The 72,089-nt window shown below is 35.0% G+C and overlaps 2 protein-coding genes across 6 annotated transcripts in view; both read left to right on the forward strand.

The window, feature by feature from the left end:
* Positions 1–5,567: 5,567 nt before the first annotated feature.
* LOC115976808 (inositol hexakisphosphate and diphosphoinositol-pentakisphosphate kinase VIP1-like) lies at positions 5,568–43,830 on the forward strand. Of its 5 annotated transcripts, none has more exons than XM_031098295.1 (32): positions 5,568–5,706; positions 5,935–6,151; positions 6,310–6,369; positions 6,522–6,568; positions 7,154–7,237; positions 7,359–7,422; positions 9,674–9,827; positions 10,685–10,755; positions 12,693–12,797; positions 13,555–13,647; positions 17,125–17,199; positions 18,332–18,417; positions 20,011–20,217; positions 20,299–20,398; positions 20,479–20,549; positions 22,118–22,199; positions 22,608–22,766; positions 22,948–22,990; positions 23,544–23,626; positions 23,891–23,953; positions 24,032–24,106; positions 25,239–25,364; positions 27,987–28,216; positions 29,517–29,561; positions 36,856–36,922; positions 38,567–38,638; positions 40,221–40,471; positions 40,554–40,611; positions 41,436–41,603; positions 42,007–42,081; positions 42,576–42,785; positions 43,405–43,830. In XM_031098295.1, exons 2-32 carry the CDS (start codon positions 6,068–6,070, stop codon positions 43,405–43,407), a joined length of 3,111 nt encoding a protein of 1,036 aa, XP_030954155.1. In that variant the 5' UTR covers positions 5,568–5,706; positions 5,935–6,067; the 3' UTR covers positions 43,408–43,830. The 5 variants fall into 5 exon arrangements, with proteins under 5 accessions (XP_030954155.1, XP_030954152.1, XP_030954151.1 ...); XM_031098292.1 differs by having other exon boundaries at positions 43,443–43,830; XM_031098291.1 differs by lacking the exon at positions 43,405–43,830 and having other exon boundaries at positions 5,569–5,706; positions 42,576–43,137.
* Positions 43,831–63,866: 20,036 nt separating this feature from the next.
* LOC115976809 (plasma membrane ATPase 3-like) overlaps positions 63,867–72,089 on the forward strand; it is a 10,117-nt gene continuing 1,894 nt past the window's right edge. The window contains exons 1-18 of the mRNA XM_031098297.1: positions 63,867–64,310; positions 64,561–64,680; positions 64,974–65,072; positions 65,265–65,402; positions 65,548–65,682; positions 65,763–65,942; positions 66,473–66,679; positions 66,776–66,895; positions 66,983–67,102; positions 67,285–67,407; positions 67,494–67,598; positions 67,712–67,856; positions 68,603–68,767; positions 69,056–69,294; positions 70,045–70,077; positions 70,205–70,286; positions 70,533–70,693; positions 71,858–72,037. Of these exons, the coding sequence (XP_030954157.1) occupies positions 64,257–64,310; positions 64,561–64,680; positions 64,974–65,072; positions 65,265–65,402; positions 65,548–65,682; positions 65,763–65,942; positions 66,473–66,679; positions 66,776–66,895; positions 66,983–67,102; positions 67,285–67,407; positions 67,494–67,598; positions 67,712–67,856; positions 68,603–68,767; positions 69,056–69,294; positions 70,045–70,077; positions 70,205–70,286; positions 70,533–70,693; positions 71,858–72,037 (2,406 nt within the window). The 5' untranslated portion in view covers positions 63,867–64,256. The remainder of the gene's footprint in view (positions 64,311–64,560; positions 64,681–64,973; positions 65,073–65,264; positions 65,403–65,547; positions 65,683–65,762; positions 65,943–66,472; positions 66,680–66,775; positions 66,896–66,982; positions 67,103–67,284; positions 67,408–67,493; positions 67,599–67,711; positions 67,857–68,602; positions 68,768–69,055; positions 69,295–70,044; positions 70,078–70,204; positions 70,287–70,532; positions 70,694–71,857; positions 72,038–72,089) is intronic.

The raw sequence follows: 72,089 nt of genomic DNA on the forward strand, positions 1-72,089 counted from the left end.
TCATCGTTCATGTATGATGTAACCCCATTGACAATGAGATGCGCAATGCTACAAGAGTTTTGCCAAATTTATTATAAAGCTTCTATTATTATTATTATTTTTAGAGAATTTCAATTTATGACGTCTACTCCTGATAATAGTTTTTTATCATCAGATTAAGACGCTAATTAGTTTTTGGTGTAAGCGGAGATTGAACCCTAGATTTTTTATTCAACCATCAGAGACTTTATGAATTGAGCTAATTAAAACTCACTTGTATTTATAGATATGAAGTTATTTATTGGTGTAGTATAATTGACAAATAATTATACCAATTATAAGTTGATATTCATGAAATCCTCGGTTCGAAATCTTTTGCCAACATTTTGGAACCACCTTTAAGGGATTCCTTCCTGTAACAATTTAGTGTATATGAGATAAGGGATTGCATATACTCAAGGGAATTGTCAAAGACTCGAAAGAAGTCTCAATACTTTAGTTTGTCAAAAAAAAAAAGAGTTGATCTTGTCTAATATATATATATATATATGCATGCTACTTATCACGAATATTTTTATTGTCACTTTCTCCTCCTCCCTTCCAAAACAATAGGATAGATTTAGGGCCTGTTTAGTAATGTTGTTCTAATAACGTTGTTTGTATTTTTTGGAAAGACATGTGGGTGAAAAAATGTGTGAAAATACGTGTAATATTATTTAAACACTGAAAGTTGTTATTTAAACAGCGGTAACAAATGAGCCCTTAATTTTCTTAGTTATAAGAAAACGTGCCGTTTGATAATATTGTTCAAATAACGTTGCTTGTATTTTTTAAAAATACGTGTAATATTGTTTAAACCCTGAAAATTGTTGCTCAAAATACCTTACCAAACAGTGCCTTAATAATTAAATTTTTCTTTGAGAGAGAATAATTTAATATTTAATGACAATAATATATGTGATTTGGAGTCAAGTTAAACACCATAAAAAATTAATAATTTATGTCCGACGCAATGGCTTGCGTCATAGTTTTGTGCCTCACGGTACTGCCGTTGACGCGTAAAGTTGACATGCACTAGTGTGACTATCTTATTTTTGCGAAATTAACAGAAAAATTGATGTTACTCAATTGTCACCGAGATGTGAAATGCAGGCCATCCTAACCAATCAATAAGGAGAATTGTAAAAAAAAACAAAAACATATGAAACTCATGAAGGAAAATAGGAAAGAACTTAGAAAACGACCAAAATGTATTTTCCTCAGAGAATATAATGATACCCAATGTTTGATCCATCTCCAAGGGCATAAAGTTGTAGATTCTAAGACCAAGACTTGTTGGATATCATATCAGACTTGAGTAATGAATGTTTAGTCATTGGATTAGTACAACCATTTCAAACGGTGAAAATGATTGTTTTTTCTTTCTTTATTTTTTTATGAAAAGATTGCAACTATATTAGGATGAAGGTAAATTCAGTACATCTTGAACTAAAACAAACTTAATAATATTTGAATTTTTCATAACTATCAAATTATCAAGACCCTTAACATATTAAGCCAAGACGTGTGGTGGCCGGTTACCCTTTCACTTAACATTTGAAAGTTGCATAGTCTTGAAGACTTGTAGTTTTTGACAAATTCTTGCAATGATGTTAGAAATGGTCACTTGAGGGTTGCTTACACCTAGCATTGCATCTGCAACTAGTTGTGAGTCACATTCAAAGTGTGCATCTCTTAGAGTACTTGCACCAGTAGGCGCAAAATAGAAAAAGTGCATAATTTACACATTTTTACATATTTTTGCTCAAATTTACCCACAGCTCTTCTATATTACTGTAGCTATCCATTATTGCTACAGTAACTGTGTAAGTTGCATGGTCATACATCTCACTACCACTCACCGCTGCTCGCCGCTCACTGCTTCCACCTCGCAAAGCCCTCTTCGATCTTACCCTTACCTTAACCAGACCTAAACCCAAGCAACCCATGCCGCTCACCACTGCCACCTTCGTGGAGGTTTTCTTTCTATTTTTTGGTTGTTTGATTTGTGGGTTTGGGGATTTAGATTTGGCTTGGCTTTTAAAGATCTAATGTTGCTTGCATGTGCTTGGTTTGGATTGGATTTTGATTTCAAATGTATTTGGGTTCATCTCAAGGAAAATTTGATTGGGGTTTCAGGTATGGTGGATATGGTTTGAGATTTCCTTGGATTTGTGTTTTTGGATTTGTTGTTTGTGCTACGTGGGGTTTGCTGTGGATTTGGTTTGAGGTTTCAGGTGTGGGGTTTGCTTCAACATGGGTTAGATATGTTGTATGTATTTTGGTGGTTGTTGTGGTGGTGGTGGTTATGGCTAAACATGTTGGGATAAATTCCCGTCTATGTGTGAATTAAATTAAATATAACCTAAGCAATAAAGAAAATAGAAATCAACGGAAGCGATAAAAAAATCAACCAACAAGAACACCAAGAAATTATATGGAAAACCCTCTAGTATATAGGGTAAAATCATGGGGCAAATCCGATCAATCCATTATAATAAAATAGAGATTACAACACTCAAGTTATATCCAAAACCTGAGTTCACAATAAATTGGGAAAATACAATAATATCTCTAGGAACAAATACAACCCCACCACAAAACCCGGTAGCAAGATCTTCCACTTTAAATACTTCAACTCTCTGTGGTTGTAGCATCCAAATAATCGTCCTAGAGAAAACTCCCAATTTATCTTCCTTGTGTGTCTTGAGCTTTTCTTTTTTCCTTCAACTCTTTGTGGTTGTAGCACCCAAATAATCGTCATAAAGAAAACCCCCAATTTATCTTCCTTGTGTGCCTTGAGCAAAAAAAAAATCACATTTTCTTTTTTCGCTCAGTGCCGCACAAATCCAAAACTATATTTCACTCTTTAGTCTCTCTCTGAATCTCTCTCTCACTATATTCACCAAAGCCACACGCACAAGCTTTATATAAAAGCTTTGCCGCCTAACACTCCTAATTCAATTAGAAATAGAAGTCTTTGACTTCTTGTGCAATTGGTACACAAAAATAGGATTTCATGTGGATTAGACTTTTTAGTGCCGTGTGCCTCAACAAAACATGGGTGGTAGCTGTGATGGTAGCTATGAGAGAGAGGGATAGAGAGAACGTTGAACTATTGAAGGAATTAATAAATATATATATATATAGATATATATTATATTGAAATAAATTTGTAAAATAGATAATTGATGTGGGTGTTTTTAGAAAGTGGGTAAAAAAAAAAAATTGTTATGCTAAAATAGACAAGAATTTATACACAAATTGATGCAAGTGCTCTTATACCAACTTTCCATGCAAAATGATTGATATTTCACTGTCTTCCATATGTCCAAGTAAAATTAAATAGTTAAAATTTTTCGTTAAAAAAAAATGTAATAGTTAAAAGTTAAAACAGAGGTCAGAAATACTATTAGCTGTGTGTTTGATTGGGTAGCTAGCCAACCATCCGAGGTAAGCAGCCAATCAATCTTTTAACCACTTTGATTGGGTAGCTAGTTGTGTGTTTTTTAAGACTTTTATTCTGTTTAATTATGAAACTGTGGTCCCTAAAGGAGGGAATTAAGGGCCTCAATTTGTGTTATTGTATCACATGGATGTTCTAAAGAATTATGCTCAAACCACTCAAGCAAATTTTGATGCCTATGAATATTCATCACTAACACAATCATATAAAAGAAATTCTGATTTCAGGGACTTCTCATTGATTTGCAGGAGTGAAAAGTAAAGATTATAGAACTTGTCCATGACGCTAACCAACGCCAATTTAGTGGTAAAATAAATTAATCAAAGATTCCTAAGTCAACCGTTTGCAATTTGAAAGCAGATTTAGTGTGCTTTAAAACTCATGCAAATTATTTTCATTCCAATATCCAGAGTCGGGTTTAGCTTACCTTTAGTACATTTTTTATGGAATGTCATTTTATTTTAATGAGAGACTGTTACGTCACCCACTAACTAAATAAAATATGAAGATTAAAATTTACTACTACTTAGCATTATATATTTAAAACAAAATGATATGTTCAGTTAAAAAAGTACTGAAAGTAAGTCCAACCCTCCAGACTCAATGGAATGCTTTGATAAATTTTTGATTTTTAAACAAACAAAGAGGAATGATATACTCCATCTTTTGTCATTAACCAAAGAAGAATCATTAGGATTCACACACATCCCAAAAATTTTGGGACATTCGCTTCCCAATATAAGTAAAAAACGCCAAAAGACTACAAAAACTAATCCAATAAAGTGACCAAAGAACATATAGAATAGAGCATGCAATAGAATAAGTCTTGTGCCACATAAAGTTGTACAACAAATGTCACAACTCGCCACATGAACCCATTATCACCCTTCCATCAGTCATAACTCGCCACATAAACGAGTTGTGATATTTATTATGCCACTTTATGTGGTTATGTGGCACAAGACTTACTTTATGCCATAACAATGTGTTTTAGTGGAGCTTTGAGTCAATGATTATGTGAGTATTGATGACCGAGTTTTGGTTCAAAAAGCCATGACACAATTAAGTGTATGAAATCATTAGAAGCCACTAGGTTCTGCTCCAAAGGATCTCAAAGCGTGGGACCTCCTCAACCAAAATGAATTAAGTACTTTTAACTATTACCTCCCTAAAAAACCAATCACAAATTCATACCCCACTTGTGCAATGACCTATTCTTAACCACACCCTTTAATGCTTTAACAAAGAAAACCATACCCTAGTATCAAAATCTACGACAATGACAAAGACTAGCAACAAATCCCAGCTACTTAACACACACGTATCCATCTTTCATCCATATCCACGTCATGGTTTTAAAAGCAGGATCGAATTAATAGGTCAAATAAATTGATTGGTCCTGCTCATGAGCATAAATTGTTTAACTTATCAAGAATATATATCTATATATTATTTTACCATTGGTTCTAACAAGTGCGGTCAGTTACTTGAAAATTTCTCTGACTAAACAAATTTAATTTTTTAAAATACAAACCAATCAAATTTACGTTAAAAAAGCTAAAAATAATTAAAATAAATTAAATCAGTTAAACCGTCAAAAATATATATCATTATATTATCTTATAATTGGTTTTAGCAGGTGTGGTCAGGTTGGTTTTTTTTTTACTAGAAAATTTTAATTTTTTTTAATATAAATCAATCAACATTAAAAAATTTGCTAAAATGATTAAAATAAGTAAAAATCAACCAAATAATTTTTTTCTTTTTTTGTTGGAGAAACAACCAAAGGTTTTAGCAGGTGCAGCTAGATACGTGTTGGGTTTTTTGACTAGACAAATTTAATTTTTTTAATATAATATAAATGTCGGGCGGATTTTTAAAACCATAATATTTTATTATTATTATTATTATTATTTTAGATTAGATATAATTATTCTGAATCAGAAAAGCGTAGACTCGCGGCCTTACCTTTTTATTGCATATTCCAGAATCCAAAAGAGCTTCATATCCAAACACTCTCACGTCCCACCTGTCCCGTGTGTGTACACAAATATATAAATAAACACACAACACCTTTTCCATTACATAATTCAGATATATATTTCTCACCCTCTCATTTTTCACAAGTTGCACACTTTCTCTCCCAAAAAAAAAAGAAAAAAAGAGCAAGCGCTTCTCTCTCAACTTTTCTCACTTCCGTTAGAGTCCGCGCTTCTTCTCTGGTTAGTATCGTTTCTCTTTCTCATTCTCATTGCCTTTTTTCACTTTTTCCTCTATGCTATGTATGTGAGTGAGCGATTTTCTTCGAGCTTCTTTGTTAATGGCGGTGATTCTCTTTGTCGTATCTTTCTGTGTTTGTGTTGGATTTGAGCGATTTTCTTCGAGCTTCTTTGTTAATGGTGGTGATTCTCTTTGTCGTATCTTTCTGTGTTTGTGTTGGATTTGAGCAGTGAAGCTGGAACAAGAAGTTTGAGTTGGAATCGGTTCGGATTCGGATTCTGCGTTCTTGGAAAAGGTAGAGAGAGAGAGAGAGAGAGAGAGAGGGTTGTAGAAAGTTCCAGAGAGTTCTTGAGACAAAGAGAGATGAAGGACGAAGGAGGTGATTTTGGAATGAAGATAAAGATTGGAGTCTGCGTGATGCAAAAGAAGGTGAAATGCGGCTCCGAGGTTCCTTTCTTTTTGCTCAGTATTGTTTTTGTTTTTTGTTTTTCCTATTCCATAATAAATATGAAACAGAGTTTGTAGTGAATCGCAGAATGTAGGTTATATATGGCTCTGTTTTTTCAATCTTGAGCGATTAATCTGAAATCTGATGTTTTCATTAGGCGAATTCTGGGCCGATGCGGCAGATTCTTGATAGGTTACAAAAATTTGGTGAATTTGAGGTACTTCTTGTTTGTTTCTGTTGTGGATTTGGCTTGTATTTCTTTTTGTTAAAGAAAACGAATGCAGATTGAAAGGTTTTACGCTAATGATTGCTTTATCTGCAAAGAATTTTCAGTGTTTATGTTTTGCTTCTTTCGTTGTGTGGTTGTAGATCATAGAGTTCATGGACAAGACCATTATTGATGATCCAATTGAGAGGTATAATTTTTTTTTTAAAAGTGATTACATGAAACTTTAGTGTGATTTGGTGCATTATATCTTAAAGATATTGTTTTTATATTTGTTGATTCTATTTTGTTACTTCCAAAAGCTTTGAACTTGATATGCATATTTTGTAAAGCATATGCATATCACATCAGTAAACAACCTAGCAAAAAAGATTATTATATCACATTAATTTTGGTGCCTAGGTGGTGTTTTTTTAAAGTAATACTGTTCAAAGAGGAAGAATTCGAATTTCTAAAAAGTGGAGATTCCTTTTTTTGACATTTCATTGCTATTATAAATAGAGGATCAAGCCAAATCAGGTCTGCTTGAGGATGAAGGATACCCTCCTTTGAGTTATAATTTGTTTCCTTTCCGAATTATAGTTTGATTAAAACAAGTTGTTTGACCTAGTAAACTTTTTTTTTTTCCTGATATAAAGTGAAAAGTTCTTATCCAAAAAAAAAAAATCCAATCCAAAATTATTAAAATATTTTTTTCCTCGTTTCTCGTTTTTTTGTTTCTTTTCTTTTCTTGTTGATATATGATGACTAATTTGTTGTAGTATTCTTATTTCAGCTGGCCAATATGTGATTGTTTAATTGCCTTCCATTCTTCTGGCTATCCTCTTGAAAAGGCTAAGGCATATGCTGCTTTAAGGAAGTAAGCTTTTACATCTTCTTTTGCATTGACTATGTTGCAGTCATCAATCTCAGCGTTCTCTTTTAACAGTCCAAAATAGTTATTATAACTATAAGTTTCGTACATGCTCTTTGTGATCCAGGCCTTTTCTAGTAAATGAATTGGAGCCACAGCACCTTCTTCATGACAGAAGGAAGGTCTATGAGGTATGCTCTCAAATCTTTTGTCAGGGTTTAGCATTTCATGGTAGGTTTTTGCATGAGGTTCATTTTTTCTTTAAATCATTTGTGTTAGTATGATTTTTTTTTTCTTAAACACTTCCATTCTTAATTTCCATGTTTAAGGGATAAATTATTTACAAGGCAAGAGCCTGTAGAAGATTTTCAAGAATAATTAAGAAGAATTTGTATCAAACAGAAAAATGGAGAAGCGTGATTTATCAAGAAGAAGAAAGTGTAAATGTAATGCATCAGCATTTATAGCGGTAGATAGAGCACCTGATGAAGTTGAGCTCTAGCTGCTCCTAACTTATAAACCTCCTTGACTTCCTAACAGACCTCTACAACTACTTAACAGCCTTCACAACAAATTCTGTTACTAATCAACAGCCTAACATACTAACTGTTTACTTCCATAATTTCAAGTTTTAGTTGCTTTATGAGGTACTTATTTGAGTTCTTCACTTCTTCTGGTAACGGCTGCCCATGGTACTGTTAGGCCATCCCTATAAAGTACTCATTTTTAATTGAGTCACAATGGGATCACAGGCAAGTGCTTGACCATGGATTAGTTACTGGGGCGTTTGGTTCACTTAATGTCACATCACAATGTAATGTTAGCTTTATGTAATCACATTATAGCAATATGACATGACCTTGATTGGTTCACTGGTTACATTCCCATGATATTCCAAAAATGTAACATTGCAATCATTAAAATTTTAGAATGAATTTCCACAAATTTCCATTTGAAATTACCAAGTAAAATTATATTTTTAATAAAAAATCACAAAATAACTAAACAATATTTCACTTGCTTGTACTTTCTCACCAACCAAACAACTTAGATCCAACAAAATTTCCTATCCAATTTCACAAATGTCTCTTACAATTAGATTTCAAATTTTGTACATCACAAGCAACGCACAAAAGATACAACCATGTATCTCTCGAATCTAAAGCTACAAAGTTGGAGAACTGAAATATTCAAATAAGAAGGAATTTCTATGTGGATGTATATGCTTTAGTTATTTGGGATTGATTGGGTCATGCTAGGTTTAGTTGCAGGCTTATGATTTTGTTGGTATAATTGGCTTGGGAATTATAATTCGGATAATTGGAATTAGGTTCTAGGCTGTTTGATGTGGACTATTTGGATTGAACGTAATCGGTGTTTTTTTGAGGATACTAAGAAATCTCTAGCCCAGTTGTTAGATTTGTGCCAATGGACTCTCTTTGATTGGTCTCAGTGTTGGGGTCTCTTGGATTGTTCTGCTCCTTTGGATTTTCTTTTGTCTCTTAGAATGGTTTAATGACTGTTTGTTCCTATTTGTTTTTGTTTGCTCTTTGTTCACTATCGTGAACTCTGTGTATCTTTACTTCTGTTCCTTTTTCAATAATATTTCCTTTCTTACCTATCAAAAAAAAGGGAAAATAAGTAAAGAAAAGAAAAGTGAGCCAAAGACCCATACACACCCCAAACTCTACACAAACCAAATCAATTCCAAACTCTACAAAACAGAATGGAAATCTCGAGTTCCATAGCCTCCAATGTTGTGGCCGAGCTTAAGCCCAGCCTTGCCGAGCTTCTCTGCCACTAGTACCATTGGCTTTGTGGCTAAATAACTAGAAGACGACGCTGCCAAAACCACCACCACCAATGGCTTTGAGGTTCGCCGAAGAAAACCCTAGGATTTGATGACGCCATTGTAGCTCTGAGATTTGAGCTAGGCTAGGGTTTGATTTGAGAGAGAGAGAGAGAGAGAGATGGCTATGTTTAATTATCAGTTTGTGAAAATAATATATGTAAGGGACAATTTTGTAATTAAAATTTATTAGTATGGGCAATTTTGTCAATTTGATAAATTATAACACTCCAATAAATAAGTAATGTAAGATTACCTCATTTAGTAAGGTAATGAGATTAAGGTAATGTGAAATATTTTGTAATCTTAGATTACCACAATCCTATGCACAACAAAATGAACCAAACACTGTAATGTTCACATTACGGTAATGTGACCTTAATGTGATGCATATCACGGTGAACCAAGCACCTTCTAAGGGTATTTAAGTATAACCCAGTCCTGGAGTATGTATATGAAGTACTTCATGCATGAACCTGATTATAACTGAACTATCTCATGCCTATTAATTTTATTTTTTATTTTTTTAAATGTTTTGGTTGTTAACAATATTGAATGATATAAAATTAATATGTTATTTTTCTGGATTTAAGCAACTACAAAGGTATGGAATCCATGTTCCAAGATATGCCCTTGTAAATAGAGAAGTACCGTATCAAGAGCTGGACTATTTTGTTGAGCAAGAAGATTTTGTTGAGGTTCATGGTAATCGTTTTTGGAAGCCATTTGTGGAAAAGCCTGTTGATGGTGAGTTTGATTCATATATTATTAAAGAAGTTGTTTTATCTATGCTGCTTCTTGTTGTTGACATTTATACCATTTAATCTGATATGATTCTTTTTGGTAATTTCTTCTTGTTGCTTGATACTTTTACCTTGTTACAAAAGAACATCTACTAATTTGTGGCTTGAAATTGCTATTTGCACGCTCCATTTGATCTGATGGCTTCGTTATATATTATTTAAAAGTATACTGTGGCATTGTTGAACCAAAATTATTGGCAGCATAATTGCATCATAAAAGTTTTAATTATTGTTTATCTGTTTGTTCATTTTCTTTCAGTAGATTATTTTTTGGAGATTGGTTACTATCATAAAATGTTAATACCATGCCTTCCATAATTTGTAAAAGCAAACATTAGTAAGAACAAAACTTTTGAGGTAGCAATGATAGCAAAAATAAATTGAAAATAAAAAAAATGGAATATGGAATGCACTTTTGTTGGTGGGCTCTTGGCAAACAGCAGATTGTCATCATACAAAACATGTAAAATCTCACATAATATTACTTTTGATTTTAGTATTTTAATTTAAATTGACTCTATTGTTTGTAGATTGTAATTTGCCTAGGTTTTTTTTTTTTTTTTTGAAAATTACGACAATGAAGCCCAAAATATGATGTTGTCAAAATAAGGGTTTATAAATTCAAGTAGTGGGGATAAGTGGTCTGATGGGCTTGTGGACCAAGTGGGCTATTATGCATAATTTTGTTCTCTTTAGATCCAAGTTCTCAAATTGACTGCTTTTAAGATGTGCATTAATTTAAATATTTTCTTTCTCAATGAGCATATATGGTACTGACTCTAATTTTGTGTTTTTGTGAAGGGGATGATCATAGGATTATGATATATTACCCTAGTTCCGCAGGTGGAGGCATGAAGGAATTATTTAGGAAGGTGAGCGATTTTTTGACAGCACTTTGTCTACTTTATATGGATTCAAAACATTCTAAGTCATTATTATTATTATCTTTGGTGTTGTATATATAACGGTATAGGTGGTTCATAAGTGTAAATGATACTTCTATCAAATGGATAATAAATTTGCAAAAAGTAAATATAAACAAATTGTGTTTATGTAGAATGTAGGTTGGTTGGCTCTTGCTGCCTAAGTAAAAACTAACCAGTTTGTACTCAGTAGGATTTATGATTTAGTCTCGTTTTTATAGGTAAAGAAATAAGTTTTTTGCAAAGAGACTATTTCATGTACCAGGAACTCAAAGAAGTCTAAAGAACTACAAAGAACATAGTTAGGTACAAAAAGACAAGACTCTAAGAACTTTGGAATGGAGGTTGTATTGGTGAGCCCCTCTATACGAGGCCAAATAAGTAAAGAACCTATAAACATAGCTGACAATTGAGTCCCTGTACTTTCCAAAACCTCAAACGTACGTCAGATATGTTCCCTCCAGATTGTCCACATCAAACATAACAACACTTAATTCCAAATGTTGGAAAAATGCTTATCAACCCAATTCCTCTGACCAAACTAGAGGTCAATTACCTTTCCTTTATAACACCTATCGAAATTCCAAAAGGCTAAAAATTTGAAAGGAAAAACTCCACAACTCGAATGCAACATTGTTCTGTAGTAATAGATGATCCACCATGACACTGTCTTTCCACTACACCGACACATATAACACCACCCTAATATCATTTAACCTCAATTAAGGAGATTGTCATATGTGAGGATCTTTCCACTGCAATCCAAGAAAAAAAAAAGATTTGTTGTGGGGCCTTAACTCTCTATAGATACTCCTCCAGAGGAAGGCTGGGTCATATCGGCCCTTTAGGGTACTACAAAATGAATGAAAATTGAAATATTTATTTTCAATCGCCAGCTCAATATGTCACAGCCTTCTTTGATTGGTTGATTGGAGTCAAGAAGATTGATTAAGGAGGCTACCAATTCTACCTCCCAGTCATAAAAATCTAGAAGAAATCTCACATTTCAACTCCTTGTCTCCTCCTTATTTTGTCTAACCAACATGGATTCTTCCCACTCTTCTCTTGCTACAGAGCAATACTGCAAAAATATAAAAGCCACCTTCAAATGTTGATCACCACACCATCTGTCATGTTAGAATTGAAACTGACTATTAATACCAACATCAAACCGAGTTTACTGTAAGAACCTATCCAACCTCATTCTATTGCTTTTCGATAAACCACAACCATACATTCTTGTTCTGTACTCCATCTATCCCATTCCTCACCATGCTTCATATTACCTTCCTTTATTAATGTGTCTCCCCCATCCCAAAACACAATAACCATTTTCCTAAAAGAGCTTGGTTGTAAAAGGCAACCTTCCTAACACCAAAGCCCATTAGCATTAGGGGCATAGATTGCATCCCATCCCACCAAATGATGTTTAAACTCATCACCCATGCCACCCCATAAAAAATTACTCTGTAACCTCTCAATCCTGTCGGCCACACTAGATGGGAATGAATAAACAAAGGTGATTGGAGGGTAAGTTCGACAAAGTACTCTTCAATAGTGTTAGTCGCCCCCCTTTTGATAAGTGTAACATTTTCTATCCAGCTAACTGATGTTCCCATCTTCTCTAGAATGGGTTCAGTAGGATATAGTTTTCTCAAGTTCTTCTGGCATGTGAGTAGTTTGGTAGGTCCAATAAGATATTCCCATCATCATGTATGACATAATTGTGAATAATATTATGTACTCATGCATACTAACCGTTGTTCTCACATATGAATGTGTCTAGTGGATCACCCATTGTTTATGTGATGGTTTATAATTTTTTTTCTGGCTTCTATATTTATTATTCATATATAGTCACATATGTGATCATTATTTGATTTTAGGTTGGTAATCGATCCAGTGAGTTCCATCCAGACCTTAGAAGAGTGAGGCGTGAAGGCTCGTATATTTATGAGGAATTTATGCCTACTGGAGGAACAGATGTCAAGGTTGTGGATCTTAATCTATTCTAATGCAGCATGAAACTTGTTTAATACATGTAAGAGAAGGCCCAAAAAACCCAAATATAATGACTAAATAAAACTTTCACAGTTGCAAAATTTTTTACTCTTAATGGTAATTTACCACCCCCCCCCTCCCCCCCCAAACAAAAAAAAAAAGTTTTACTCTTAATGGTAGCTTCTTTTTTTAAATGTTTATACATATGTGTGCGTGTGTGACTATCTATGTAAATACATGCATGTAAAGTGGTCCAAATTATCTGGAGGAAGATTGGAATAGCCTACCAGGTGCTCTTTCACGCTTTGAACGCTTGTATATACTCTCTTTACATCTAGTTTGATGCTCTGATAAGTTTGTTGCAAAGGTAGGCAGTTACAACCAGTAGGCCTTAGAATTTATCCACATCCAGCATATGATTCCAAATATTAATAAATTAGGAAATGGTTTTTTCCCTTGCCACATGGCTTTCTGTTGACCCTTGCTGGCCTCAATTTGCCATTGCTTGAATCTTTCTTTTTGTTTGTTTGCACGATGTTTCTAAAAAAAAGAAGATCCAATTAGTTGGTTTTAAATGATTTTTTTTTTTTTTTCACAAAGTGAATCTGCTATGTCCTGTTTAATTCTGGCATTTATTTTTTCCAATGCTAGAGTCTATTCTCTACCATTTATTTGTTGAGTTATTATTATTATTTTTTTAATTTTTCTTTTTACAAATGGTTGCTCGAGTAATGCTAGTGATTGTAGGTGTATACTGTTGGCACTGAATATGCACATGCAGAGGCAAGGAAGTCTCCCGTTGTCGATGGTGTTGTCATGAGAAATCCTGATGGGAAGGAAGTAAGTTGTACGTATAACACATTTTTGATTACCTGTACATCTTGCATGTAATTTGTACCCTTCTTTGTTTTCTGTTGCAACTATTACTGTCATTTGCATGTTAACCTAATCATTGTCTATCAAGTTCTTTCTATCTTTTTAATTCTTCCGACAGTCAAATTTCTTTCATCTAGGAGGCATTCATGTCTGGTGCCACTTAATATTTCAGTCGAATCTGTAAAAACATGAATGCTGCTAATTTTTTAGCTTAAAACCGGACCAGCATATAATATTTTTGCAGGCAGCCCCGCCTTAATATTTGCAGTCAAATTTCTTGCATCTAGGAGGCATTCATGTCTGGTGCCACTTAATATATCAGTTGAATTTGTAAAAACATGAATGCTGGTAGTTTTTTAGCTTAGAACCGGACCAGCAGATAATATTTTTGCAGGCGGCCCCACCTTAATAGAAGAATGGTTCAGTTGAGGTTGTTCATATTAGAGGAATCATATTTAGGTTAACATTATCAATAAACTTTCGATTTCATAAGTCAAATGATTTAGGCAGTGGAAGGTGAGGTTGTGGTTCAAGATCCATTGGGCACTTAACTTATCTATAAAAAAAATAAAAGAAGAGCTTGAGATGTTTTGGCCAATTGCAACTAATTCAAGTGGTTTCCCCAATGAGCAATGATATGGTTCCAGTTAAGGTCACAAGAAAGACTATATTTGGGGGGAAAAAAAGGCTAGCTAGAAGATAAAACTTGATGTTTAAGAATTAATTAAGTTAAGCTGAAAAAATGTCAAGAGCCTTGTAACTCAGTGGTATTACCTGGTTTCCTTTATGAGGAGAATCAAGGTTCGAATCCTGCCCCACTTGTAACAATTAAATTATCAAAAAGTTGAGGAGAAAAACATTTATAATTTGGTGAAGTTCTTGCCTTCCTTTTTGTTTTTTAGTAATTTTTTTTTTTATAAGTAAAAATGCTAGCAGCAAAACAACTTGATAAAGTGGTACCTTGTGTTTTTTTTGATATTGACGAAAATACGATTTTGGTAGCAGTTAATTTGGTCCTTGTTATTTTCCACTTACAGTCAATTTGGTTTCTATCATCAAATCATAACTTTTCTTGCATTTTCTTGCACTTTTTGGCAACCACACACATCAAATTTACCAATCTCCAAGTCCGGTAGACACATATCAATTTAGCAACTAAAACGAACCCAGATTTGGACCCAGTATGATTGCAAACTGAAATAACATAGATCAAATTGAGTGTAAGTTGAAAATAATAGGGACCAATTTAAGTGCTACCAAAATGTAGGGACCAAATTGACTGTAAGTTGTAAATAATAAAGACCAAGTTAACTATTACCAAAATGTCAGGACCAAATTGACTGTGACCCAACCAAATGGTATTTTTGTCTTTTGATAATTTGATAGTTACCATGGGGAAATACTAAAATATAAGTAAATAATTTAATAAAGTAAAAAAGAGAATACTCCACTATGTATGAAGTATAGTAGAGCACCTGCAAATTACAATATTAAATTTAAAAGAACAAATTATACAAAAAACAAAAGTGGAATGAATACGTCTTGACACAAACATCCAATCATACAAAACTATAAAGAATAGAAATCTTATTTGATAAGTAAATTTTCAAACCAATGAGCTGTAGCTCAACTGGCACTTCCTCCCCTTGTAAGTGCTAGGTGGAGGGTGAGGTCGATTTTACTACTCTCATAGTGCTCATATATTTGTGCCAACAAGAAGCAAACAAATCAATAATCATCCTTAGCATCTAAAAAGAGAAAAAGACTAATGACAAAATCTCTCTTGCTACTAAACAATGAAGTAAAAGGTGATCTACCACTTCTCCACTTTCCTTACATGTGTAACACAAATCCTCAGTGGTTATGCCCATTTTTTAAAGATTGTCCACTCAATATCCCATACAACTGTCCAAGTCCAACAAAAAATGCAACTTTTGTGGAATCTTTGTCCTTCAAACATTCTATCGTGGGAACCCAATATTCCCTTTTACTTTTAATGCTTCCTAGTAAGAAAAAACACCAAATTTACTTGATCCTGGATGGAAGCTGTTCAAAAGATTAAAAAAATGTTGAAACAGATTCTAACTCCCCTTCTTGGAAAGCAGGAAAAGGTGAAAATAAAAAGGCTGGAGGGGGTCGGGGGGGGGGGGGGTATTGGGGATTCCAATACCGTGTTTCCTGCTCCTCCAGCTTACGCAAATATGATGCAATAGAAGCTTTACAGCTATGGAAAACCAATTGGGAAATTGGTTTCACAAAGGAGAATCTTCACATTTCAAATCCAAAATCGAACTCGAGCACAATTTGATAAATCCTAACCACATCTATTACCTTTCTAATAAGCATGATTACTTGTCTCCATGACTGATCTTGTTCAACCCCATCTCTTTAAAGCCATTTCCCTAATAAGGTTTGGACATAACTTCCTTACGTCCAAACCAACAGCCTTTATAGGAGAATAAACCTTGTCCCGACCATTATATTAAATTTAAATTTCTTGCCATCTCACTTAATTGATTTTGGTGTCCTTTATGAGTTTGCATGAACATAGTATGCACATGTATTCACTATTAATGTTTGCCTAAATTAGAAAACATACTGTTTCATTTAACTTTAGTTGTTCAATTGAATTTAAATCTTTAATTGTTGACCGTAATGTATAATCTCCAAGTACAAAATACTGTACTATGTACATATATAGATTGGCCGAATCTAACTGCAATTTGGTGTTACCCTTACAATCTTCATATCATGTTATACAATCCAAAAGGTATACTTTTTTTCCTTATTATATGTTGCGGTTAAGAGCCTTTGTAGCTCAACTAGTTGCCGCCTCCTAGTGTTTCCAATAGAGACATCTAGGGTTCAAATCCCCCCTCCTCAGTTGCAACTATCAAATAATAAAAAAAAGAATGCTATATTTTGTAGCCACAAAAAAAATTTAGATTTATCATACTGCATTCTGGGTCAAGCAGCCTTTCATATGATCCTCATTGTGTTCTCATGAAATGTTCAATCTTTCACTTTTTCTAGGTGTTGTCACTAGATTAAGTGCTTCTGATTCCAAAGTTGACTCTTTCTTTGTACTCAATTGACACCTACATATCATTTTAAACTAGCTATTTTGTTTTAGTGCACATCTTATTCTTAAGGGAACCTGTTCTTTCTGTCATCATAAATATATAGCCTTGTCTCAATTTTATATTTTATCCTGTTCACAAACTCTATCTAGAATTATATCTTCAAATGGATTATGTAAATTTGAAAGAAATTTGTGTTGTGAATGATTGGCATTCCAAATTTCAGAATCGAAATATCTGAAGTGCATGCCCATTGCCCAGTTACTGAAACCAACTAAGAACCTGCTACTTTTTTGTGGTTTATTTTAATACTAGTAAAAGAGTGATTTTTGAAACATATGTTTATTATTTTGTTTGACAGGTGAGGTATCCCGTGTTATTGACACCTACTGAGAAGCAAATGGCAAGAGATGTTTGCATTGCATTTAGGCAAGCGGTATGATGTGTGGATGTGGTAACAAGTAATTAGTACCTTGTTCCAAGGCATTATTGTTATTTTTTATTTATGATCATTTTTATTTCTGAGACATTCACTAAAGGCTGGTTTCCTTTTTACTTTTTAATTGTTTGTGATTGCCAGTATATATATTTATCTGGTCATGCCATGATGATCCCAAGAAATAGTAGTTGCTGTTAAATTGTTATTTGGATAATTAGTCATTCAACTTTGCTAATGAATTTTTCCAAATTGACAGGCTCAATTTATTAGCCAGATCTTGGATTTATTAATTTTTATTTAGGATGTAAAATTGCTAACTATTTATCATATCTCGATTTTGGAATGTAACATTGATAGGAGGTGGAGCTTATTTGTTGAACTTGGTTTGGCTTTTGACTCCTTTTTCATGTGTGGCACCTCTTTTAAACCCTAGTTGACTTTCTTTGTTCACCCATGTTTGTGCTTCACTTGCTTTTGTTTTGTGTGGGCATCCTGCCATGTTATTTTTGAAAAAAAAAAAAAAAAAAGAGATAATTTCTCTAGTATTTGTGAGAGATAGTTTGGGTGTATTTGGGTTTTGGTTTCTTGAGAGAGCATTTGTGCTACCATTGTAATCTCCTTATTTTCTTAGTGAAAACATTCTCCTCGGCATAGCCCGTGGATGTAAACAATTTTCTGAATCACGTAAATTTAGTATGTTCTTTACGAGTGTGCTTGTTATTTTGTTTTTGTTTCTATTATAGGTTTGAATCTTGGGAGTGCCATTTCACAACACTATCCTATTTTAAAGTCTTATCATTTGAACTCTCTAGATTTGTTGGGCTCTTTTGAGTTCTAAAAGTTGGGATGATAAGATGTCTTTGGTTTCAACCGGCTGTATGTGAGCGGGTTCTATGAATATAACAGAACTTTACATGGTTATTCTAGTGTACCATGTTACTATGAATTTACAGAAAACCAATTTACATCCAGTTCAAATCATGTATAAGAATCATTAATCCTTAAAATTTCATGGTTCAATATGAAATGCACAAATGCAAACACACATACACACTGTATTGAGAAATCACTTTCTTGTTAAATGATTTATACCTTGGGTGAATTTATAAGTCGTTCTTGTTACTTGCAGGTTTGTGGGTTTGATCTCTTGCGTTGCGAGGGACGTTCATACGTTTGTGATGTGAATGGGTGGAGCTTTGTTAAAAACTCTCACAAGTAATCCTTCTTTTCCTCCTCCCCCCCTCAAATATCATAATGATTTAAGGGGGCACTCAGTTCTTTATTGCCAGCATGATTCCAACATGAATTATTTATTTATTTTTTTAATGGTAAATATCTGTATGAAACATTCTCCTAATCTAATAACAATTCTTACATCAAGTATAGTTGACTTCTATCTCACTTGTAGTATACCATTGTAAGATATTTTTTGATAAGTAAGAAAACATTTTATTAAGAAAAGACTACTTCATTGAAAGGATGTAGCCGCCAAAAAAGTATGTACAAACAACAAAGGAAAAAAGAAATTGTGTACAAGAAAAAATAGAATCTATAAACATCTGAATGGAATCCCTAGAATTGAATCCCCATACACAAGACCAATCAAATAGAGCCCCTGCAAATATAGCTATGAGCTGATCCCTAGTGTGCTCCATATCTTTGAATTTACAAGCATTACGCTCTCTCCAAATAATCCACAAGACACATTGTGGTACCAAATTCCAAATATTTGATCTGTGCTTCCCTATGCAGTTCCTCCATCCTGCCAATAGATCAATAACCCTCTTGGGTAGAACCCAAGCAATGCCAAACGATCTGAGAGCAAAACTCCATAACTGGGAAACCGCCCCACAATGAAGCAAGAGATGATAACATTCTCCCCACTACACCAGCATAAGCAGCACCAATCCACAATTATGACACCCATTCTCCTCAAATCATCACCTATAAGAATTGTTCCCCATGCGGCTGTCCAAACACAGAAAAACAGTTGACGTGGAGCCTTCACACCCCAAATGCTTTTCCATGGAAAAGTAGTAGAGCTAGATCCCCTCAGCACACCATAAAAAGAGCATATGTCAAAATCTCCATTCTTCTTCAATCTCCACCATAGCTTATCCCCAACCTCATTTGGAGGAATCCGTGACTCCAAAAAGTGAAGAAAGGCCCCCACTAACTTCATCTCCCAATCATTAAAATCATGTCAAAACCTTACATCCCAACTCCACCTTTCCTCCACAATCTGACTCACCAACAAATTTGTCACGAACACCTCCCTATTCGTAGCATTCTCAAGTAAAATTGGGAAAGTTACTTTCAGCGGCTGATCCCCACACTAGCTATCATGCCAAAACTGGACCCTATTCCCTAATCCAATCTCAAAATGTATAAACTTACTAAAACTCTCCCACCCATCTGAATACTCTGCCATTAACCACAACCATATGAACCCCTACCAGCCCCCCCATTCCTCCCAAATTTCAACACTATCACACGCCTCCACAAATGTGTCTCCTCAACCCCATACTGCCACAACCACTTTACCAGTAGAGCTTTATTTAAGGTAGTGATTTTCCTAATCCCCAACCCACCACATGCAATAGGAGAACATCGCTTGTCCCACCCATTGTAAGATATGTTTTTGAAATAATTTGAAAGAATTCATCTGCATTTGCTTTTATTCACAAGCACATGCTGAATAGTTCAACTAAGTCATTTTTGTTTTTACTGAGTTATCTTCTTAACTGCGGAAATTGCTTTCGTTTCTTTGTTGTGAAAAGTAAACTTGGTTTCACCTTCCACATACAGGTATTATGATGATACTGCTTGTGTGTTGAGGAAGATGTTTTTAGATGCCAAAGCTCCTCATCTTTCTACAACAATTCCACCAACTTTACCATGGAAAGTCACTGAACAAGTGCAGCCTTCTGAGGGATTAACTCGTCAGGGAAGTGGGATTATTGGCACATTTGGGCAATCTGAGGAGCTACGTTGTGTAATTGCCATTATTCGTCAGTATGTTGCATTTTCCTCAGTATCATTACTTGGATTAGTTGATTCTTTGTTTTCCTTCTGATCTCTGTTTAAATTTTGTAGTGGTGATAGAACTCCCAAACAGAAGGTGAAGTTGAAGGTTACTGAGGAAAAGCTGTTAAACTTGATGCTGAAATACAATGGGGGACGGCCTAGGGCTGAGGTAATTATTTTTACATCCTTTTCTTTTGTTATACTTTATATTGGATAACTTAAAATGCTTATGGATTACTTATTCTGCAGACAAAACTTAAAAGTGCTGTCCAGTTGCAAGATTTGTTGGATGCCACACGAATGCTTGTACCTCGCAATAGGTATTATTCTGCATTTAGCAGTTTCTCTAGTTGAATTTTTTGTAATTGATGGATGAAACTCACCTGTGCCTGTGCTCCTGCCAAAAGAAATGTTCACTGATACAACTTTTTAAAATGTATGGTGTAGTTGCTTTCAAAAATGAAATGATTCAGTAGCTTCAGAATATGTGTTCTGCTCTTGGCAAAAGTTCTTTATTATGTATGTATTTTTTAAAGTGATTATTAGCATAGTAATCTCTAGTCGATAGGAAACTGTACTGCTTATGCTTGCAATTTTTAAGAATTTTTTTTGATAATTCAATAATTACAACAGGGGAGAGGGATTTGAACCCTGGATGTCATGGACATACCAAAAGGTGCCAACCAATTGAGCTACAAAACTCATGGCACAATTTTTAATAAATGCAATGCTTCATATTGTTGTATATTCAAATAGGTTACAGGAAACATAAGAGTAGACATATTTGTGTTTTACTCCTGTCATTTATAAGGTTGGGAGAGATCCTTGAGATTTTCTCCATCATACAAAGTACATAAATTGAGTGTAAATGAAGATATGATATTCCATTCCTCAAAGGGAACTGTTCCTATTGGAACTGTCAGAGGCTTGGAAGTATGAAGGGTCTTACTTTTTGGTCAGCCAATAGCTTACAACTGATGCAGTGAAATCTTGTAAAATTGAGAAAGTCATTCATAACCTCAGATATGGCTTGAGTTTGTAGTTAAGAATAAGTAAATGTGATTTCTATTTAAAACTTGTAACCAATTTTGCACCTCATTAGATACTGAGATGTGAAGGTTCTATATTAATGAACCAATACATATTCTTAAGAGGGGTTGATGCCCTGCCCCAATTTAATTGTATTTTTTCATTAGGAAAGCTGCTTTCTGGAACTAAGATGCCAGAGCACAGTGACAGATAGGAACAGGATCAACAGTGGGTGTTAAAGCTTAGGGATTTTAACCTGTGAGCACACAAATCACAAAAACATATAGTTTCTCCCCCAATCTTTTTGAAGAAAATTATTAAAGTCCAGAGTGACTTGAGAGTAGATGCTTTATTTTGTTACCCTGTATACCAAACAAAGGATGCAGCCTAGTGGTTAGCGGTCAAGCACTCCTGGCAGGTGGCAGCATTTTTTTCTATCTTTTTAAGAGTAAAGACGTGTCATTAATAAGAATGTGGTCAAATCCTTGCTGCATTAGTAAGACTTTTGTGAATCCCACAGATTCCACTCTCCACCAATTTAAAAGGGTCGCATCAATTCAACCTTTTGTGAAAGGAATTGTGTATCCTAGTTTTGGATAAATATTTGGCATAAGTGTGTCAAACATATGCATTACTAGAGAAGTGATAAGTGCAGAAACTAGAAAAGGATTCCATTCCCGGGTTAACTTCCCCAAAAGTACCAAAAAGGCTATTTGATTTTTTTCTTGTTTTGTTATTGTTTTGTTTTTTTGTTTTTTTTTTAATTATTGAGATAGGAAATATCCTATTTGCTAGTTTATTCCTATTTTGAAAAAATAGCAATGGTTCTGAATTAATGATGACTATTTTCACTATCTAGACCAGGTCGCGAAAGTGATAGTGAAGCCGAAGACTTTGCTCATGCTGAAAAGCTTCTTCAAGTCAAAGCCGTGCTTGAGGAGGTTATCTTCTTTCACTTCAAGTTATTCACATATAGTCATTTTTCTTATGTTAGTCATAAATGCAATGCATCTACAGTGGATTTAGTTGTCATGCACTAACTAAAAGTTAGGAAAAAAAAACCTTTTTATTTATTTAAATTTTCACCAAAATAACAGCAGTTTGACTTCAAGTTAACTTTCAACATTTTTCTCAAAGTAAAAAAATCATTTTGATTTTAGAGATTAACTAGTTATATAATTGAAGTTGGATTATAATTCCTCAACTTGAGCTGAGGTGACAACACTGCACATGATATAATGACTGGATAGTCACTACATGCCTAAATATTTGGATCATCTTCCGTCCGAGATTCATATCATCCTTATATTCTGCTTTCAGTATTGTAATTTTTTTTTTTTTGTGTCCAGAAAGGACATTTTAGCGGTATTTATAGGAAGGTTCAACTAAAGCCACTAAAGTGGGTTAAAGTCACAACAAGTAATGATGAAGGGGAGGAAGAACGACCTGTTGAAGCTCTGATGGTACTCAAATATGGGGGTGTTCTTACGCATGCTGGCAGAAAGCAGGTGATTATAATCAATACATCATGCATATGTTTCTGTATTTTGATTAGTCTTAGCATATATGAGGAATTCTCCAGTGATATTGTTGCTAAGAAGTACACTTACGTAAAATTGTTCCTGTTACACATGTATAAACAATTTGTTCAATCTCTTAGATTTAATTTTGCGTCTCACTTCTTTGCAGGCTGAAGAACTGGGCAGATATTTCCGAAATAATATGTATCCAGGTTATAGTCATTGATCTTTCTCATTTTAATTTAAACTGTTCTTATTCTTCTCAACTTTGCGTTAGCTAATTCAAACTGCATTGATGTATGAAGAGGCAGTTGACTCATTTCAACTGTTTTTTTAATACCTTTTTGCATACCAATTCTGTTCCTTCAAGGGTGGTGCAGAAGCACTTATAACCTATAAGTTAAAACTAGACCATGGATTTTGGAGAACTTTTAGATGATTTGGATTCATGAGATCACCAATTGTTTGAGTTTGCTATTCATCCCTGCAGCCAGTCATGTTAGTTCCCAATGAGTATGACTTAATTATGATGATGTAGCTCATTGTAACTTCTCATGGGTGCGTATCACCTTTGATTTGTTGTCCATGGTTGGTGACCATGACATGATCCACTCCAATCAATCCTGTCACTACATATTTTCTAGTGCCATTTTCATAAACTTTGGGTATTATTCTGTCTCAATGAATACATGTCTTTGTTTAGTTGAGAAACTTTGTACTATTGTCCTTGTGCGTGTATCTTGATGAAGTTTTATACTAGTGCAGGTGAAGGGACCGGCCTACTTCGCCTCCATAGTACATATCGTCATGATCTTAAAATTTACAGCTCTGATGAGGGTCGTGTGCAGGTATAGTCATTTTGGTGCTCGTATGGCTATATAATTGTTAGAACTATGATTAAATGGTTAAATTCATCATTTCTTAATAGTTTAAACTTTTGGGAGAATTGTTAATTTATCAATAGTAAATCTATGCTTGTATTATTGTCTACTTACTTTAGTGTTTTCCTGTCCTCCCATGTTTCTCAGACTAATTTTCCAGTGTTTATGATCACTACTTTTGACTTTGGCATCATTTATAATTTACATTATTTTCTTGGAATTCATTGGCAGATGTCTGCAGCTGCATTTGCCAAAGGCCTTCTTGACCTAGAAGGGGAGTTGACACCAATCCTGGTCTGTAGCCTTTTCCTAGAGAGAGTTTGACTACTTGTGGAGGTTTAGGTTTTATGACTGACTTTGTCGCCTATTCAGGTTTCACTTGTCAGCAAGGACTCCTCTATGTTGGACGGACTAGATAATGCCAGTATTGAGATGGAAGAAGCGAAGGTTTGTTTTGCTTCTATACCTAAGTTACACTTGACTTTTTGCATATCATATTATTATCATTATTATTTCTGTGGGAAAGGATGGTCTCTTCTGCATCTACTGGTTTCATTTAGTATTTAAAGATAATTAGATTAATAAGAGAGCTCTAAATGGGCTTCTATAATCTTTATTACCTGGATAGCTGGTCTCTACAAGGTTAAATAGGCTTGTTATGATCATACACATCTCTTTCCTCAGACTGTTCTTCCAGCATAGAGTTCCTTGTTTCTCTTAGAATAGCCTCTTGATCTCTTCGCCTATTTGCCCTTTGTTGTTCCTTTGTGTTCATCATCGTGAACTCAATTGTTTTTTTTAATACTCCCTCCGTCCCAAATTGTTTGGCCTAGTTAGAAAATCCCAATTATTTAGGGAGACATCATTAACTACCATATCTCTTTAAAAAAAAGTTAGAAATTTCCTAAATTACCCTTAAACAAATTTATCAAAAAATTATTTAATTTGAATAAAGATGGCATGAATAGTGGATTTCAAAATTTAGGTTTTAATTTTTTTTTTAATAAAAAAATGCTCCTACAAATAAATCAAGGGCTTAAAGGGAATGTTAATAAATTAATGGTGTTTGACTTTTCAAACAGGACGTAATTTTGGGACATCCCAAAATGGAATACAGGCCAAACAATTTGGGATGGAGGGAGTATTATTTTTGTCAATAAAACTACTCTTATTACCTAGCCAAAAAAAAAAACTATTAACCACGAGTTGTAGATTATGAAATTTGCCATGCATTTGAGAAGCAGCATTGGTTCAGTGATTACTATTTATAGAAACACTTATTTTACTCCATTTTCAAGGGTTAGAGAATTCCATTAATGAGCTTAAGGTTACCTTCTTTGGTTCACTAATGAAAGAAGGTAGCCTCAAGCTCACTTCATTAAGCCACTGATCCTAACAGTGATTATTTTCTATTCCTAACAGTGATTATTTTCTATTGTTGGGGTCAGGCTGAACAAACTTGGTTTTGCAAAGCCATGCTTCTGGATTTTGGCATCTTCAAAGCTTTAACCATTTTTATACTATGTTTTGAACCTATAAGTGATTTCTTCCCCCATTTTTCACATTTAATTCTTTGCAGGGTATGTTGCATGATATAATAACTTCTGTTGCAAAGACTTTGCAAAACAATGGATCAACCGAACTTCCCTGGATGGTTGATGGAGCCGGACTTCCTTCTAATGCATCTGAACTTCTTCCAAAATTGGTAATCACATGGTCTAAGTGAATTAATGCCGAAGTCCCCCTTTTTATTTTTCTCTTTTTTCGGGCTATAAGTATATTCCAAGATGAATGAAATAAAAAGATTTCATTGCAAGCATCTTTATCTGACCATGTTGAAATTATTCAGTACTCTGTAAGGGCCTGTTTGGATTGAGGGGGGAAAGAGGGAGAGTGGAGGGGAGTAGAGTAGAGTTAGCTATAAATAGGCTAATTTTGAGCCAAATCTACTCTACTCTCCCTCCCTCCCCTCATTCCAAACGGACCATAACAGTTCACACTCTAACATGATTAATGGGTCCTCTATGGACTCCACATGTGGGGCCCGCTTAGGTCAGGGATTAGTGTATATGGAATAATCTCTATTGACAATAAGGCTCTAATGGTGAATTTTATTTTATTTTTTTAATTTTTTAATTTTATTTTTTTTGCTTTTACCTTTCTTTTATGTTCATTATTTATTTTGTTTTATTAAGCTTGTTTTTCCATTATTGCATTATTTCAAGTTGCACCATCAGTTTGCTTGTTATATTATTTATTTTGTTTAATTTTCAGCATTGCATAAACTTAAGATGCAAAAGATGTCAATATGTTTGCAACCTCTCTACTTGGAATAGGGACATTGATGAATCATAGATTTCATTTTGATTTTGACACCACAACAGATTAGAACTACTAAATCGAAAAAAATTTGCTTGTTTGTTGCGTATTTTTAATCCATGTTTCATTTGATATTGCATTGTTAGAAATGATGAAATATCTATATCCACCTTGTAATAACAAAATCAAAGTTGTCAATTCCATTCTAGCAACCATTTGGACTTGTCTATTTTAATTGTTTATTTTGGTACCGGTGTATTTGGGCATATTGTTTCGTAGTTGGTGCTAATTATATATATATATATATATATATCAATTTTGTTAAAGCGCACTTATAGATCAAAGCTCAAAGCCCTAAGGTTTAAGCGCTTTGGCATGCTTTTTGGCACTTTTTGAAGAAGCACAAAGCATGCCTAGGCACATTTGTTTGTTTATTTTTTATTTTTTGGGGCTAAAAATATATGAATTGTTAAAATTAATTGCTTAATCTTGAATAAAATGATTTGGACTATTGATTTATCATACGAACTTTTTTTTTTTTGATAAGTAATGAAAATTTTATTTAGAGAATTATCATAAAAACATTATTCTTAAGGTTTTAGATATATGTTGATTGAACCATATACTTTATTGATCATAACTATCAAAGTGATGTATTTTTATAAAGTATGAGAGTATAAAATGTTATGTTTAAACATTCTATGACTAGATTATTATCTTGTTTTTCATTAACTGTTTTTAAATTCACTTAATAAAAACCTTATGAAATTGAAATAGCTTAAAATTAGAGCTTACAAATTTCATACAATAGTGTAAAATGTATAACTATTTTGAATTTTTATTTTTTAGCACTATATGTTATAATATTTCTATTAGAGGTTATTATATATTATCAGTGTTGGTAAATAAATACACCTAATTCTTCATCATATATAGTTAGATCATATCAAAGTATCAATTCAAAACAACATAGTACAGATTCTTAACATCACCATTAAATACAAGGTCATTACATAACAAGGAGCCCATTAATTTAGGACAAATCAATACCTTAGTGTAATTGGACCAAAATTCAAATTTCAAATTAAATATTCAAATTCAATTTTCATATTCTAAGAAGGTTTTGTTGTGTGTGTATATATATATATAAAAGAACATTTTGTTCACATATCGGCTGGAATCACCATAGCAGCCGAAATTAGCAAAATGGACTGAAATAGGTGGAATGGACCAGAATTTAGGCCAAGGTGGAGTACAGGTGATTTGTACCTACCGGTTAATTAATCAGAACAGAATTGTTTGACCGTTCTAGCCAGAACAAAATGGAATTGGTGACTTAGGATGGAATACTTTTTCTAGGATGCTGGAAGATTTACGGGTTGATTCCTATTTGAGAAACAATGTGTCTTCTGCTTGTATTTTAGAAGTCATGCAGTTACATTATGCAAAATGTACTAATCTTATATATTTCTGATGGGAATCAAGATCAATTGATTGAGAACTTGAACTAGAATAGCATTAAAATTAAGAATTAAAGCTGGAATTACAGAGAAACTGGAGAAACAAGTTTCTGTCAAGGTCTGAAACTAAATTATATTCACATCAAAAACTGATTGTACTCTTACATAGCAAGCCTATTTATAATCTTTAACTATTAGGAAATAAAGTAGCTAATAATTATATAAGTCAAAACTGTAATTAAATAGGATACATGGCAGATATGAGAAGTCAAAATTAGGGGGCTGCTGGCTGCCCTAAGAGGTCAGAAAGGGTGGCTGGCTGTTTGGCTTGTAGAGGGTGGCTGGTTGTCAGTCCTAATGGTAGAGGGGGGGTTGGTTGGCTGGCCTAAGGATAGAGGGTGGCTGCATCAATTTTCCCTTATGCTTATGGTGCAGTTTATTAACTCTTGTCAACTTGCAACAAGTAATAATTTTGCATTTGCAAGGAAAATAATTTACAGCCTTTATTCATTTTGTACTTTTATTTTGATTATATATCTTGCAAATAGGTGCAATTGACTAAGAAGGTCACTGAACAAGTAAGACTACTTGCCAGTGACGAAAAACGTACAGAGGAATATGAAGTGATTCCACCTTATGACCAAGCAAGGGCACTTGGTAAAACCAACATTGATGTTGATCGCATTGCTGCTGGGTTACCCTGTGGTAGCGAGGGATTCCTCTTGATGCACGCCCGTTGGAGAAAGCTTGAAACAGACTTGTATAATGAACGTAAAGAGTAAGTAATCTGACATTACTGACTTATTGTAATTGTATTTGGAGTGTAAATTCGACAAGTGATTGCTTGCACTATTTTCTTTTTGCTATGTGGTATGAATTCTGTGAATATTTTAAAATTTTTTAATTTCTTGGAAGTTGAGCTGCGTTTAAATTTTTGACGATTCAAAATCTAAAAATTATGACTAAGAGCATTTGCACTAGTCAATGTAAAATTGAAAGGGGTCAATTTTGCACATCCAACCCCCAAAACAAACCCTCATTAGTTAAGCGAAAATTGTGTAAATTCTCATTTTTACTACAATAACCATGGAATATCCATGGTCATTGTTTACATGCTAATATATATATATATATATATATATTTTTTTTTTTTTTCTTTTCTTCTTTCTCTTCGTACCAGACCTGCTTCTCCTTCGACTTCTCCTTTGTAGCAGACAGCCACCCCAACCCAACCACAAAACCACCACCTGACATGGCCTCAGCCAATGCCTGACCCAGCCAAAAAATACCAACTCGGAAATTGGAAATCAAACCCAAAATCATTACCAGCAAAATCAAACCCAAACCAAAATCAAGCCAAACCCAAACTCGGAAATCATTACCAGAAATATCAAAACCAAAATTAACCTAAATCCAACGAATTGGAAAACCCAAAATAAAACCATCAACAGAAAACCCATAACCCAAACCCAAACCTGGTTGGCATCATGGCAGCCCAACAGTGGCAGAATGTCTGAACTCGGTGCCGTTGACGAGCTCCAACACACAGAGAGAGAGAGAGAGAGAGAGAGAGAGAGAGAGAGAGAGAGAGGGAGAGATTTCTTATGGTCTTTGCCGCTCTTGGTGGTGGTTGCAGTAGTGGAGGGAATTTGTGAGAGAGAAAGAGTGAGAGATGTGGAGTGGTTTGCTTTGAGTGATGGGGTTTGGGATGAGAGAGAGCTGAGAGGAGAGACCGAGAGAGAGACGTTTGAGAGAAATAAACTAGGAAAGAGAGAAATAACAGGAAAAGGAATGAAATTAATAATAAAAAAAGATTGAAAAATGATTATTTAAATAAAATACAGCGTATAATAGATAATCTGATGTGGGTGTTTTTGAAAAGTGGTTGTGTAAAATAAAAAAAAAGTAGGTTCTTATGCTAAAATAGATAGAAATTTCTACTCAAGTCGATTTGAATGCTCTAACACTTTAATGAGATATTTTGGACTATTTTATATTTGGTTGAAAGAGAAATGATTGCTGAGATCAGTATTCTAATTGTTCATTATGATGGACTGATATTGTGGATTCCCTTGCAGGCGGTACGATATAACACAAATTCCTGATGTTTATGACTCGTGCAAGTAAGTCATATTTGCTTTCCCTCATTATGCTTCCCCTTGAATGTGTCCAAATGAAAAGTGCATGGCACCAATAGTACAAGAGTGATTTTTGGAAGACACAAACTGGATTTGTCAAGGCATTAAATGCTTCTCACTATTTTGTTAAAAGATGACTATCATTATGGATGAAGGGAGAATGTATTAAGTTGAACTGTTATTTTCTATATGATATATTTGTTTCTTGGTTTAGCATCTTGTTTCTTGACCTTCCAGTGATAACTTACTGGTAATTGGTGGTTTGATGAGTTCACTCCTTATGTTGGGTTTTTCCAAGGGAAAATTTTCAGTTACTAGAAGTACTTGTATAAATGGGTGAAGGGTTGTATAAAACATGGAATGTAAAAGATTACTTACATTCAGTGAGGAGATTACAGAGAAAGTGGCATCAAAAGGTAAAGAATAAATGGTAGGGGATATTTCAGCTCTACGTAGTGGGTTGGATGAGTGGGAAGGGGATGATTGTTTGGGTGACTTGGAAATAGAATCGTGGTCAGAGGGGGATTTAATGTGATGTGATGTGGAGTTGCTTTGTTGGCAGGATGGTGAGGACCCTTTGTTGGTGGAACCTCTGGCTCTGTCCATTCCTGTGGAGGAAGATGAGCTTAGTGGGGGAAGCCAAGGGATGTGATACAGGGGAGACCACTCATGCATTGGACTAGGTAACAAGGAAACTAAAGGTTTTAGGAAATTTTTGGGCACCTGGAGGCCTTTGTAGCAGAGTTTACAGGTTTATTAAAACCAAGGCTACAGATGTAAAGAGGAGGCAGAGGGTGATCAGTGATGGTGCTGAAAAAATTTGTCTATGATTGAGATGAAGGGTAGCAGGGAGCTGAATTTTTTTGTTTAGTTCTCTGAATTAGGAATTTATCTCAGCTAAGCCAAGAAGTCCTAGTAGGGTGAGGTCAATGATTTTGCATTAATAAATCTTAAAATCAGTTCATGGAATGTTAGAGGGTTGAGTGATAGAGATATGGACTATAGTATTTGGTCTGTTTGGAGCTCAATGGGTTATGCTGCAGGGAGTTCTGGATATGTTGGCTTCATGGCAAGGTTGGTTTGGTGACTTTGGTTGTCATCAAAACATCTTAATTAATAAAGTTTAGTTACTTATCAAAAATAATAAAAGATTACTTACCTCTAAGGTTTAGATACACGAGCTAGTCATCAGAACATTTAATTAATAAATTTTAGTTACTTATCAAAAATAAAAAAGACTACTTACCTAAGGTTAAGATACATGAGCTACTTATTCTAAAATATTGTTTCAATGAATCTTGTTATGCATGTTCCTACAAGGAAAGAGCACTATAATTGTATGATTTAATAGTGAATTAAAATTTTAGATTAGGGGAATGACATATGAGTGACAGTAAGGAGTCTACAGATTTTGCACACAATCTATGGTTGTTCGTGTTTTGCTTGTTCAGACTCTATTGCATTATGCCTAAGAGGGTGTTTAATATGCTGGCTTGTTGGAAAGGGAGGTTTTGGCAGACATTGTAATGCTAGCTTTGGGAGTTGCTCATCAAAATCGGGTGTAACTCAGACTAGTGCTTCAGTCTCTACCGATACAGTGCTACAGTCAAGTGTGGCGGGGTTTGGGTCTTCGCCTCTTGCTTGTGAGAACACCACTGTAGCTGGCGTGACCAATCAGGTGGTTCCTGGGTCTGGGTCTCTGGCGTCTCCTCCATTCACTGCTGGTGACACTGCTTTTGGGCTTCCTCAGTTGCTCTCAAGCAAGCTACCAAATCAGCCGCCACTCTACACACTTAAGGTGGGTATTAGCAATCCAATGAGTGACGCGGTAGGAATGGGGTCAGAAGAGGGGAATATTGAGGGAATTTCGGTAGTGTCATCTCTGCATGCAGAGGGTTTGGAGAATACAAAACCGACCTTCACCAAATCGCCACATGATTTTGTTGGGGATTTGAGCAAAACATGGGGTAATTCTAAAGATTGGATGCTTGAACTTCGGGATGGGAGGAAAATAGTTATTCTGCTTTCCGCATATTGCTCTCCTGAATCTGTGCCAGATCAGCCTGCATTAGAGGGTGTAGTTTATCCTGGTTTGGCTTCTCTTTTTAAGGAGGGACAAATTGTTAGTTGGGTTTCTGAGTGTGATGGTGTTGGGTGCTCGGTTGTCTCGGAGGTTGGGTCAGAGGGTGAGGTTTGGGACTCTAATGAAGGGTTGTTGGCTTGGGAACAATTAGGTGAACCGTTGGAAGTGGCACCTCTAACGATGGATAATTCAGTGGTTACGGAGATTCCTACGGCTGAGGAAATAGGGTGTAAGGCGGATGCAGATAACACCAAGTTGTCACAATGGGTAACTAATAGAATTAAAGCTTTCCAGAATTTGTTGGGACCTCACTTGAGGGTTTCGAAGAACAAGTTACAGGTTTGCTCTTAGCTTTAGAAGCTCAAAGAAAACAGCGAATGATTGATGTAGCATCCAAAGAGGAAGATGGGTAAGGCTGGGCACAAAGGGCATCGTGAATTGAAGAGTTTAATTAGTTCATGGGGTGATGAGAATGAGGTAGAAAGGAGTAGGAGTGCTACTAGGGATCGGGTTGTTATAGTGTTTCAATGAATTTGAAAATTGTTTCATGGAATGTGGGAGGGTTGAATGAGCAGGATATGCGGCTACAGGTTAGAAACTTGATCCGAAAGTGGAAAGCAGATATTGTTTATTTGCAAGAAACTAAGATGGAGTTAATTAATAGAAGTGTCATTTGTAGTTTTTTTTTGGGGGATGGGGGGGGGGGTCAACATGTGGATTGGCTCTACTTAGGTTCAGTGGGTGCTTCAAGTGGGATTTTATTGATGTGGGATAATAGGGTTGTGGATAAGGTGGAGGAAGTAGTGGGTCGTTTCTCTGTCTCTTGTAAATTCAAAAATGTGGTGGATCATTGTGATTGGGCATTCACTGGTGTTTATGGGCCCAATAGTGATAGAAACAGAAGTCTCTTATGGGAGGAGTTATTTGGCTTATGCGTTGGTGGGGTGTGCCTTGGTGTGTGGCAGGTGATTTTAATGTGGTGCAGTTTCCTTCTGAACGTTCTAGTTCTGCAAATTTCACTTCAGCTATGCATCGGTTTTTAGCTTTTGTTTCCGAGCAAAGCCTTATCGATCTGCTTTTGGTTGGGGGGAATTTCACTTGGTCTAACTTTAGAGAGGTTGCTTCAAGATCTAGATTGGACAGGTTTCTGTTGTCAGTAAATTGAGAGGAGAAATTTCCGTCTATTTGTCAACGCCGACTCTCTAGATTGCTATCGGATCATTTTTCAATCCTACTTAAGGGTGTGAATCTACACGGAGGCAAAAAACCTTTTAGGTTTGAAAACAGGTGGTTAAAGTATGAGGGCTTTTTGGAAAGGGTGTGTTCTTGGTGGGAGTCCTATCATTTCCATGGATCTCCTAATTTTTATTTGGCTAACAAATTGAAGATGTTGAAATTGGATTTGAAGAGATGGAATGTGGAGGAGTTAGAAAAATCAATTTTGTTGGAAGAAATCTGCTGGAGGCGGAAATCTAGGGCTCTTTTTCTTAAAGAGGGAGATAGAAACACAAAAGTTTTTCATCGTATTGCAAATTCCCATAGAAGATGCAATACTATCGATAGGCTTATGGTGGATGAAGAGTTATCTATGGATCAGGGGATCATTGAAGGGTGCATTACTCATTTCTATAGGCAGTTATACTCAGAGAATGAGGTTCACAGACCTCTTTTGGATGAGGTTGTTTTTTCTAGTATTTTTGAGGAAGATGCCACTTGGTTGGACAGACCTTTTGAGGAGGATTAAGTTTTTGGAGTGGTCTAGGATTTCAATGGTGATAAAGTGCCAGGTCCGAATGGTTTTACAATGGCATTTTTTCAATCCTATTGGAGCATGGTGAAAACAGATATTATGAATGTGTTTCATACTTTTCATGCCCATGCTGTGTTTGAAAAAAGCCTTAATGCTACTTTTCTTGCTCTCATTCCTAAGAAAGCTGACGCTATGGATGTCAAAGACTTTCGGCCTATTAGTTTGGTGAGAGGGTTGTACAAGATTATCGCTAAGGTGTTAGCCAATCGAATGCGAAGGGTGGTTCACGGTCTTATTTCAAAATCTCAGAATGCCTTGGTGAAAGGTCGGTAGATTTTAGATTCTATCCTTATTGCTTCTGAGTGCTTAGACAGCCGATTGAAGGCAAGGGTCCTGGGGGTGTTGTGCAAGCCGGATATCGAGAAAGCGTACGACTTTGTGAATTAGGAGTTTCTCATGTTTTTGTTACAACAGTGTGGATTTTCAGAAAAGTGGAGAAGGTGGATCGGGTGTTGTATATCAACTGTTAAATTCTCAATTTTGATCAATGGTTGCCCTTCTGACTTTTTTGGGAGTTCTAGAGGGCTTCGGCAAGGTGATCCTATATCCCCTTTTCTTTTTGATATTGTCATGGAGGCCTTGAGCCGTATGTTGGATGCAGCTACTGCAGCAGGTCAGTTTTTGGGCTTCAAAGTTGGGAATGCAACTGGTTCCTTGATGACGGTGTCTCATTTATTGTTTGTGGATGATACACCTGTTTTCTGTGAAGCTGACAGCACTCATTTAACAGTGCTACGTGGGATTTTCTCTAGATTCGAGGAGACGTCAGGGCTAAAAATTAATTTAGAAAAGTCTGAATTGGTTCCAGTTGGGGTTGTGCCTAATCTACATGAGTTAGTGGAGATTTTGGGCTGTAGGGAGTCTGCTCTTTCGCTGAAATATTTAGGGCTTCTGTTGGGTACTACTTTTAAAGATAAGATGATCTAGAATCCTATTTTGGAGAAGATGGAGTGAAGGCTAGCTGGTTGGAAGAGGTTGTATTTATCTAAGGGGGGTAAGGTTACCCTTATTAAGAATACTCTCTCTAGCTTACCTACGTATTTCCTTTCTATTCTCCCTATTCCAGTTAAGGTGGCTAAGAGGATGGAGAGTCTACAAACAAACTTTCTTTGGACTGGTATTGGGGACGATCGTAAAATTCATTTAGTAAATTGGTCTAAGGTTTGTACGCTAGTGAAGAATGGAGGGTTAGGCATTCGGTGTTTAAGAAGCTTTAATTCTGCCTTATTAGCAAATTGGTTGTGGCAGTATGGTTTGGAGAATGATGCCCTTTGGAGAAGGGTCATTGGGCGAAGTATGGGAATGAGTGGGGTGGTTGGTGCACAAAATTTGTGTCTGGGGCATATGGTGTTTGTTTGTGGAAGTTTATTAGAAGTGGTTGGTTGAATTTTTCCAAGTTCCTTTGGTACGATGTGGGTGATGGTACTCGTGTGAAGTTTTGGGATGATGTGTGGTGTAGGGATCGTCCTCTTAAGGAGGCGTTTCCAGATTTATATAATATTAGTAGGACAAGGGATGCTTCGGTTTTTGAGGTTGTGCGATACGCAAATGGGAGAATTTCTTGGGACATTTAGTTTCGTCGTTTAGTGAACAATCAAGAGTCTCAATCTTTGGATTCGTTTATGGTTTCGATCTATTCCACAAAGGTGCGGGGTGTTGGTTCTGACAAGCTTTGTTGGAAGCCAGCCAGCAGTCGAGGCTTCAAGGTGAGTGGGTATTATCATTCTCTATCCCCCTTTATTGTCATTTCCTTCCCTTGGAAAATGGTGTGGCAATCGAAGGTTCCTCCTCGGATAGCTTTCTTCTCTTGGACTGCGGCTTTAGGCAAGATTCTAACTATAGATAATCTTCGAAAGAGGCATTTTGTTGTTCTTGAGTGGTGTTTTATGTGCAAAAGGTGTGGGGAATCCGTAGATCATCTCCTACTTCACTGTCCTATAGCTTATGAGATGTGGAGTATGATCTTTTGCTTGTTTGGTATTTGTTGGGTGATGCCGCGAAGGGTAGTGGATTTGTTGGATTGGTGGTCATGCAATTTCAGGCGACATCATAATATAGTTATATGGAGGATTGTGCCACACTGTTTGATGTGGTGTATCTGGCGGGAACGGAATTCTAGAAGTTTTGAGGGTCGCGAATGGTCCATTCTTGAGTTTAAGTCTTTTTTACTCTCCTCGAATGGTGTTTTGTTTTACCATCTTTTTCTTGTATTTACCTTCCTGTGTTGCTTGATCTTTGTAAGTTGGTTTCTTGATGTTTTTGCCTCTTTCGTACATTTCCTATGTACGGGGCTGTGTTCTTTTAATAAAATTTTTATATTACTTATCAAAAAAAAAAGCTTTGGGGGTTGGGGGGTGAGATTTCATTATGCATCACGTGGACTATTTGGAGAAAATGCAACCATTATACTTTTGAAGGGATTGAACATTTGCCTTTGGAGTTAAAACTGTTTGTAGTATGCTCCATGTATGATTGGATGGCTGCTTTGAGTAGTCACTCCATGTAAGATTGATCTTTTTTATTTTCAGTAACATTCTTTAATCACTATATATATATATATATATATATATATATAGGGTTGGGTTTAAGTTGTACTTGATGCGATAAACAATATTACACCACCTAATAACTTGCTATTGGATTCATATTTTGAAAATCTCACCGTTGGATTACATGGTTTATATGTTCTTAACTTACATGCCAATTTTTATGACAATCAGATATTATTTACTATTTGATCCATAATCTCATATTTTTTGCATTATTTTAAATTACAAAAACTTGAATTTAAACAATTGATTAATGACATGGTTATTGATTTTTGATCATCTTGAAATTTTGCAAGCATAGAGAATATACGAAGGTAATGTAATCCAACAGTGGATTTGTCAAAATTTGTATCTAATTAAAAAATATTGAATAGTGTAACATTATTTAAAGTTACACTAGGTGTAACTTGCACTCAATTATATATATATAGGTGACACTGGTCTAGGTTGGTCAGGTTTTTGGGGACACATCATGACATGATGAGAGATATATGCATGTTACACACTTACCTGCATCCATACCATATGTACAGAGTACAAAGCACTTATAATTTTCAGTGAGCATACAAGGGCCAAATGTTAATATTGTGGTAGAATCTGGAGAGAGTTTTCTGTGATTTTTTTCATTCTCAACAAAGGTCTTTTGTTCCCATCAAGTTCATCTATCTTATATTGCATCACAATCTTTAATAAATGTAATTGAAATTCAAGTTGATCATTTAATCTTAATTCAAAGTTTGGCATTTCACTAACAGAGAAGTTTATGTTCTTATGTCAGTTGTATACTTGTGTTCTGGCTATGATAATATATGTTATGTTTGACTTACTGCCTGACAGGTATGATCTCTTGCACAATGCACATCTTAATCTAGAAGGGTTGGATGAACTCTTCAAAGTAGCTCAGGTAATTGACAAAATCAATTTTTACATGCATACATCTTTAGAAGGGAAATGATTTTCATTTTAATATTGATATAATAGCAAATGTTCATAACATCACTGCAGTTTGTATGTTATTTTGATATACGACTAAAGTCACCACATGAGAACTGTATACTCTATTGATATGTGATTCAGTGTGTCCAGCAAGATGTCTGTCTTTGTGTTGTAAAATTTACTTTATTATGATTTAGAAATTTAATTTCTTCTCATGTAGCAGAATTCTTTAGTCAGTCTTATATCCGGATGAACGGTTGGAGGGGGAGGAAAATGGGGTGGTTGATTTTCCACCTGGGCTCACAAATCTCATTTCCTCCAAATTGGGAGGAAAAGAAGCCAAATTAGGCCTATAGATAAAATTACAAATTTTATTCTGTGTTGACTCTGTACCAGTCCAAGTCAATATCGATTAACTGCTGAATCAGACTGATTTCTTCTTACATTTGTGCCACTGTAGAGAAAGCAAAAAACTAGTTTTTGGAACACATAGCAGTACCAAAAGCCATCAATCCTTCAAAGCAGCATCAAATAACACCAAAATTAAATGCAAAGTGCTTAAATTGATGAAAAGTAAATAAATAAATAAAATACATTCTAAATTATGAAGAGAGAGAGAGAGAGAGAGAGAGAGAGAGAGAGAGTAAATAAAAAAAATCACATAATATGCTTGGTGATAGACTTGGCTGAGAGTTTCAACATAAGCAGGTGTTGACAACTAAAATAATGGAGGTTTCCATGAGCATCTGACATTAGAAAGCTGAGCTTTTAGTTGACATGCAATCAATTAGTTTGTTCCATGGGTGTGAAAGTGAGCTGTGAAGAGAGAAAAGGAAAGGGAGGGAAGAAATAAAAGAGAAGAAGAGATTAGAATTTGTGAAAGAGAATTTCATGAGAGAGAAAGGGGAAAAGAATGAAAAGTCAAGAATGGGTAAGTTGAACTGAATAAAGGCCCAAATTTTCTTTTTTAAAAGTGAAACTTTAAAAATAAAAAAAAAAAGTATTTTCTATATATATAATAGAAAATTTACTTATCTTATGGGGCCCAAATGTAAATTTACTTCATTTTTCTTCTCAATCAAGCAAAGAAAATTTATGTTTATTTTGCATATTTCTACTTTTCCATACTCCAGATCAAACACAAATCTTTTTTATCCTCCCAATCACAAACAGTTTGGCCCCCTCTAAAAAAAAAAAAAAAAAAAAGGAATTGGCCCCATCAAAAAAAATCTTGCAAGTTAATATCTTAAAACATATACTAAGTTCAATAATATATTGGAAAAAATTTATAAACGCCACAGTCAAATTCATTATTTTGAGTTAACTAAGTCATACAGCCTTTTCTTTTCAATCCTAGAATTTCTGCTTCATAGGACTCTGCATTACGGCCTTCAAAAGAAATTTCTCCCTTATTTCCAACAAAAAACTAGCAGTCCCAAAGTATAAATTTTGAACTTCAGTAGTTGAAAGAATAGATGGCAGAGAGAGTTCATGAACTTGCACCTATCCACTTGTTTTTTTTTTTGATAAGTGCATTTATCAACTTTTTCTAGTATGTGTATCGAATATTGGGTAAGATCAACTGAAAGTGCTCTGTATATTTTCATTGCAGCTCCTTGCAGATGGTGTGATCCCAAATGAGTATGGAATTAATCCAGAGCAGAAGCTGAAGATTGGCTCAAAGGTAACATCATTTTTGTTCGATGCGGGATTAGTTTGGTTGTGAGAAAGACCTGTTGGAAGTCCCACGTTGAAAAATATAGTGCTGTGCTTCCTGTTTTGTAAATACAGTTGTTGGGAGTACCACATTGGAAAAATAAAGAAGGATGTTATATTTTTTCCTCTATAAATACCATGCTTAAACAAATAGCATTAAATGTGTGTGCTAACACTTGTGTGAGCCTTAGTATATTTTGTTCAATGTTGGGCTTGTTGCTTGGTGCATTTCATCCCCCCAACCCCTTTGGTGTAAGTCTTTTTCCATTGTTATTTATTTTCACTGGTCAAAACTAGTTCCAGTTCCCAGTTATAATGGTTGATCTTCCAGTTTTTCTGGTTTTAATATATTTTCATGAATTTTCAGTTTTAAGCTAGGACTGGACTTTTTTTTTAAATTTTATTTTTATTTTTATAATAAAGCTAGGACTGGACTGGTATAGCCTTATAGGTCCTGGCTCTCTGTTGAACCTGTGGGACCAGTGAGCCCAGTCCGGTTTATGAAACACAACCCTTGCCTAGGATACTGTATATATCGGTACTTGAAATTTTTTAAATGAAAAATGTATATGCTTGACAATTTACAATGCTATATCAGGGTGTTTTTTGTGTATCCAATATGTCAGATCTCACATACAGGCCTAGTCTCAGTTAACTGCTCTGAATGCAGCGAAAAGTTCAGATATGCTGTCCTTTGCTGCATACATTGTTTGACTTGAGATGAGATTTTAGAGGAAACAAATATGAAAGAAGGATTAAAAAAGGAAGTAGTCTAAATTTTTGCACCAATAAAAAGATTATCTTTTTATTATTATTTTTTTTTTGTGCAGCAGATGGGTTCATGTTTACACCTTTGAACAATTTGTTGTTCTAATATAACAGGAAACAGCCAACAAATGTAATGGGGTTAAAGGTGGAACTTGAATCCCCGAGATTTTTTGGGTTTTATTGACCCAATAACATATCTATAACGACCCAAGGAAAAGTGCTAGCCACATTTGCGTTATACCTCAAAAGGACTAGTCACACTTGAAACTTCTTGTAGTTGTTAATAAAGCCCAGATCTACCCAATATATGCCCAATGTGGGACTTATCACACACCCACACAATTTACACTCTTAATCAATATCCAAATCAGATCTGGGGCATCACAATATCATTCATAGATTTTCTCTTACACAAGAAAACATTTGTTAGGACACTCTAAAGTACTTCTATGAGAGCTAGCTCAAGATCTTTGCCCTTATTACTTGAAAATTTATAGTTTTGACCTCTTACTGTTCGAAGTCTTTGTGAACATCATCTGATTGTCACGTTAATGCTTCAATGGACCATCTAATATTATCAACCAAAAATAAAAGAGCATAGGCACTAATATTATACGAAGTTTGGACCTCCACATTAACTTATGGTCCTTTTCCTTTGCATGCGTCTTGGGTTCTCCATGTGAAGTCAATATTGCTTGTTGTACAGTTATATCTGTATCCCATATATTACATTTTCTGTGGACCCACTGGCTGCAGCTTAACTTTACATTTTGGCAATTCAGATTGCTCGCCGTTTGTTGGGTAAAATTTTGATTGATCTGAGGAATACTCGTGAAGAAGCCATCAGTGTTGCTGAATTAAAGAGTAATCGAGACCAAGATTCTACATCCAAAAAAGCTGAAAAGGAAGATACTGAATATCAATCAAAGCTCTACATTAAGAATGATGACATGAGAAGAACTAGCACAAGCGATATATCACTGGATCAAGATGATGATGATGATAAGGAGACCAAATATCGTTTGGATCCAAAGTAAATTTATGACTCTGTTTTTTGTCACATGTTCTCTAAGCTCTAACTAATTATGTCAAGTTATTTCCTTATTTTCTGTCAGGTATGCCAATGTCAAGTCACCTGAACGCCATGTGCGGACACGCCTTTACTTCACATCAGTGAGTACAATTCTCTCTATTACAATAACTTGCACTAAAGAAGCTCTCTCTCTCTCTCCATAATTTTTACAAATTATGATCCAAACAACTACTGTTTAAATTCTTTATATCTATTTTTGGACTGAATACTTTGATTTAGGTAAGGATTGAAGAGATTTCGAATAAGATTTTATTTATTATTAGAATCTTAATTAAATGATTAAATTCACTAGCTTTAGCTTTTAGGACAATAGGAAATTTATCATGGTATCAAAGTTAAGTGTTCTAATCCTGGGACCTATGGTTTATGGCCCTACCATGCGTCCAATCGTGGAACCTGTGGGTTATGGGCCCACAACCGATTTACTTTTGGGGGAGAGTTGTAGCTAAAATTTGCTGCTAAATTTGAAATAAAATTTTTATAGTTATATGAAATTTCATTATTTGACTGTTCTAATATCTTTGGCCTTCATTCATTTGACTTGCATCGATACATTGACATGAATAGTTATTTTTCTTCCAAGGACTTTTCTTTCTTTTAAAATATATGACCCTTTTAATTATCAATAAAAACATGGAACTTAAAGTATTTAGCTTAGAATGACATTCCTTTAGTGGATTCCCTAAAATATTTTTCTTCAGGTTCTTTCCTCTTATGGTTTTATTGTCAGCTTAATGTCCTTTCTTTCATGTGGAGTAACTGGAAAATTTATTAATAATAAGCTGAATGTGTCACTCCCCAAATCGGATTGTATAAGTGTGTTGTGCAGGCTTGTACTGATGTGCAGTTTAACTTTCTCATCAGCTGATATCAAGTGTTTGCCATTTACTCTTTTTGATGACAGGAATCTCATATTCATTCTGTCATGAATGTTCTCCGTTACTGTAACCTGGATGAATCTCTTCTAGGGGAGGATAGCCTTGTTTGCCATAATGGTTTGGAGCGTCTATATAAAACAAAGGAGCTTGACTACATGAGTTATATTGTGCTGAGGATGTTTGAGAACACAGCGGTAGGTAATTTAGTGTGTTTGCTAGAATGGTCATTTCTATTTGGTTCATATAACCCTTTCTTTGCCAAAAAGTCATTTTCTTAGAGCCTGTGTAAATAGATCCTGCGTGGACTAGATGTTTGACTGATAAACTGGTGTTCCACGTTTTGATCTGGACTAGTCAGGCAATCCTTCTTGTCCATCAGTTCATGAAAGTGGTCATGTTATTAGAGCAAGTGATGACCCAACTTAAGACTATACTAAACCTAAAGGGCAACATAAACTGCAAATGAAATACTTTAGAATGACGAGATGTGCAATTTATAATTATTAGATTGTTATGTTTTATTTCTGCTTGTCAAGAATTCTTAGATTATTGATGGTGTATCATACTGAGAAATGTTTCTTGAAATTGCAATTGCAGGTTAAGTTAGAGGACCCAAAAAGGTTCCGCATAGAGATGACCTTTAGCCGTGGTGCAGATCTATCCCCTTTGGAGGTAATGCATGTTCAATTATGGTAAAGTTGTTATGAAAGGAATATCTAAAAATAGTTAATACTTAATAGTGGACATGTCCATCCCGAGCAGGGTTGAAAATGTTGTCCTCTATTGATTGTGTTCCTTTCTTACTGTGGAGAGAGAGAGAGAGAGGTTTGAGCTCTGGGAAATATTCTCTTAGAAGAATTAAAATGGTTTTTCTTTGAATATGCTATCCAGACAATCATATTAGTGTTTTATCAGAAAAAAGCTTGTTTAAGGTTGGATTAATATACTAACCTCCCTGACACATCCACTCAACTAATGGTTTGAGTTTCTTCTTCCTGTATTAATGGAACTTTTTTTATATGCCTGATTGGCCTTATTTCAAAACATTGTTTGATACCAGGGATATCATAAAGCCTCAAGATGGGTTTTATTAAGACATCAAGGTCAGTAATTAGTTATATGTGATCTTTGCTTGTTTAACAAGCTGTTTCTCTTTTGATTGGCAGAAAAATGACAGCGAGGCTGCTTCGTTGCACCAGGAGCACACACTACCAATTATGGGTCCAGAAAGGCTGCAAGAAGTAGGATCATACCTCACATTAGACAAAATGGAAGAAATGATTCATCCTTTTGCCATGCCAGCAGAAGATTTCCCTCCGCCATCAACCCCTGCAGGATTCTCTGGCTATTTCGCAAAAAGTATGCTTGAGCGCCTGGTAAATCTTTGGCCTTTCCATAAGCATGCAAATTCTAGTGGAAAGTAACGAGAATTCTCACTTTTATTTTCCTGCTTACCCCCTTTTCTACACGTTCTTTGATTGTTTCATATCATGCATCTTTGATATCTGCGGAACTTTGGTTGGTTGATCGGCTAGAGTGAGTTTTGAGCTCCTTCAGAGAAAATTTTGGGAGGCTTACAATTTTCAACAACAAAAGAATGTTGTTGGAAGAAATCATTTGGCTGAAACTGACGGACTTTCCCTACATCTTTCATTGTATTTTTCCCCTTTTTTCCATTATTGTGAATAACAGTTTTCATTAATGAATGCCTTGCTCAGCTAAGTCTTAGATTGTTTGTGTTGGGTTGGCTAATGAGATTTCCAGTGCTCCTTGAAATTAAAGACTCAATCAATGCATTTGATAATAACAAAAAGAACAAACTGACCTATTGAATAGTTAAGTCACTTCTCCTAACACAAATTTCCCTCTTTCTTTTTATTTTTATTTTTAATTTGGGTTAATCCGACTTTATTTTTGATAAGCGCAAGTCTTCTACTTACTCGCATGATGATGTATGTAGCATCTCCATTTTATACATTATGTGGCCTTGTATAGTGATGCCTTGGAAACTTTTCTATATCTGCTTTGAGAAGGCTGAGTCAATTCCAAAGGAAGTAAACTGCGCGAAAAAGAGGGATTAAAGAAATGAAAATAAGCGCATAAACACAAGTTGCCAGCTGAAGTGTTCGCTTGCATGCATCACCCCTGGTGATGAAATGGCATTGTTCAGAAGCCAAGCTTTGTCTCAGATATGAATAATTCAACAGCGAGGCTCAAGAATCCTGCATATCATACACGGAACTTCTTCGTCATGTTTCCTAGTTTCTGACTTAGGTATGCGTTAGTACTTGTCTATGTAGGCAAGTGGTAGCTCTTCAATGTGAGCTCAAAGGTTTTGGGAAAGGGGGAAGGCTACCCTCCTTTGTGTAGCCTACTCTCGTTCAATTAATAGAGAAAAAAAGGATAGAATTTACTCCTAGAGATTTTTTTTTTTTTTAATTAGATGCAAAGCCTGGTTTTGGCCCAATTCTTCATAAACATCCCCATCATTCCTATCCCTTTCCTTCTCCTCGTTATCTATTTATCAATGGGTCATGTCATTGTCATCATTTATGCATTTTTTTTTATAAATATTTTATCTTCTTTTCTTCACAACTCAATTCTTATCCCCAAACCGACTTATCAGTTGGGCCCGGGGACTCAAATCCTAGCCATTTGGGTCAATCGGCCAATATACCACGGGCTATCATCTATGTTATTGGAAGATAGAATCATGTTCTAATTTACAGGTGAGGACTGCAATACCTAGGCTTCAAATTAATATCTGTTTAGATTGGGTATCTTCCAGGCTGTTGTAGATTTATCAAATTGTTTTGATTGGTGCAAAGGTCGATTTAGCCTTAATTGATTTTTCAGCCTCATACTTGACATAAAAAGGGACTTATCATTAAATATCCTATTTATTTGGTTCTGAATTGGAGATGGTCCATTTTATAGCGAATATTTTAAATATTTCATGGATGTATAATGAATATGTTATCAAATTATTTAATATTGATTATTATATCTTATATGGTTAGATGAGATTTTAATTGATATGATATAGGTGTAAATCTTTAGATGTGTGAAGAACTATATCTTTTCCATGAAATGAATTCTTTCAACTTCAAAGCAAGTGGGGTTTGAGACATGGGATGGTAGGCTTTATTTGATTGTATATGTATTTAAAATAATATTTGAAAACTTTACAAGATAAATAAATAGTCAAAATAATCAAAATAAAGCCAAAAGCGATATAAACTTGTAGTTCAATTAGTTGGCATCTCTTTGTCTTTTTAAGAAAGACATCTAAAGTTTAAATCCCTTCTTAACCTTTAAAAAAAAACCACCAAATTGAACTACCAACAACATTATTTCAGAATTTTGTATAGGTTTTATTCTTGTTAAATAGTGAGTGGAAGTATACCAAAATCTTTAGGGAAAGCACAAGCTCAATTTTGAACTTTGGTCATTCTTTATTATTTCTTTATGTTCAGTTGTTTCTTTCAGGTACCCTAGTGTCTCTTTAACCAATCAACAAAATAATTCTTTTTTTTCCTCACAATTCATTAAGTTTAGAAAATTAACCAATCCAATTAAAAGTATAAAGTAAAAAAATAAAAAAAGCCCTTTTTTTTTTTTTTTTGGATGAAAAATAAAAAAAGCTTGGTTGATTGGATGGGAATGAATGAAGAAAAACTAAGTCATTCCATATCGAAATTTAACTCGTTGATTCTCACAATTTGTGGTACTTTATAATTTATGTTAAAAATTAAAGCTGTGGGTCATATCAATTAAATTACTATTTTTTGTTCCTTTTTAATTTTAATGTGTGTTGCCACATCTCTATCGTCAAACATGGAGGATCTGGAGAATCGAAAGAGGGGAATCAAAATCAAGAAATTAAAATCTGTCTTGATTTGTCAAAGATGCATATCACAAAAGCTGTAACATGATAAGTTATGTAGTTCATTTCTTATTAAACAATGTAACAAAAGGCGGCAACTTCTGTTTAAATGTTCCCTATCCAAAAATCACCTTCATGTTCATGTTTCTTGCCCATCAATCTCTCCAGCACAATATTGAAGGCAAGTTTTCTTTCAACATTCGATTGTGGGTTGCACTGGCTAGTTCAGGTGCACCACAAGGGCACTTGAAACTTACCAAAAACCACTTTTTTAGTGTGAAATATCAGTGGCATAATTTTCAAATATGCCATAATTCATCAGGTTATTTGCATTGCTGTTGCTGACTTGCTTCAATTTCTTTAACTCAATTCTTTAAGGATTAAGGACGCAAGTCACTATCTATGGTATCTCCACCTTTTATTTTTATATCGTTCCAGAATTTTCATGAAAAAGAGATCGAGATGTTGGTCACCTTAATGAAGTGAGAATGCTTTACTCCTGACAAATGAAGGTGGGTGGGGAAGGCTGATTTGTTATTTCTAGGATCTCACTATTAGAGCCTTTTCTTTCTTTATATCCATCTTCTTTTCACCTTTTTGTTCTTTTTGGAATCAGTTAATCTGGCTTTGTTGGCCATTCCCTAGACCTTGTCTTGGCACTTGTCACCCACATAGAGGTAAGCTTGAGTTAACAATTATGCGCACCCAAAATTAAATAATTTTGGTTTTAGAACCTTATATACAATGTTTGGTCATTGGTGTCGGCATATGTGTTGGTACTAGTGGAATTCTCTGGCAAAATGATAGTAAGCCTATACTAAGATGAGGAAAAAAAATCTGTTGGAGTAGTTTACATATTAGTGGCTAGGTGAAAGGTTAAAAATCTTATAGTGGGTACTAGTTATAGAAGTGAGACTAAATTATTTTTTTAACCTCCTCGAACAAATAGTTTTAGATATTGTTAAATTTTTGGCAAATCGGGTTTATTTATTTATTTTTAATCTATGATTTATTAAGTAATGAAAACTCAATGTTAATGCTATTAACAATTTTGATGAATTATTTAAATGAGTGAACATGGTCAATTTTTTACTTGTGAAGAAGGATTGAAGAATTAATTTTTTGAGTATAATGAGTGACCATGAGGATCCAAAGTAATATGATAAGATTATAAGTGCACAAAATTCCACTATTATAGAATTTGAAAAGATGGTTGGTAGTTATTCTTATTCCCAATTTTTGGAGAATCTAATTCTCAAATTCAAACCCACAATTCATCCCTTAGGCTAAGGACACTAGCAATTGCACCAAGATCTAATAATTTTATTGTTTTTTTTTTTACTTAATTGTTTTAAAATGGGTGTAGTTGTCCATATTATAAAAAATTGTTATAATGAGAATCAATCACTTCAAAATTAGATATAAAGCTGCCTACCAATTACATATTTCAATTCCCACAAAAAGTGTGCAGTACACAGTACACACAGCATTTTTTTTATACTTGTCAAGAATCACCGCAAAATAGTCATTAGACTCACTAGTTGGTATTAAAGCGATATCAATTCCTATGTATTAGAGAAATTTATCAATTTCTACCGTACATGGTATTTCTAGAATAATAATGTAGAAGCAAAAGTATGTCTATAATTAATTAGGGTAAATTTCACAAATCTATCTAAGGTTTGTGATAATACCGAGTAGGTCCAAAATATTCTAAAATCTACTAATTTGGTACTTAAAAAGATAACTTTGTCCCTAATAGCCAATCACCGTTAATTTCATTTTCTCATCTTCCTCTCTCTTTTCTGTCTTGTTCCTTTCCCCTTCTTCTTTCTCTGTTATCTGAGTTCTCTTTCTCAGAACTCTCTCTAACTGAAACTCATGGCTTGGTCACCGGCATCAGCAACACTACCATGCAAGGATCTTCCTGATTCCGTCAACGGACTCTCTCTCTCTCTCTCTCAGATCGGAACCTACGCAGTAGAGGTGGCGGTGCTTCGATCTAGATCTTGCCTTTAATAGACTCTTGTGGCGGAGTCGTGGATCGCGGCATGGCCTATCTTGTGATATGGTGTATTTTTTCTGGTTTCTCTTATGAAGATAGTTGGGATTGTGCTGGTTTTTTGTGTTGTTTGGCTAGGATTTTTGTTGGGTTTTTTTTGGGATTTTTAGGAGATTTTGATACTGTTTTTTATGGATTGATTTTTCTGGTACTTTGGGATTATTTGTAATGGGTATTATGAAAGTAACGATGATTGGCTGTTAGGGATTATAACGACTCAAATAAAATTAATTTTTGAGAAAGAGAATTCACAGAACAGAGGGAGAATAGGGGGGAAAGGAACAAGACAAAAAAGAGAGAGGAAGAAGAGTAAATAAAAGTAACGGTTTTTGGCTATTAGGGATAAAGTTGTCTTTTGAGGACCAAATTGGTGGATTTTAAAATATTTTGGACTTAATTGGTATTATCACAAACGTCAGGCAAGTTTATGAAATTTACCAAATTAATTAATTCTTGGTATGCCTATGGCTATGAGTTGGCGTAAAAAAAAAAAGACTCAACCCTTCTAAATATTTTACATACCAAACCTGATAAATATTAGAAATTTCATCCTAAATTCATCTCATTTATATTTGAAAAACACAAACCCTTCTAAACTTATTGTTTATCTAACTATAAATCAGTTCGGATCAAGTTGCGTTAACATAAAATTGAACATCTAAAATGGTATTTATCTAAATTTAACTATTAGTAAGCACTTTTATACTATATTTATAGTTAGATACTCGAAAATATCCGGATATCTAGCTTGTTTGTAAATTAAAAAATAGAGAAACAAATTAATTTTGTTATAAAAATCCTAATTTGTTTTTTTGTGTAAATAAAATTAATAATGAGGGTATTTAGTAGTTTTCAGACATGATTTGGGCGGATTTGGACAAGTGCGGAGCTTCCTTCTTCTTTTTTTTTAATATTTTTTTTCTGAGTAAATCCAAAAAATACCTAATGGATGCACTTTCAAATAATTTTAATGTCTGTAAATAGTGTTTTCCTTTTTTTTTAATTATTTTGTAGATTCTTAGTACTTGACCATCAACCGACGTTTTTTGTATGTTTTTAAAAAAAAAAAAAAAAATTAATTTGCTTCCTCAATTATATGTTGCCTTGTCTTTTATTGCTTCCTTCCCCGTGATGTAAAACAAATATGTATGATTTAGTGCAAGCCACGTATATTAGTCCACAATTTAGTGGGGGACCTATGGCTATTAACTTAGGATAGGAGTATTAGCACAAATGGCATTTAGCGATTTCAGCCTTTTCTGGTGGGGGTTTATTACAAAATGAGGTTTCTGATACTACTTCACTGTGCATACTTATTACTTTGTTTTTAGTATTCTCTCAAAAAAAAAAAAAAAAAAAAAACTTTGTTTTTAGTGAATTTATGTTTTACTTTCAGTACCCATAAAATAAACATAGAAAATTTAATTTATATATAGTTTATTAGCCAGTTTAGTTTTATTATTACTATATATATATATAATTTTTTAAAATATAAATCTATAATTATTATATTATAGTTAAACAATTGAATTCATCATTTCTTAACAAAACAGTATAAACAAACCTGTACATTTTTTGGCAAAGCATGCCGAAATAGATAGCTTTGGTAATTATGTAACTTAGATAGAGGAAAATCCAATGCTGATTAAGTCATTTATTACTTATGATGTAATGAATTTATTTTCTTCTTAATAAAGTTACAAGATTTTCATCCAAAAAAAAAAAAAAAAAACAAACAAACAAAACAGTATAAACATTTTGGAGAATCAATATTTTTTTTTTGTTCTTTTTCTTCTCTACCTCTCAATTAAAAAAAAAAAAAAATTATTGCAAGTGTTAGGCATCATTGTATTTTTATTCTGCAAATTAGCACCCAATAAAATTAAATTGTACTCCTTCTATCTTAATTTGTTTGTCCTGTTTGAAAAGTCAATTTTTTTAATGGAATATCATTTATTATCTTGCCCGTCTTATAAAAACATATAAGTTTATAAAATTACCCTTAAATAAATTTATCAATTTTTTAAAAAAGATTTATTCTTAATGAGACAACTAAAAACGTGCCCCAATGATAGGTATTGTAGTGTGATAAGTAGTGTGACACTGTGGACTTATTTGTAGATATTTGTAAAGGTGATATTTATAGATATTTGTAAATAGGCATTGTGGCAATTGTAAGCTTGATATTTGTAGATATTTGTAAGTAGGTGTAAGAGTCCACAGGTGGTGTGTATATTGCTGCAATGGTGTGTGTGTGTGTAGGTGTGATAGCTATGTGTGTAAGGGTGTGCAAGGTAGTGTGCGTGTGTGTGCACAAGTGGTGCGTATGTTGCTACGGAGAGGTGCGTGTGTGCCTGCATGGGGTGCGCCTGAGGGTGACGTGACTGGACTGTACTGCAGAATGGATTGTACTGCTATTGTGGGTTGTTAGTTGGTTAGGCCAGGGTGTCAAGTAGGTGGTTAGTTGGTTACTTAGGAGTGCTTATAAGGAGAATGTAAGGATTGTAAAGCTCATGCAGATAAGAATTCCATTGTTTCTTCCTTATTCTTTCTCTCTACCTTGTTCCTTGTTCCAAATATCAATTCTTCTTCCCTTTCTTCCACTGAACTAGAATCTTATCACCCAATTAGATTGATTTTTTAAAATATTTGTTAGTTTTATTTTCAAATAGTTTTGAAAATAAAGTAGGGGTATGATAGGAATATTAGTAAATTAATGACTTTTATTTTTAGAAATAGGACAATATTTTGGGACATTCCAAAATGGAATAGAGGACAAACAAATTAGGATGGAGGGAATACTAAATATGTGGGGTACAATAATTTAAATAAGGTAATTGCGCCATGTGTCATACCCATGACCGAGGGGGCCATTATCGTACGGAGGAGGTCACACCCTTGGATAGTAAGGCCAAGTCAGTGGCACGTTACCAGAGGAGGTCATACTGTAGAGAAAGAGTTTCGAAGAAGGGATTAGCCTTGACATGACTGAAGGGATGGTAACTGCCACCACATTTAATTCATTCCACCAAACCTCCTGGTTGTATTTATGTGGAGAAGACTTTGAACAGTGTTGCCTTGGTTGTCACAACTTACAAGGGGTTTAGAAAGGTGTCTAATGGGACAAGCACTCAAATAGTGGTCTGGACGGTCAACAAATAGAGGGCCAAGATCATCTAAAGGGAGCTATATAATGTAAGAGACCCTCCAGGGAGAGGGGATAATGAAATCTGTAGAGAAAACACTATAACAACAAGAACTAAAATTGCATCCCAGTTTAAAAGAAATATACATAAGGACCACTTTTCTCGGATTTTGCCGAGGAAGGTTTTCTTTGCACAGAGCTTGTTTTTCTTTTCTTTCTTATTATCTTTGATTCACTGTGCGTGTTGTTTGATCCATTGAAGTCTAGATTTTAAGCTCACTCTCTACAAATTTATTGTATTGGACTCTTTGGGCTTTAATCTATTCATCTTTTGGGCGTAGGAACCAAAACCCGCCCTTACAAAATATATACCAGCTAGCAACCAATAAAAATAATTTTTATTATTATTTAGACATCACCTTTAAAGATTTGTCCAGTCTTTGTTGATGTAAAAACTTAACTTTATCTAAAAGTAACACCATATCTTTGATTATTCAGCAAAAAAAAAAAAACACCATATCTTTGATTCTTTGTATGTTTTACGTTGATGTGCTCCCTATTTTAATTATTATCTTTACTGTGAGTAAGTTTTTGGATCTAATGAAAAGACATACAACAGAACTCACTTAGGATTCAGACAAACTATATATATTGGTATTAGTTTGGTCACCAGTGTCTGCGTGTAGAAATTAAGCGTTTTTGATTTAATTTATTAACAACGTGATGTGTGATCCTCAATCTTGGTAAAACTATTACAAAAACAATAAGCAATTGGCATATGGCAAGGAATCAAGAAAATATTGTAATTAAAAAAAAAAGTTAAATTCTTGTAAAAATTTTTAATTATAAACTACGTATAAATTTTTACGTATTTTCAATTCAGTCCTTGGAGTTTCAATTCTTTTTATTATTTCAATATTTTAACTTTATTTTATTTTCAATGTAGTCATTCTGTTCAATATGTATCGTTAATTCCACCAAAACAACATCTTTCTAAAAAGTAAATAATAATAATAATAATAACTATCAATGAGATTGGATGGAACTAGACGTAAGGACAAAATTAAAAATATATTAAATTAAAATGACTAAAATGCTTATATGGCCTTGCAAGTTATGTGATGGGTGTTTTTTTTTTTTTTTTTTTTTTTTTTTTTTTTTTTTTTGCAAATTACGTCATTTTATTAAGAGGATGATAAAAACAATACATCTTGAGACACTAAGTTCTCAATAAAACTAGGATATTCCTCTAACCAAATACTAGAATCAGATAAATGCCTAGCATATTGCGCTAACGCATGGGCAACTTTGTTGCCAGTCCTCCGAGTAAAGGAGAAGACACATCAAATTGTGATGCCTGAATCAGCACACCAGAAATAATGTTGGAGATGCTAGCAGGTGGGATGGTAGAGCCAGTCAATGCTTGATGCACCAATAAAGAGTCCCCTTCAAACGTAGCTACTCTGAAGCCCCTGTCCCACGCGAACCTCAAGCCTTCCTCCATTGCCTTAGCTTCAGTTTCCAACAGTCCCAACATTGCACGGAGCTTCTTGCTCATAGCTGCTCGGACAGACCCCAGGTGATCCCATATCACTATTCCAATTCCGACTGAGTGCAGATTCTCAAAAATAGCAGCATCCACGTTTACTTTAAAACCCAGCGCATGGGGAAGTGACCAACCAAATTCAGATTATGCAGACGTGATCTGAACCTTATGATTGGCAACTTGAAACTCTTCCAGATGGTCCAACGTCCACTTCACAATCAATGACGCTGACTTCCGTGAACCTCCCGTTCGAATTTCATTCCTGTTAGACCAAATGCCCCAAGCGACCATGAAGAGTTGAGCTAGCGCTTGAGTATCCATCTGTTTTACATTCCGAGCATACCACACCAGATCTATAAATTCATGAATCTCCCCTAAAACAGCCTCTAAACCAAGGTTTGAAGCTTTCCACACCTCCTGTGCTCTGCTGCAATGCCAAAACAGATGACCTGAAGATTCCACACCCACTCCACATTCTTCACATACATCATCTTGTGTAACTTTCCGAGTAAAAAGTTTTGCTTTTGTTGGCAAAATATTCCTACAAGCTCGCCAAGCGAAAACTTTTACTTTATTCGGCATATGCATCCTCCAAAGACATCTCCAAAAAGATGTTAGATGCTGAGACGAAGAGCATTCAGCCCGATAGTGCTCACAAAAGAAGTTGCAAGTGATCTTATAGGTGCTGCTCACAGTAAACTGACCTGATGACGTAGGGGCCCAAATCAACTTATCAGCAGGCAATGAAGCACTCAGAGGAATAGACAAAATAGCTTCTGCATCAAAGGTGAGGAATAATTCATGAATAAGATCTGATTTCCATGTTGCCTCCACTGGATTAATGAGAACAGAGACAGGTGCATTCTCAGGGAAAAGACGAGGGGGAGTAACCAATCTGTATGATGAAGAAGTAGGTAGCCACTTATCTCTCCATAATTTCGCAGACTCACCATTACCAATCTGCCATCAACAACCAAGTTGAATCGTCTTTTGAGCAGCCATAATACTCCGCCAAGAATAAGATGGATGTTTTCCCAAAGAAGCATTTAAAAAATCTCCATGAGGGAAATATTTGGCCTTATATACTCGGTGGAACAAGGAGTTTGTGCAAGTCTGGAGCCGCCACCCCTGTTTCGCTAACAAAGCAATATTAAAAGCCTTTAGATCACGGAATCCCATCCCTCCTTCCTCTTTTGGATCACACATCCTATCCCAACTTAGCCATGCCACTCCATTATGATTTTCGTGCTGCCCCCACCAGAAGCGCCTCACCATACCTGCCAGCTCATCATATAAAGCATCAGGGAGTTTAAAACAACTCATAGTATATGAGGGAACAGCTTGAGCCAGAGATTTTATCAGAATTTCCTTGCCAGCATTAGATAGAAGCTTCTCCTTCCACCCCGCTAATTTACTCCCTAATTTTTCTTTTAAATCATTAAAAGTATTACGCATAGATCTCCCAACCAGAGATGGCAGACCCAGATATTTTTCATGCTGACGGATCACAGGTGCCCCAAAACGCTTTTGAATCTCCTCCTGAGTGGCTCTTGGAGTGTTTTTGCTAAAGAATAAGGCAGTTTTATTCCGATTCAACTGTTGCCCCGACACTGACTCATACACTGAAAAAACCTGTTGTAGAACCTCACATTCCTGTAAAGTGGCTCGGCAGAAAATCAAGCTGTCATCTGCAAAAAATAAATGAGAGATACGGGGGGCACCACGACAAACCGCCACTCCCTTAAGACTTCCCCTCTCCACCTGCTATCTAAGTAAACCAGATAAGCCCTCTGCACAAAGTAAAAATAGGTAAGGAGAAAGAGGGTCCCTTTGGCGTAATCCCCTTGAAGGGATAATCCGCCCTCTAGGTTTCCCATTAATCCGAACAGAATAAGTAACAGTGCAGACACATCTCATAACTACCTCCACCATTCTCCTATGAATACCCAACTTCTGCATGATGCCCTTCAAGCAGTCCCACTCAACTCTATCATATGCCTTGCTCATATCAAGCTTCAAGGCCATCTCTCCCATTTTCCCCGTTCTTTTATGGCTAATATGGTGCATAGTTTCATAGGCAACAAGAATATTGTCAGTAATAAACCGGCCTTTAGTAAAGGCACTCTGGTTTTCACTAACAATGCTAGACATAACATTCTTCAATCTATTGGCCACAGTTTTAGATGCTAATTTATAAAGAACATTGCAGAGACTGATAGGCCTATAATCAGTAACCTTACGAGGATCTTTAACTTTTGGAATAAGAACAATGTGAGTGTCATTAAAGTCAGGAGGAGCCACCCCATGATTCAAAAAATCCAAAACTGCCTTAGTGACACAATTACCAGAAACAGACCAAAACTTTTGATAGAAAAGAGGGGGCATACCATCTGGGCCTGGAGCCATGGTGGGGTGCATTTGCTTCAGAGCTTGGTGGACTTCTGAGGCCTGAAAGTCACGGCTGAGAAGCTGATTCATGGGCTCTGATACTACTGCTTGGACCGAATTTGTGATTCTTCCAATCTCCGTTGGGTTGGATGAAGTGAAAAGTGAAGAGAAATAATCCAATACAATTGCTTCCACTACTTCAGGAGATGACTGCCAAGAACCCGAGCTATCCTCCAAGCCTTCCATCAAATTTTTTTGGTGTCTAGTTGAAGCTTTCACATGAAAAAACCTGGTATTACAATCACCAGCCTCCAGATATAAATTCCTAGACCGCTGCTTCCACATGACCTCCTCTAAATCCAGCCACGAGTTCAACTCCCTCTGCACCCTATGGATTTCTTCCCCATGCAAGTCTGGTTGAGATTCCAAATGTTGAAGTTGGGATTTTAGGCTTGAGATGTGCCGTCCCACATGACCAAACTCCACCTTATTCCACCGTGTTAATGCATCAGTACAAGATTGCAAACAGTTTTTAATTGGATACCTTGTGGAGACGGCGAGACCACGTTCCCAAGCTTCCCTCACAACCTCTGGGCATCGAGAATCACGCACCCACATAGCTTCGAACCGGAATAACTTCCTTGTACTTGGTCTACTTCTCGCACTTCGGCCCCAATGTAACCGCAGCATACAGTGGTCAGAATCAATTGTTGAAATATGGTGCATTTTGGCCAAAGGAAATTTACGTACCCACTCCTCATTAGCTAGAGCCCGATCCAGTCTAGCCCAATTGCTAACCCCATTTTCATAATGCCTCGACCATGTAAACCTTGCACCCGAATACCCTAAGTCCATGAACTAGCATAAATCCACCACATTACGGAATCTATCCATCTGCCTTGCCAGTCTCAACTGGCCACCCAACATCTCAGAATGGTTAAGAATTTCATTATAATCTCCAATGCAGAGCCACGGCAACTTATTTTGTCGACCCAAACCTTCTAGAATCTGCCATGTTTCTTCCCTTTTACTTGTATCCGGTTGACCGTAAAACCCAGTGAAATGCCAACCCCCCTGATTATTGTTACTATCAATCTCTGCATCAATGAACCATTTCGAATATTGTCTAATATTAACACAAGTTTCTGGTTTCCAAAGTAGAGCTAAACCCCCACTCTTTCCTTCACTAGGAACAATCAGTCCCTGAGTAAAACCCACAGCATGCTGAATATCTTTCATCTTTTGTTGTTGTTTTCTCGAAATCTTAGTCTCCATGAGGAAGACCAAGCTGGGAACTTCTCTCTCCACTTCGCTCCGAAGAGCTTGAACTGTGCGGCGGTTCCCAAGCCCCCGACAGTTCCAGCTGAGCGTACTCATTGCTCCCGGCGGTGCTGCCTAGCAGCCACCGCTAATTCAAATTCAATTTTCATTAAGTTGCTGACTTCAAGAATTTCTTCCTCTCCCCTTCTCTTCTTAGTCACAGTAGAGCCATTCTGATCAGATAATGACTTATTTTTACGTTTGGACCCCACCTCAACATCCTCACACACCACTGTATTGTCAGTTTTGGGCTTGGGTTGACGTCGCTTCCAAGTGCCACTACTCAACCCAATTGCACCAGCATTATTCCGCTCTCCCTCCTGTTCATCAATCCCCATGTTTTGTCTTTGTACCTCAACCATTATTGGACAGCTCATCATACCTTCCCCCTCTGGATAACTGGGTCCCTTGTCACTAATCTCCCCCTCAGACTGAAATACAGTTTCCCCTACAACTAGATTACTACCTTCCAAATTAGAGTCATTCACCAAAATCACTTCCTTTCCCTGAGAATCGGTCTTATCCTCCACTGGAATATTTGTCTCACTTTCACCCTGCATTGTGGTCATATTATCTCCTAACTCCCTATCAATCTCCTTTAGGTGCTCTTGGAACGCATCCTCACTCCTCAGGATTTCTGAAGCTCTTAAAGCACCTTGAGAACGATCCACTCTGTCTCTACTGTTTCCCAGATCCATATCAGAACTCCCTCGGTCAGGATCATGTGGCAACTCTGTCGGAATACCCTCCGTTACATCAGAATCCCTACCCGAGACCCTCGTTGGTTCAGTAGGTACATGAGGAGGCGCCATACTTGCACCTGACCCACTCACCCTAACCACCTTCTTACGTAGTAAACTAATGGGATCAGCCCTTAGCCAAGCCCCATAACCTTTGTCTTTCACTCTCAATTCGCCTTTACTTTGAAGCCATAGATCACAGTCCTTCGAATCGTGATTCAAAACACCACACCAGTGACAAAATATCGGTAAACGTTCATACCGGAACGTTACCCATCCTTCCCGATCCGGACTAAACCGAACCTTTCGACCACGGCATAGAGGTTTGTGCATGTCAACCTCTACCCTTATTCTCAGAAAATCACCACATTCCATCTCAGATCTATCCTTTGACTGAATAACTCGACCCGCAGACTGACAAAGTGCTTCTGCCACTTCAGTGACCAGCCGCCGAACCGGTAGGTCATGAACTTGTATCCAAAATTTTTCCGTATCAAAACACAGATTCCTCAAAGAGCTATCATCCTCATACCTTCGTAGAACAATCAGGTATTTATCGAAACTCCACGGTTCTCCCAATAAGACTCTGTTAGCATCTAACTCGTTCTCAAAAACAAATAGCATAATATGATCTCCCATATCTTGAATCTCAAAGTCATGTTTCGTACTCCATAAAGGCTTGAGAGTTCGAGCGACAGCGTCAATGTTAAGCACACGCTTCGTAAAAAACTTAGCAGCAAGCGTGCACGCTGTTCTACACTTTTGGTTGTCAAAGTTGAAAACCTCCCCTTCCTGTTCTGATAACGATAGACGGTTCCACGCCGCTGCTAAATTATCCATCTCAGAACTGTCTTTTCCACACCCCAGAAAACCAAACCCTAGCCCTCTACGCTAACAAGTAACATAAGGGAACGCATTTCCTACAACGTAGGAAACAAGGTTCTACCAACCAGAGAGTCTAGCGCCGCCAGACCTAGGTCAGAGAAACGCCTTTTCTATTAGTTATGTGATCGGTGTTAAGGAAACGTTTATGTTAATTATTTTTATTATTCATTGATTTATTTTATTTTTGTATTGTTCTTTTACCTTTTTGGAATTCAAGTGGTTTGGAGTGTAAAAATGGAAGGGCAAATTAAATTTTGTCACCCTAATTTTTTATCTCGATTACACTTAACTAACTCCCTAAACTATCAAAACACACAATAGACCCCCCAATTTATAATTTTGTTTCAATGTCTCATTGCCATCTCTTTTGATGTTAAGTATGATGAAATTTAGTATTGAAAGACTAATTGATCATTCTCTCTAAAACATATATGACAATGGGGTAAATTGGTATTTTAATGAATTCCGTTCAACGCAACACCTAAACAAATGGCAGAGAATTAAGTGTACTATATTTTTAAATTGGGATCGATCATGCGTTTTGATGATTCAGGGGGCTAAGTGTAATTAGAATGATAGTTTAATTAGTATGTAAAAGTGTAATTCGCCTAAAAAGAAAAACATGAAAGATTTGCACAAAAAGTTGCACCCTAATTAAGCCCCTAACACTAACCCTTAATATTGATTTTATGAAAGTACAAGTATAATAAGGTACAAAGGTATTCGGTGCATTCTATCCACACACACACACCAAAAAAAAAAAAAAAAAAAAAGGTATTCGGTGGATTTTTCTAACCTTTTATAAATTAAAAAAAAAAAAAAAATTATTCGGCAGAAAAAGGGGGTATATTGATTTTAATAAAAGTATAAGTATTATTTACTCAAGATTACTTCTTCTTCTTCTTCTTTTTTCATAATTTTAAATACTTTATTTGCATCCCATAAAAAAAAAAAAAAAAAAACTGTATTTGCATGGTGATTGAATAGTCTGTATATCCTAATCAAAAGACATTCTCTAGTCGTTTGATTAAAGAGTTTTAAGCCCTTACAGAAACTGTTTAATTAGTGCTTATTGCATGCACAAACATCGCCAATGCTTGCTCAAAAAAATAAAAATAAAAATAAAAACCATCATTTTTATGTATCTGTATACGTGCAAAAAAAAAAAAAAAAAAATAGTTGTACTTTCAAACCATCATTTTTTCAATTAAGTTGAAAAAAAAAATAGTACAAAAATTATAAAAAGAAAGAAAAGGGGATACCCGATCTTCCATTGCCATTTTCTAAGAACACCCACCTAACCTTTGTGGAAAACAATATATGGGAGTCTTTATTCCCTATGAAAAAGACAGAAAGAGGTTTTCAATTGGGGTCAGTCACCAGTAGACAGTAGTTGTGAATGGGAAAGGTTACCTTATGGGTGCGTTTGGATACTGCTTATTTTGTTTAAAATTGAAAATAATAAAAAAGTTACTGTTTACGCTAAAAATACTGTGCATTTACCTTAATGCATTGTTCATGTCCCATGAACAGTGCAAAAGGTGCTGGTTCAAAAAAAAAAAAAACCCCAAACGCAACTCAAATAATTTAAATCCAAACGCATAGTATGCGTGTCCTCAAAATAGGAAGAAAAGGAGTTGGGAGGTCCATTTGGTTGGAAATTTTTAGTATCGTTTGTTTAGTTTTAAGTATTGTGAAAATATGTATTTGAATGTTATAGAAATACATGTATATTACCAAATAGCCCCTAAATAAAACAATATATATATATATATATAGAAGGAAAAAACGTACACACTGTTTTTGCAAAGCCAAGCCTTTACAAATTTCAAGTGGGTGTTAAAAAAGGGTTACCTAACCACATAAAGAAATCAAACCAAGTATTTAAGAAGAAGAAGCAAGATAAGGAGGAGTAGAAAAAGAGTGAAAGAGGAAGCAAAGAAAAGAAAAGAAAATGACATTCTTGCCTCACCTCACTGACTCTCATGACTTTTCTTGTGCCAGAGTTTGAACATTCAAGGGGGGACACTTCTTCTTCGAAGACAGGACCCTTCTTTTTTGGTGTCTTTTAAGACTTTAAAGTATAGGTATTTATGTTTGCTCCTACTTAATAGTCAGACATGATGGTCTTTGTAATGGACAGAAAACTACTACGCACGCAAGGTTTAGACCAAGCATGAGGGATGGTTAGATAAGATAGTCACATACAGATATAGTGGTTGGTACTTGGTACTGTTTTGGACCTAACCTGTTTTAATGGGTGGAAGATTATAGAACGTGGATTAGGGTCTTCTAGTGTTTGTAGGACTCTATCATTATGTAGTTATTAAAATCTTATTCATTAATTAATGGTTAATTAAGTGAATGGTTTAAGGTGAAAGTTTTGATTTAATTAGAACCCAAAAAACTAAGCAACTAAGTAAGTGACCAAGTTGTTATTTACTGTTATTTACTCCAATCAGATTAGTACAAGAAATTAGTAAAATGCACATAAATTTGTTAGGAACCTCCATCTTCAAATGAAAGACCAATCCAACAGAAAATAGTTAAAATAGCTAATTTAGTGTTGGAGGGCCAAAATATGGAACAAAGTTACTTTTCAAACTTCTCATATATTTCTTTTTTTGATATGAATTTTGAAAATCTAACTGTTGAATTTCATGTTCCTTATGTTCTTAACATGCATATCAAATTTCGTTCAAACTGGATATTATTTACTATTTGATCAATAAACTTATTTTTTATACACAATTTTAGATCATAAAAATTTGAAATTTTAACATTTGTTTGATGAGATAGCAATTGATTTTTGATTTTCTTGAAATTTTACATGCATGAAGAATATAATAAGAACATGCAATCTAATAGTTAAATTTTCAAAATTCACACTTAATATAGAGATATATGAGAAGTTTGTAGAGTTTCTCTCCAAACTAGTTTGGAGAGAGACTTTGTTCCAAAATATGTCCCCAAAAAATCCTAGAATTGAAAAATAAAAAAATATATTAAGATTTAAAACTAAAATAATAGATGAAAATTAAATTAGCATTCATTTTATGTTAACAAAATATAAACAAAAGAAAGGACACAAATGAATTGTATCTTAATGCACTTATAATCAATCATCTATCAAAATGGAGTACAAAGTTGTGTTGTTGTTGTTGTTGGTTTTTTTTTTTTTTTCCAAATCCCAAAAATTATATATAGCTTATTCAATCTAAATTTCCAAACAATTTCTTTTTCAAAATAATAAATCAAAGTTTCCTTTAGAAAATTATCTTCTCTTTTCTTGCAAAGTATAATTTTGTTAATATTCATATATATGGTTGAAAATACGCATTCCATAATTGTGGTTGAAAATTGAAAAAGTAAACCAGAACGACAACTATTCTATAAGAAGTTGGTAAACCGTTGATTTTGGTACTCCTTAATCCTTATCCTTATTACCTAAGAATATGAAGAAAAGATTAACCCTTTTTTTTTAACCTTTAGAAGAAGCTGTAGGTTGGGGGTCAACCGGTTAAGCATATTTCTGGGACCAATTATAAGTATTTATATATATATATATATATATATGTAATAAAGAATTTCAGTTTGAGAATGTTATAGGCCATATATTATTTAAAAAAAAAAAAAAATCATTTAGCTTTAGGGCAGGGGACCATGGTCCCCTTGTTCTAACATGGGTTCCGTCACCGATACGAAATTCCACAATCCATGTAAGTTTGGTGATCACAACATTCTACTATCCTCTCTTTGACTACAGCATGGTCTAGAACTTAACCAACCACCCTATTGGCTATTGCGAAGATAAAGCAAGTTTGAAAAATATGAATATACACATGTATCGAAGTTTGATTCATATATTTTAGATTTCTTGAATAGGTATAAGCTATTACATAGTCAGCAAGTCTTTCCAATTTTTAAATTAAGTTTGAAAATCTCATTAAATTACATATTTCATTACGTTAAATTTTATATCAATTGGATTTTTTTTATTTATATTTTTTAATTCATGTTTTATTTACAATTTAAAAAAATTCAAGAAACTTAAACTTTTTATGGATGAGATAATTTTTTTTAGTTTTAATAATTTTAAAATTTTCAAGTACTTTTTTTTTTTTTTTTTTTTAGAAGGAAATTTTCAAGTACTTAAAAAGTTCAATGATACAACCTAATCTAATGATGTTCATTTGTTCAAAAATACATCAAATAAAGAGTTACTATTAAATAGTGTAACATAGACAAAAATCCAAAAAGTAAAATTACAATGTAAAGCAGTAATGCATGAGAAAATTCTTATTCGTATAAGTAAGAGGATGCTCATAACTAAGATGACATCCGTACCAGTAAGCAATAATGTAATAAAAATATATAATAATTTTTGTAGTCGATGGAATTTTTTTTTCTTGTATTATCATCGAGTGTATCCTTAGTTCCTTACTATGTATTATAATAATTGAAGGTTTTTTTTTTTTTTTTTTTTTTTTGAGAATCAATAATTGAAGGTTGCTCTATCAAAAAATATAAATAATAATAATAATTGAAGGTTGCAATCATAAAACGCATGTTCCAAATTTCAAGTGTTTTTTTTTAAATATATATATTTTTTTCATTAGATTTATTATGGTTTTCGTCACTAGCACGCAAACGGTGCAATTATCCAATTCCACTATATAAGTTTTATGTATATTTTTAGATAGAAATTACTTATCTTGGACCTTCTTTCATTATTCCAATCCATATACCAAGAAATTTTCAACATACTTGTATCCATACACCTGTCCTTTTCTAGCTTTTGGGTTAAGCAAATATGCCAGAGAACTCTGAGACTGAGTTTTCACCAAAAACAAAAGAGAACTCTGAGAGTATAAAGTTATAACCTACCGCAAGAATTGAGATGCCAAAGCTAATAATGGCCATTGGCTCATTCCAAAAATTTAAATAAATAAAAAATAATAATAATAAAGGCCATTTATACCCTTGAGTGAGAATTCCTAATTGTAGTTTGTAAAAATATGAACAAACTACAATTAGGAACAAGGAAGAGATCTATATAGTAAACTAAGAAAGGTAAGTTCTAGGTCTAGAGTTTTCTGGAGTTCTAAGCATGCTTTTTGACATTTGAACCTAATGAATAGTTGTATTTTTTTCCTTGTCCCTAACAGTAGCATGCGATTAGATTTGGACAATTTCTTCAAATTATCTTTGTAGAAAATTTGACCATGCTCATCAAGATCTCAATAAAGATTGAAAAATGAGAATTGAGAAACGTTGGTGATACCAAAAAAAAAAAAAAAAAAAATCACAATTTATTAATATAATATGTTACGATAAGTATATCATCATTTAAATATAATCTTATTATTGACATCATATTTATTATATACGGTATACTAACAAAAACATGTCACTTTAACCGTTTATTAAACTTGTAGGAGAATACAAGTTTTTAAACCGTTGGTAGAAGGTTAAGGATTGTTGGTGGCTTTACGTCATGTATCTACTCTACCAAAACAATTTTGACAAAAACATGGAGACATTCAAAGAAACAGATCAAATATGCTGATAAAACTTAATGAACAATTATGTTGTTCAAAACTCAATGATAACAATGACACCTCAGATTGAGTCCTGATCCATGTCAAAACAAAAAACTCTCCATCATTTGCACCCTCAAAGCCATGAAATTTCCTGTTTAGAATAATCAATGAAACAACTTTATATCACAACCACCACATCACCAATTGCATGCACAACCTACTTCGACTGACCAACTTTGTAGCACTAAAAAACCAGTTCCAAAATCATGTTTTTTAAGCTTATGCATACTTCATATTTTTTAGCAAAAGAAGTACAAGTTGATTAGGCCAATCGCATCTACTAAACTAAAAAAATAAGTAACAAAAATAAGATGTAAACTAGTGTTGGTTTTTAGGCTTATGTTTTGGAGAGCTTATTTGAGAGAGAGAGGTTAAAATGGCTTTAGAGAAATAAGCCAATTATAAAATGCTTAAAGTAATTTTCTTTTTCTATCTCACATTTCATTAAATAAATTACTAAAACATAAGTTACTAAAACACATACTTATTGTTCAATGATACGGTAGGATTTTCTCATGGGAAGAGGCTCATCGATTGAAACCTTCACTTATTTTTATTTTAAGATTAAGAAAAAGAAAACAATAAATTTAGAGATATAATTTTTTTTAATAATATTTAACATGACCTGTTGTAATTAGTATTTAATAAAAGTGATATCACTCTAGTTATGATAAAAAGTTGAAATTTCTTATTAAAAATTGTTGTGTCTCAAATATTAATTAAAAAAAATTAGGAAGTGTTTCATAAGTTACATATTTATTAAATTAAATAATAATAAAAACTGATAAAGATACTTGTCACTGTTGTCAGAAAGATTATTGTCTAGGGACAAAATCGTCGAAACAAGTGCTCCATTTTATTTATTCAGCAAAAGAAAAGTGCTCCATTTTATTTGTAAGACAAGGAAACACCTGTCCCAGGTAGTTTCAAGTATTGCATATTTGCTCTATTAAAGAGAAGGAAATTGCATCAACCAGAGTATAAAAATGAAGTTAATAGAATGTGTGTACCCGCCAAGTACATGATCTACTTTGAGCTGTTTATCCGCCACAAAGGACAAAAATCGTGGCCGAAAAAAGCTGCCACTTGAAGATTTAAGAGAGAGAGTGTGTGTCAGAGAAAGCAGATAGACAGGGTGCAAAACAGAGTATAACATAAGGAAATGAGACAGAGTGCACTGTTTTTCCATTGATTTTCTTGGGTGGTTTTGACGTTTTTCGCTTAATATTTATTCCCTTTTAGTAGTGCTCCTGAAAATCAAGAGGCTTTGAGATGGATGACAAGACTGAAGTTTTGGAGGCTGTGGTAAAAGAAGCTGTGGACTTGGTACCAAAACAGAGCAACCCACCTCTCTGGTTTTTTTTTTTTTTTTTTTTTTTTTTTAAACTTTGTCTGAGGACTATTTTATCTGTATTGAGTTTTGCTTTTTGGTGCATTTGCTTTCTGGGGGTTGGGATTTCTGGTGGGTTTGTGTGGAATTTTCACTTTGTTTGGTATTTTTTGTTGTTGGGTTTGGGATGAATTGTACTTTAAATATGGTTTATTTATTTATTTATGGATTGAACTTTTATTGCAGGAGAACGTACCAATTGAAGAGGTTTTTCTGACCTTGAGATGCAACAAAGATGGTCTCACAACAGTGTCTGCTCAGGAAAGGTTGGCCATTTTTGGCTACAACAAGCTTGAAGAGAAAAAGGTACTTCTTTTTGTATATATATTTTTCTTTTTTCTGTTTGTTTATAAGTAAAATTTTCCCAGCAATTTTTTTTCTGATATAAATGATGAACTCTTTCTTGGCTTTACAATGAATTAAATTTTCCAAGATTAATGAAGCCTAAAAGTTTTTTTTTTTTTTGGAATTATTTACCTATGCAACAAGCTACCTATGCAACAAGCAGAGCTAGTGAACAAATATTCAAATTTCTTCTTCTTCTTCTTTTATTTACTTTGGCCTTTTGGTTATATTTGACAATTTTTTGCTTTTTACAGGAAAGTAAGTTTTTGAAGTTCTTAGGATTTATGTGGAACCCTCTCTCATGGGTTATGGAAGCTGCAGCTATTATGGCCATTGCGCTTGCCAATGGAGGAGTGAGTGCTTTCTCTCTTTTCAAACCTCTTTATTGTGTGGTACATTTTTTTTTTTTTTGGTTGCTTAGAGAGTCAAGGAAAGGAAAAAAGAAATAAACTTTCCATGCTTGTATCGGGAAATTAAGAAGCACTTATTTGTATTTCAAGAGATTTTGACTATGGGGAACTTTGTACTGACTGCATATTTTGCAGGGAAAACCACCTGATTGGCAAGATTTTGTTGGGATTATTGTTCTGCTACTTATCAATTCAACCATAAGTTTTATAGAGGAGAACAATGCTGGAAACGCTGCTGCTGCTCTAATGGCCCGACTTGCACCCAAAGCTAAGGTATTTGTTGGAAAAGTCTTTGCCTTTCCTTAACTATATGATTTTGGCTTTCTTCTTGCTACTTGTTGCCATTTGTTGTGATGTAAATTTGAGCTATGAGTTTGATAATCTGGGTAATTGATGCACTTCTGGTCTCTTTTTTAAGGTCCTTAGAGAAGGGAGGTGGGTTGAAGAGGATGCAGCTATTCTTGTTCCTGGTGATATAATTAGTGTTAAGCTTGGGGACATTATTCCTGCAGATTCTCGCCTTCTTGATGGTGATCCCTTGAAAATTGATCAGGTAATTTTTCAACCTTCGATGTTTTGTGCAGATTGGCTAAGTGGAGCTGTCTGACTTATGTTTAACATTTGACTTTTCAGTCTGCACTTACAGGGGAGTCCCTTCCTGTGACGAAAGGCCCTGGTGATAGTGTTTATTCAGGTTCCACGTGCAAACAAGGTGAGATTGAGGCAGTGGTCATTGCTACTGGTGTTCATACCTTCTTTGGCAAGGCTGCTCACCTTGTGGATTCCACAAATCAAGTGGGACACTTTCAAAAGGTAAATAGATGCAAATGCAAGTGAATTCCTTTACTCTAAACAACAGCTACCAGAAGGATAATAAAAATTTGATAGGCAAAAGAAATAACAAGCTAATGAAGGAAGCGGGATCAAGTTGAATAAATTGGAGGGGATTGGTGGAGATTACCATAGAGTAATATCTTACATAGAAAGTGATGCACATGATCACGTATGGGAATAACATATATATATTTTAATTTATTCTCTAATGCCTTTTAATTGTTTCTCGGGTATCATTATTAAGCTTCTTCCTGAATCATACTAGTAATTGCCTCAAAAAATTGATTTTAATTCCTGGTTTGTTTTCAACTCTTGTGACTATAATCTTATACGAATAAATATTTGCTTTTGCCACACACAATATGACAGATAACTATGTTTGTTACCTGCAGTCAATTAAACATGTTTTTTTTTTAACCTGCAGTACTTATTTTTTACCTGCCGCAATCAGATTAGTTTTTCCTATTTGTATCTGTATTGAGAAAATTCTCTTTGCACTTGCTTAATAGGTGTTGACTGCAATTGGGAATTTCTGTATATGTTCAATTGCCGTGGGGATGATTATAGAGATCATTGTTATGTACCCAATTCAACACCGGAAGTACCGCCCAGGAATTGACAATCTGCTGGTGCTTCTTATTGGAGGAATTCCCATTGCCATGCCCACAGTTTTATCTGTGACAATGGCAATTGGGTCCCATCGCTTATCTCAGCAGGTTGGTTATACTGGGTGTTGCAGTTTTATTGCATTAACTTTTCTGGTGGTGCAATGCTTAATGGGATATATGGGCTACTATTTAATGAATATGCAGGGAGCTATCACTAAAAGAATGACAGCAATTGAAGAAATGGCAGGGATGGATGTGCTTTGCAGTGACAAAACTGGGACTCTGACACTGAACAAGCTTACAGTTGACAAGAATCTCATAGAGGTTGGTTAAAAAAAAGTTTGTGCCATTCACAGATGCATTCCTGACTTCCTTAAATATAATTCCTGTTCCAACATTTTATTTGAATAGATCTTTGCAAGGGGAGTGGACGCAGATACTGTTGTTCTGATGGCAGCTCGAGCATCCCGAGTGGAAAATCAAGATGCAATAGACACTGCTATAGTGGGAATGTTGAGTGATCCAAAGGAGGTAAATATCATTACCAATAGGATTTATCTTGTATATTCGCTAAAGTAGCTGAGTTGAATCTTTTATGCCAGCCTATATTACATGTGATAATGCACTTAAGATTATTAGTTAGTGGACTTTGCTTAAGCATTGGCTTTTGTGTTAATGATGTTTATTTGCTTCTGCTCTTGACTACCAAAAAGGCTCGAGTTGGTATTCAAGAGGTTCACTTCCTTCCATTCAACCCAACTGATAAGCGAACAGCTTTAACATATATAGACAGTGAGGGTAAAATGCATCGGGTCAGCAAAGGTGCACCAGAGCAGGTTAGATAATCAACAACTAATATTATTTAACTTGATGCTTCTGGAATGCTAAATGGACTAATTCATGCCTGTGTTTCTATTACTAGATTTTGAATCTTGCACACAATAAATCAGAGATAGAACGTAGAGTCCATGCTGTGATTGATAAGTTTGCAGAGCGAGGATTACGTTCTCTTGCAGTAGCATACCAGGTATGCTCATACATGCTCTTATGTCTGGTTTATGTTGTGAATTCATTTCTAACATATGTTTTCCATATTATAATTCATGCTATTATTGGAAATTTTCATTATTTAATGTGCAGGAAGTTCCTGATGGGAGGAAAGAGAACCAAGGAGGGCCATGGCAGTTTATTGGTCTCATGCCCTTATTTGACCCGCCTAGACATGATAGCGCAGAGACAATACGAAGAGCATTGAATCTTGGGGTGAATGTTAAGATGATCACAGGTATGTAGCCATTGTATAACAATAGGATATTACAGCTGTTTGTATATGTAAATGTTGTCAATGCTTTGGCATCTTTTGTGCCTGGTCATATCATAGCTATAATGATTTCACAGCGGATATATTGGAGGTTTTAGAGTGTTACAGATGGCATACTGTACATTTTGTTTAAAACCGTTGAAGTTATATTTAAACTATAAAATTGTATGAATGATAACTTTATGTTATCTATTCCATCTTGAACTTCTGGGTCTCAACTGTCTATCGCTTTGTAATAATTATATGATGAACTTGCAGACTAGTGATTTAAGCCAAAAGGATAAGTCACAGGCTTTGTGTCACTTTGGTGAAGACCTGATCTGCAGTTTTATATATATTACTTATGGCTTTTGTATGTGCATAGCATCCAGGATATTCCTTTGCACTTAAGATTGTTAGTTGGTTAAAGATTCTACTGATAGTAATTATCACCCATTTTCTATCAATTATGCGGCCCCTCTTTGAAATAGCAGCATGTAGTTCAGGTTGGAATATTAATAAAGGTTCTGATATTGCCATTGCTGTTTCCTTGCTTTTACATCCAATGATATGTTGTTTGAAGTGAGGTTCTCCTGAATTTAACTTGGTCAATCCATTCCATAATGCTTAAGAAAGGAAATCATCTTTGGTTCACTATTTCGGTGATATTCATCTTTGGTTCACTATTTCGGTGATATTCCATCTGCTTGACCCTTTTCAATCTCTATTAGGTGATCAACTGGCAATAGCAAAGGAAACAGGACGCCGTCTGGGAATGGGAACCAACATGTACCCTTCATCTGCTTTGTTAGGACAGAACAAAGACGAGTCAATAGCTGCTTTGCCTGTTGATGATCTGATTGAAAAAGCTGACGGATTTGCTGGAGTTTTCCCTGGTATTTTATCTTAGTTTTGTTCTTCAAAGTTTTGTAAATCACACTGGATAACCTATCACTAAGCCTAGTCCAAATTCAAATTCACCCACTTTAGCTGCTAGTGGCAGGAAGCTGTTCCCCTAAACACTGCTGGGGAGACAGCTAGATTCAACTAGGCATGTTGATAACTTTTCTTATGTTTTATTGATATATGATAAAAAGAATCTCTCTATTGTTAGGGAAGAACCTTTTTTTCTTTTTTGGTTGTCCATGTTTATCTGACTGCCCTCAATGCATCGGTTGGTACAGAGCACAAATATGAGATAGTAAAACGTCTGCAAGCTAGGAAGCATATATGTGGAATGACTGGTGATGGAGTTAATGATGCTCCGGCTCTTAAAAAGGCTGACATCGGCATAGCTGTCGCTGATGCAACTGATGCGGCTCGTAGTGCTTCTGACATTGTTCTGACAGAACCTGGTCTTAGTGTTATCATTAGTGCTGTACTGACTAGTCGGGCAATATTCCAGAGGATGAAAAATTACACGGTGAGCATCTGTTTTGATTGCAGAAATCTTTTATCAAATGTTCATAATCTATCAAATAATGGGTAGTTTTCTTGTGACATGCTTACTATATTCAAGTCACCTCAAGAAGAGTTCAATCCCTTCTTATGGGGATCCAGGATGTTAGAAAAGATAGAACATAGCCATGATACCATGTGAAAATAGAAAGGAGAAAATAAAATAGTCCAGGGACACAACATGGAAGCTAGATAAAGAGAGGAATGTATGTGGTTTGGCTTGGTGGCCTATGTCCACGAAGGAAAGCCCTTGATGGCTACATTTTACTATAAGCTCTATGTGTTACAATGAACCATAATAGGGTATTTATAGGAGGATATACAAGTAGGATTAGGATTTCTTTGCTTGGACACCAATTAGGATTGAACTTGGGCTTGACTAGGAATTGGGCTTTGATATCTTTAACACAGGATGAGGGTTTTAAGCTTCTTCAGATTAGACGCTGATTTGGTTCTTAGCAATGCCCGTTGGGGGAACAAAGCAGTTTATACTAAAAGGATTCACCTTATGTTATTATGTGGCTCGTTAGGAGAGGAGAATCTTTTTACTCTTTTTTTGGAAACCCTGCTGCATTCTTTGCCACCAAATGGTGTCATGCCCTCCTGAAATAGACAACAATTATGCTACAGATATTAATCACAATAAGAATTATAGTGGTACTCAAAGTTTAATTAATATTATTCATCAAATTAATTGACTTCCTTCTTGTTGCAGATATACGCAGTTTCCATTACAATACGTATTGTGGTAAGTTATATCGTGTTGGTTTCAAGATTCTATATTTAGAGAAGGTTTGATTGCATTTTCCTGAATAATGTTTATCACATCTTATCCTTTTTAGCTGTCTAACTTTGATTTCACTTGATTGCAACAGCTTGGTTTTATGTTACTTGCTCTCATATGGCAGTTTGACTTCCCACCCTTCATGGTGCTGATTATTGCTATCCTTAACGATGGTTTGTTTTCATATTTTACCTCAATGATGTGATTTCCTTCTTTATCTGATAAGCATATGACTATCCATAGTTTTTCCTGAATAACTGATCAAGTATTCAGATAAGCAAGATGTTTTCTATTCTCTTTCTAAATCACTTCTTACAATTCTTCTTGCAAAGAGAACAAAATAGAATAATCACTCCAAGTCCTTCTTTATTTGGTGATAAGTTCTCTATTTTCTCCTTACAAGATCTATGGCTTGCCAGGTACCATTATGACAATATCGAAGGATAGGGTGAAGCCATCTCCTCTTCCAGATAGCTGGAAGCTAGCTGAGATCTTTACAACCGGAATAATTCTTGGTGGTTATTTGGCTATGATGACAGTCATTTTCTTCTGGGCAGCATACAAGACAGACTTCTTTCCTGTAAGACTTGTCATCCTTTTGATAAATTAAAATGATCCATAAATTTATGCAGGTCATGGTAGAGAATACCTGATCATTTAGATATGTTTATAGTTTCTGTTATTTGGAGGCTGTCTAATATTCTAATCAAGCCCACATGTTAAATCCAGGACACCATAATCATCATCATCCCGAGTGCTATGTGCAATTTAAGGATTATTTGCATAAATCTTATTTTTTGCCTTCAGTCTATGATAAACACTATATCCTATCAACTTGTAAAAGTACATTTATTTTTTCAATTCTTATACCACTGACCATCTCAATAATTCCTTAATTCTCTAAGGCTTGCAGTCCTTATTAGAGAGAGAGTCCTTGTGAGTGGTCTGCTTAGGTGTAAAGTGTAAATCATCACAGTTAGCTTGGTCTTATCTAATCCTCGTTGAGGCTACTTTAATTTTTTCCTGTAAGCTACCTTAAAATTTTTGCTGATGATAGTCACAACACTAATAAAACTTTGGTCTGCATATTGGCACCATTAAAATAGATCTATGGTCTTTGTTCAACATCTTGTTAGATAACATATGCCTAATCTCATAGCCATTTTTTATGGTATATTATAATTTTAATATTTGATTAGTATGAGTCTTCTTGAATCTCATGCATCAAATTGCTTTTATAATTGAGGCATTTTTGCCTCCAATATGGATATAGTCCTAAAGATGTTGGTTTTTCTTCCATGTCACCTTTGTTCTTACTAAAATAGCTCCATGTGAAATGTTTGCATAAATTGAAATGTTTGGAGTTTAAGGCATCCTATGCCAATTATGTTTTTCATTAATTCCTCTTATTGCGCAAGTCAAATGCACACAATTCATCCTTCCTCTTTTCGTCATTGTAAACTGATCATGTTCTGTAATATGGTAAATCTGCATAAAATTGTGGCAATGTTTGTCTCATCCTGTTTAATGATTTCTTCTTAGAAATAATGTCTTATGTACTTGACATATCTTGCATTTTAAACTATCTGATATTATAAAATTAATTAGTATATGACCAAATTTTGTGTTTCCACCTCTATCCATATGTATGAATCTTCCTTTTACCTTGACTGCTTGTCTTTTCCTGAGCAAGATTTATTTTGTACGCAGTTGCTTGAACTGACCCTTATTATGTAATATACAGCGTACATTTGGGGTTCGAAGCCTTAAGCAAGAGGATGATTTTAGAAGGCTTGCCTCAGCAGTATATCTGCAAGTGAGTACTGTAAGTCAGGCCCTCATATTCGTGACAAGATCCCGGACTTGGTCTTTTGTTGAGCGTCCTGGCTTGTTGCTTGTAGCAGCTTTTATTGTTGCTCAGCTGGTGCGTCTATTTTTGCACTTGCATTTTGTGATTTTGCTTTACTGATATATGG

This window comes from Quercus lobata, chromosome 2 (genome assembly GCF_001633185.2).
Source record: "Quercus lobata isolate SW786 chromosome 2, ValleyOak3.0 Primary Assembly, whole genome shotgun sequence".
In the NCBI taxonomy this organism is placed as follows: domain Eukaryota; kingdom Viridiplantae; phylum Streptophyta; class Magnoliopsida; order Fagales; family Fagaceae; genus Quercus; species Quercus lobata.

Excerpts from the sequence above, each read along its gene's own strand:
- LOC115976808 (XM_031098292.1), top strand. The coding sequence starts at position 6,068 with ATGAAGGACGAAGGAGGTGATTTTGGAATGAAGATAAAGATTGGAGTC. Across the intron at positions 20,218-20,298 it reads GTAATTGCCATTATTCGTCA|TGGTGATAGAACTCCCAAAC; the intron begins GTATGTTGCATT and ends TAAATTTTGTAG. Across the intron at positions 22,200-22,607 it reads TCAAAGCCGTGCTTGAGGAG|AAAGGACATTTTAGCGGTAT; the intron begins GTTATCTTCTTT and ends TTTTGTGTCCAG.